Here is a 72,089-nt window from a genome sequence, read left to right on the forward strand (position 1 = left end):
TTCATAAAGTTATGTGGTTCGAAAATTTAATAACATAGATTTCATATAAATTAGGGACACAAATGTTGGATTGAAGTCCTGAAATTAAATGAACTCTCTCTCCGTGAAATAATTAATTTCTACCTTAACAATCATCCTTTTTTAATTTGTGGATTTAAATCAACCTTTAAATGAGATTAAATCAGGTAAATTAAATTTAAATTATATTAATATTTCTTTTAAACTTTAGATATAACTTCTTTGCAAGCGCAGGAGCAGCCCATAAGTACTCTTTTTGATAATCCAATAAAACAAATGCTCAAGCGAAAGCTAAGAGTTAAATGTGTTCAATTATCAAGGTCTTACAAAGTTATATCAACTTTGAGACGGAAGAGGTGTGGTTTTCTCGAAAAGAGAAAATAGGTGAAATAGTTTCTTTGGCAAGGGACTTTCTAACAGAGGACCAATTGATTTTTTTGATAATCAGTTAAGATTTTCAAAGAATAGCCATTATGCAAGAAGGTGGACTGACCAGGAAAACCAAATGACACTAACAATATAATATAGAAGTCCAAGCTCGTACAAACTCTTATGTAGATTATTTATATTCCCAACTCCACGGCTTCTAAGGCAGTGGTTATCTGACGTAAAAATTACATCTGGATTTAGTGATGTTGTTTTTGATGCATTAGCCCAGAAAGTGAAAAATATAAAAATTCAAGATAGGAATTGTACTTTATTACTTGATGGAATGAGCATACGCTCTGCATTATCTTATAATGCGTCCAAAGACAAAGTTAATGGTTTTGTTGAAACTGGTACCTCATCAGAGAAAATACTTGCGGATCAAGCTGAAGTATTTATGGTGCAAGGAATATTTCAGCCCTGGAAGCAAGTTCTAGGCTTCACTTTTGCTAGGGGTACAACAAGCGCACAATTGCTTGACACATTGGTAATTGAAGGAATTTCAAAACTTCAAGCTATTGGTCTGAGAATCAGGGCAGTTATTAGTAGTTATGTGCCCTATTCCTGGATACGCGAGGGGGGCGCAGCGTGCTTTCCCCCACGCGTCCCCAGCTGCGTGACGGGGGGGAATGAAGCGGGGAATCGCGATTCCGCCCCCCCTCGGGCGCGTGTCACGCGCGCGTGACCTGAATAATTAATGAGATTAACAGGTGTTAATTAGTTGACCTTTCAATCAACTAGAGTAGGTAAGCAAGTGTTTTAAAAAGGGTGCATATTAATGAGCGTGGTATTGTTTAACTAGGTGGATTACCGTTATGGGTCATTGACCTGTTAGATAGTAACATGTGTTTAGGATCATCAAGTAGTTATATTATATGTTTGAATATTAATTTTTGGCGGGAAAGTGTAAGCGTCGCGTGTATAAAAATCAACAAGTGGTTAAACTCTTTAGGTTTATTAATGTACACTTATGTTTGACATGAATATTAATATATGGCTTAAGTTTGTACCTTTATAATTAACCGTTAGGGTTCATGACCTGGTAGCTATATGGTTGTTAAAGTTTTGGCGCGAATTTAACATGTGTTCTGAAGACCGTTAGAAATTGTAAGCGTCGATTAACAAGTAGGAATGGTACGTTTTAACCAGTCTGTATGAAAATGGTTTATATAATACAACTAACGTGTATATTAAGAAAGAGACAAAAATAAATATAAACAGTTTATTTAAATTAAAATTTTAAGGGCGCCACCTAAAATTACATAAATTAGTTGCTAATATAATAAAACATGTTGAATATATTACCCCCTTCCACGATGATTTTGATCCCCGGCGCTAGAAAAAATTCATATTATAATTTCATACGTATTAAAATATATTTAACGAATTACCTTTCCTCAAGTCCAGTACTCGCATTTCCGCCGACAATGACGGGTTGATCAAAATCTCCCGATAGGGAATCGTGGGAGAGTTCGAGGGCGTTGGGGAGTTCTCGGGTGTTGGTGGGTCCGAAGGCGTGGAGGGTGGTGGCAGCGTGTCGGGTCCTATTGTTAGAAATTTTACAAAAGTATAATAAAAAATAGAAAATAATTACTTCGAACTGGTCCTAGGTCCGCGTTTTCTCCTATAATTTAATAATTATCAATTACTTGTTACAGTATATTATCAAAAGTACATTACTTCCGCGTCCTCTCCCCTTCACTACTTTAATGAAATCTGCTGTAGTGTTGGAAGCCCTAAATTTTTAAATTTTTGTTGAAAAGGTTCGTATTAAGACGTTTTACAACTTACATTGTAGTTCAGGAACGAAATGTGATAAAACATGAAAAAATCACGCCTTTTATACCCGGCAATCTTAACCTAAATATTTGATTTACTATAGCTCGAGGTTAGGTTCGTGTATGGAATTTTTCTCGAGAAAACATTGATTTATTTTAAAAAACCGTTGCGTTAATAGAGTACGTAAAAAAATTGTTACAAAACCATTAGAAAATGGAGTTTCCTAAGCATCCCGCTAGGGGTTTATTTACCACATGTTGATATAAAAAAAACCGTTACGAAAAATTACGAGTACCTAAAACCGTTATGAAAATTAGCATGTGTTATAGAAGTTCCTAAGCGTCCCGCTAGGGGAATTTTGTTTATTACGAAAAATTACGCATGTATTAATAAAAAGCGTTAGATAAATTAGCATGTGTTATAGAAGTTCCTAAGCGTCCCGCTAGGGGGTTTTGCGACTATAAATAGAGGGACGCGCTTTATTTGCATTTATTTCACAACTTGCATTCGACTTGAAGAAATTGTAAGTAAATTTTAAAATTTGGGGAATTACCTTTTTTAAATGACCGTTTATTGTTAGGAAATTATTCTGGCACGATGGACTTTGACCGCAAAGTAATAGTTTATTAATTCAGTCTATTTTTTATACCATTTAATTTAGTTTAATTTTTAGAACCAATCCGAAACACCTCCCTGCTCCCAGGTCAATAAGGTCCGTCGTCGATTAGATTTCGGAAATAAAGTAAATATTAAGAAAACTCGTTTCGAAGTAGACATCCCGAAGAATCAACCCGATATCATAGATTTAACATGCCACGAGGTACTCGATAGCCCTTCGAAACAATCGCCATTCAAACCAGTTGATGCGCCACCCAAAAGCACCCTATCCAAGCCAGGCCCATCTCAACCAGGTCCATCTCAAGCCGGTCCATCTCAAGCCGGTCCATCTAAGCCAGTAGACGACGGCTGGACGGATATAGTCGTAGAGTTTTCCCGCCATAAAAATTTCGGGATAAAAATTGCAAGTTTCAAAAATAACTTGTATTTAGATATAAGGCGTTACGTCAAAAATAGCGATCGGCCAACCGCGACAAAAGACGGCGTTTGCGTCAAACTAGATTCAGCGTATGAGTTAAAAGAGTATCTAGAACAGATAGTTTATGAAGAAGGTGATTTTCAACTAAGAAACGAGAAGGTTGAAATTCTAGCGGGTCGGCGAGGTGAAGTTCTAGTTTACAAGAACCGTGGACGTCACTACGAAAAACTATTAAACTTGCAGAATTCCGGCGAAGTTTACGACGTCGCGACAACGATTCAAACCGTATTAAATATTTACGCAGGACTTTAAAAACACCATGGCCCTCGATCTTAGCACCCGTTTCAACCCTAAAAATTTTTACTCAATAGATAAAATCATTGCCAGTTCTTCTCGAAAGTATAGGTGTAAATCTATGCTATTCGAGTGTAATTTTAAAAATTTAGACCAATTAAACCACGCGGATATCAGTAACCAACTGACCCGTATTTTCCAATCAATATTAGATAGAATTACGGCCGATAATTTAGGCTACACGCGCGTCAGGGTGGTGGTAATTTCCGATGAGCTGCAAGATCCGATAAATTTCCAATTAATGAATATCAATGAATTGACAGCTGAGAGAATTTTAACGGGGATTGAAAAAGTAGCGCAGTCCGTAAAAACCATTTATTTAGATTCACCCCTCCGATTCGACCTAATATTTCTTCAAGATACCCCTATGAGAGGACTTCCTCGCAGTGTTAGAAGCAGAAGTTATGAATGTTTAGATCAGTATATCAACCAAGGTAACACATTTATTCCCATTAGAAATACGGACAATTTATGTTTTACGAGAGCCCTGGCGGTGGGAAGAGTTTTGGCCGACTATCAGCATTTAAAAAGTTTAGGACAGGGTGCTAGTTTTAACGAATACCAATTAAAGACAATTAGAAACGGGCAAAAGCCCGAACAAGAAATTGAAGCTAAAAAATTACACGCCCTAGCGGGGGTTCCCGAAGGCCCCGTAGAAATAATAGACATTAACCGATTCCAAAATATATTACCCGACTACCAAATTATATTAATCTCGGCGGACGATAATTTCGATAAAGTGTTTATTGGACCCTTTAAAGAAAAACAAATTTTCCTCTTAAAAATTAAAGACCACACCCACGTCGTACGATCTTATTCGGCCATGTTTGGGGTAAAATCTTTCTGTAAATTTTGTCTTACCCTGTTACATAATATCAAACAGAAAAAAGTCACGACTGCGGACCCGAGCTTAAATGCCGTCGATGTCGCGGCCCCGAATTCCACCCCAGTATAGAACAGGCTACCCGTTGTCATGACTGTAATAGGTATTTTGCCGGACCAAATTGTTTCTCCCAACACGTAGAACTAGGAACCTGTCAGGTTTTAAGGCGCTGTTTAAATTGCGGGAAAGACTATGAAGGCAATCATAATTGCGACAACAAATGCGCTTTTTGCAAAATTGAGCATGCCAAAAACGAGTGTCACGTCCGCCCATTAGAAATAAAATCAAATGAGAAACGACTATGTTATTTTGATTTTGAAACCATAACGACTGACACTGCAATTAGACCAATTTTAATCATTTCCGCGATGCAAGAGGCGCCATTTTCGACAAATTATGATTACCGAAAATTTCACGGCTTTGATTGCGTTCAAAATTTCCTAGATTATTTATTAGCATGCCAGGTGACAGTTAATGGTCGGAAAAGAGATACGGTTACGAGGCCGGTCTTTGAAAACGTCATATTAATTAGCCATTTCGGGAGTGGTTTCGATACGTTGCTTATTCTTAACGGTCTATTAAAACGAAAGATTAAACCCGAGATAATTTATACCGGTTCCAAAGCCCTGGGTATGTTTCTCGCCCAATTTAAAATAGCCTTTATCGATAGTTTCATGTTCCTACCTACAGCCCTTCGAAATTTCTCGAAAACTTTTAAGATTGTCCAAAAGAAAGGTTATTTTTGTTATTCATTCGCTACGGAAAACAATTTAGATTACATCGGCGCCCTCCCCGAGAAAGAATATTTTGGTATCGACAAATTTACGGACGAGGAAATCGTGGAATTTAATCAATGGTACGACTCCCAGCGTTACGTCGTTTTTGATCTAAATAAAGTTTTAACCGAATACGCGATCGATGACGTTAAACTTTGACAGAAAGGATTCGATAGTTTTAGAAATTTATTTTTAAAAACAGTCGATTTTGATTTGTTAGGGTCAAACGCCATAACGTTGCCGGGAGCCGTCACAAATTTATTCCTTAGTAGATTTGTCGAACCAAACACTATCGCGATTGTTCCGGGGACGGGTTATAGGAAACGGCATAGTGTCAAGGCCCTAAAATGGTTAGCTTATTTGGAAAAAAAAACTCAACGTGAAATTTCAAACGGCGCGATCGCTAGGTGGCGAACATGTCATTTATCCCTATCGATTAGACGGTTATTGTTCCTCGCCCGAAATAATTGCCGAATTTTACGGCTGCCATTACCATAAATGCCCACTGCACACTGACCACCAGGCTTACGATAAACAGTTAAAAGATTATAATTTAAATATTTATCTGAAAACCCTCGACCGCGAAAATTTTTTAAAAAAGGAAAGGCCTAATGCACAGTTTATTAGTATATGGGAGCACGAGTATGATCAGTTAGTAGAAGACCCAGCAATTGCGAGTTTCTGCGATTCCCTACCCTTTACCAAACCGATAGGAGCGAGAGACGCAATTCGTGGGGGGAGGGTCGAAAACTTTGTAATTTACGCCGAAGCCACTCCCGATCGACCAATCAAAGTCGTGGATTTCAATAGTATGTACCCGTCGGTCCAGATGAGTTCCTATAAATATCCCAAATCAAGCCCCGAAATTATAACTTGTAACTTTAATTTTTCCGTTAACGCTTATTTTGGTCTTATTAAAGCTACGGTGCTGCCACCTACCAATTTAAACCTCCCAATTCTCTCAGCTAAAATTAATAGTAAAATTTATTATACTCTCTGCTACAAATGTGCAGCTGAACAATGTTTCGAATGTACCCATACTGATCGAGAGCGTAGCATAACCGACGTGTGGACGACTCCCGAGTTTTATCTAGCGATAGAGTACGGTTACAAAATTATTACAATTCACGAAGTACATCATTACCGAGAGACATTCGATAAAGATTGTCCGCTATTCGATGACTATATTCGGCTTTTTTACAAAATCAAAGTTCAAAATTCGTCGTATCCAAAAGACATAATTACATTAGAACAAAAACTTAATTATTTACGAGACTTTAATGAAATTGACGGGTTAGATTTAAATTTAGACGATATAACCGATAATCCCGCTTTAAAAGCTATTGGCAAACTTAGTCTAAACAGTCTGTGGGGCAAAAATTCCATTAATTTAAATCGAGGCCAAAGTGTTTTTATTAATTCTTATAAGGAATTAGTCGAAATTTTGGCCGATAAAACCAAAGAATTAACGGATTTTAAACTACTAGACGATGATATTGCCTTAGTCACCACTCGTTTTCGGGAAGACTACGTTCCAACTTATCGGAAAGGGTCACCAACGATAGGCGCGTTTGTAGCCAGTTACGGCCGTATTAAATTATACAAATTAATGGCTCAAATTGGTTCTAATTTAAATTACGTCGATACTGATTCTGCTTTTCTTTATATGAGTAAAGACTTAAATATTCCGCTAGGGACTACCCTAGGTACATTAGCTGACCAGTATCCCAATGAAAATATAAAAGCCTTTGTTTCCTTGGGATGTAAAGCTTATTCAATTTTATTCGAATCTGGAAAGATTGTTACTAAACTTAAGGGCATTACATTGACTAAAAAAATCAGTCAATTGTCAACTTTGAAGCTTTGAAGGACCTCGCTACACGCAACCAACAATTGAAATACAGCGTCGAAGTCCCATTTAACGTGAAACGTTTAAAAACGGGGCAGCTATTCCAAAAACCAGCTGAAAAACTCGTTGGATTTACGTCTAACAAGCGAATCTTCAAGAGCGACGGTACCAGTATTCCCTTCGGCTACAAAAATGTCAGTAATGCGGCTCAAGTTTAAATCGCCGACCACGTTCCTCATCAGTGGACCGAGTCGATGCGGAAAAACAGTTTGGACTTTTCGGCTTTTAAAAAATCGACACACGCTGTTCGAGAAACCTCCCGAGCGAATCATTTATTGTTATAATATTTGGTCGGACAAATTCAATGAGCTTAAAAAAATTATACCTGATATCGAGTTTCATCAGGGTTTATTAAGTGAGAAACCGGAAGAAATATTTGATAGTTCTATAAATAACTTGCTCGTTCTCGACGATCTCTCTCAAAGTTGTTTAAATAACGCGTACGTTTCGGAATTATTTCGTGTTGGTAGTCACCACTTAAATTTAACTATATTATTCTTAACCCAAAATGTTTTTGGTCAAGGTCGAGCGGCTCGCGATATTAGCTTGAACTCATCGTACATTGTTCTATTTAAGAGTCCGCGTGATCCTAGTCAGATTAAATGTCTCAGTCGACAAGTATTTCCTAATAACCCAAATTTTCTAAGTACTGTGTACAATAATGTAACTGCTTCTCGACCCTATTCTAATATTGTTTTAGATTTAAATCAAGAAACACCAGAACATTTCAAAGTGCGAACAAATTGCTTATTTGAAGAGGGCCCAATGATAACTTTTCTAGAGTAATGGTGACGGGTTTAAAAATAATGTTTAAAAAAAAATTATTCTGTTAAATATATTCTATAAAAAATATGTGAAAATGTTTTCATTGTATAAATTCTTTGTGTTTTTTGAATAAATTTGAATGTATTTATAAAATTGTTTCATTACGTAAGATGACTTGGCCACGAGCGATACGGGAACATAAACCTTATTTAACGCTCATTAAAAAAGCTCCCCCCAGTCAGCGCAAATTTTTAATTAAAAACGCTAGTCCCGAACAATTAAACTCTATTTCTAATATTTGTCTTAATATTACCCGGGGGGCGCTACCTGTAGGCGCAAATAGGGAAAAAATATTACAGCGCTATAAAGCGTGCATCAGAAAACTTGCTCGTAAAAATTTAACCGACTTAAACCGTCGAAAAATTCTAATATCTCAGCGAGGCGGATTCTGGGGTGCAATTCTCGGTTCATTAATTCCCGTGGTTCTTAACCGTATTATTAATCGATGAAAAAATTCGTTTTAGTTCCCGCTGATAGCTATTTTAGCGATACGGCCAAATTAATAGACATTATTCAAAATCAAATGAAAAGTATCATAAATAAACCGATTAAAGTAGGGAGTGAGGAGGATACGTTACGAGAGTATTTAACTATGCTTCAAAGGTACTTTAAAATTAAAGAATTTCAAGGAGTCCCCGCCGTTCGTTTAGAGCCCCCAGCGATGCCTCCTCCATCGAATACGTTAGCTCCTCTTCTCGCACCGGCGCAGATTATACGGCCCGTGGCCCCTCTTCTCGCACCGGCGCAGATGATACGACCCGTAGCTACACCAACAAATTCTCCGAGAAATGTCTCTCGCGGTTCCCCCGTTTCACCCAGTACTACGTTGATTTCTCCCGATCCGATTCCCGTTTATCTACACGCGGAACCGAGACCCCCTCTTCGACCTACTCCCCCAGTCCCGGCGTTTCTACCGGATCATTTGATAGCGGAGTCAACACCGAATATTCCCGAAGCCGTCCACGAAGCACTCCGCCGCGAGTTTGATCCTCTTTCAAGTAGTACACCACGCCGTTCCGAAAGTACCAGTAACATAAGGAACCTCTTCAATACGTCTGAAGGCGCGACGGGTACTACACGAGACAGCGACGTAACGTATAGGCCATCGGCTGAAAGCGTGGAGAATTTATCGGAGGCTGTGTCTCTACCATTTTCGGATAAAGATTTGCAAACGAATGAAAAGCACGTGAAGAGGAGACTAAATGTTCGCAAACCTTATCCGACACCTAAAAACAGACGCCGCGCATTAAGCCCTCTTAAAAAATGGAAAAATTGATACAATAAAAATTTATTGATTACAATATTTATTTTCGTGATTCATTAAATGCAGACACATATTCCATAACGAGATTATGTCATTGATATATAGAGTATCATTATACATATCTAATATTTCTCTATAAGTATACCCCGAACATTTACATACGATATAAAATAAACAATGAGCACCGCATGTTTCCGAGTCAATCGGTTGGATAATATTTTTATTATATACCCACTTTTCAGCTAAATGACCCAAGTTAAAATTGTACGTAACAGGTGAATTTCCAAACGAACAGAAAAATTCTCCCTTTCCCGATTCAATAAACACAGCGACCCAATGAGAACCTGGTTCCGTCAAACCGTCCGTATTTATAATAAAACAATGCGTTTTCTGTTTCGGCGCTTTTTTGGGAATCGCGTCTTTGGAAAATGTACCAATGTAAAATGGGCGCGTTCTATAATCACATTTCAAAAATTCATCAAGCTGATTAGTATTCATGATAGAATCTTTTGTAGTTCTTCGGGATAGAATGAACCCAAGATGACTTGATTATTTTGATCTTGTATGACGTAAACAGGACGAGGTCTATTAATCACTCTCTTAATAGTAAACACTTCCTTCGACCAGTATCCCTTGTAGCCTTTAGTAAACGCTTTCGGGGCTTTTGTTAATCGAACACGTTCACCGACTTTGAATTTGGCTTTTTCCCTAATTGATTTTTTACCGTAAAGATTTTTCCAAACTAAATGCTCATTATCAACCGTTACTTCACACGGTTTGAACCCGGTCGACCTGTGTACACTGTTATTATACGATCTAACAATTTTCGGTAAATCCTTAATGAAATTTGGTTTCTTAGTTTTAGTAATTAAACGATATATTTTGTTCTCGAGAGTTCTATTGGCGCGTTCTACGATTCCGCATTTCATGTCCCCGTAACTTACAAAATGTTTTATATCGTTCTTTTTTAAATAATCCTGTACGGTCTTATTAAGAAATTCCTTTCCTTGATCCGTATTAATTTTCATGGGTTTATTAACATTGTGAATTTTTTTTAGCGCCTGTAGAACGTCTTTCCCGCTCTTTGTTTTCAAAGGTAACGTGGATAAAAAGCGCGATAAAACGTCAATGTTAACTAAAATATAATTATAATCCGGTTTCAACTCGTCCAAAACTATTAAATCCATTTGATGAATTTCATTCAGTGACGTCACATATGTTGGTGTACGAGCAAATTTAAGCTTTCGGTCTCTATGCAACGTATAGGGGTCTTGCGTTAACAACCATTTTTTAATTTTGGTCTTTGGAATTAAGGGCAAACTTTTTTCTAATCGCTTGACACCGCCTAATCCCCCTGGATTTTCAGGATCGTAATAGACTTTCTCTATGGTTTTAGTCATGGCCGCGCGCTTTGACCTTTTAACTTGTAATAAAAATTAAACAAACCATATTCTTAAATTTATACCCTTTATTAAAACAAAAATTCTGTAATAATTTCATTTACATCGTTAACCATTGCATGAAATAAATTATGTATGTTTAAAGAACAATGTGGGTAGTTTTCGTTAAAATTATTTAGAGTCTTTTGATAATTGACCAGAGGAAGAGCTCTTTTCACATTAGCCTCAAGCCTTTCAGACCAATGCGAAGCTACGGGAAGGCACGTAATGTCATGAGCCAATTGAAAGTGACATGCTGTATTTTCACAGGATCCCGTTAACGACATTAGAATCTCGGTTAATTCGTCTTTAATACATTTCTTCATACACTGGTAACAGTTTTTTCTCTCCTGAATTTCCGTATTAAGACTTAAGCGAATAATTTTTAACCGCTCCCAGCTTGTTTTACACATTGCAAAACCGTTTGAAGTCGAGTACAAGACATTATACTTGTCATTAGCTCCGCGGACGTGCGAACGCAAATCAATAAATTTACCTCTTTGACATATAAATCCTTCGAGTTTTACGTAATCGGTTAGCCAACTATGAAATCGGGTTGGGGGTTTTGTCAAGTCAAAGAATGTGTCAATTTCATCGGAAAATGTCCATAAGTTTTCCCAAACGTTAAGATTAAATGAAACGTATTTTCTATGCCCTTGGCGTTTAATTTTAAGATCGGTACCCGGAATGTCATTTGAAAGAAAAATTTCCAGTTTATCGGAGAGATAATGAGAGCGTGACATGGTTGAACGATTGCAAGCGAGGAACTGTTAAACCGCTTAAGGTAAAGTGCTTTAAATGGGTTTTATTCGGCGTTATAAATTACTTTGCGATCGCGTGTTATCAAAATCTCATTATCGAATTCAAAATACATTATACATGTCACATTATGTGTTAATGCGTTTTTAAATTGCACATCGAGTCGTAAACTACCGTCCTTTCTAAGAGACATATAATCCCCACTAGCATTGTTGTCGCTTGTTAGATCGAATAGATACATGTTATACCCGGATTTAAAATTTTTAAAACTTATGAAATTACCACGGTCGGCCCCATCGATCCCCATCGCGGAAAATAGACTCTGATAAGGTAAACAATAATTCCCTTCGTCGTAGTCCATTTGGAACCCATCGGGAGGATAACGATCAGGACCCACCGAGAGGGACAAACCGGTCACGTTTAAATGTTCAAATTGTAAACTATTACTATTCAATGACCCGATAAACGCATCTTCCTTGACAAAAACCACAATAGCTCGTTTCGGTAATCTACCTAAAATGATGTTATCGCGGTTTATACTCGTTAGGCCTCTCGCTACGCTAAAATTTTTAACAATCGTTTGCGTTAAGGGATAGATAGCTGGAATATCTGATTCTAGCATTTTTGCATGCGCCAATACGATTGAAGGATTAACTTTAACTTTTGTCACGTACAAGTACGCTTGGTCTATAACTAGTTTATAATCCTTGCCTGCTTCCATAGACATGACGGTAGTTAGGCGCGGGCTTCTAACTAAACGAAATCGTACCGGAACTTGGTTTAACAAAAACTTATTAATTTTGCAAATATCAACAGACAAAGGCCCCATTATTTCAAAGGATTGCGATTCTTTTGATCTTGAGCCTCGCTTCAGGGCCCCGTTGGACTCTGACTTGAACGTATCTAACCACATCTCCGAAGGCTTGGTCGTAGACTCCATATAAAACATTCCGTTTTGGAGCTGCGAATTTTTTGCATCTTCTCCATAGTTGACTAATTTTTCAATGTAGGAACTGTAAGCGTAGCAGTTGTTCGCGGACTGGGTAGAAGTATCCCCGAGATAACAATCGCATTGACTAAAAAGCGACCCTATAAGATTATTCGTTGGTGCCACTTTTGTTTCAACGGCTGGGACATTCGATCCATCGTTATGTAAAAGTCTCAGTTTCAATTTTAACATAGTTTTTGATAAATCCATATATAAATCTTCCGACGCGGGAATAAAAAATTCCAGAGGGCCATTGTCCGATAAATTGTTTGTTGGTAAATATCTTATTTCCGTTGTGGTAATTACATTAGTATTGACCAATGGGCGTTGAAAAATATCAAGCTGACTTAGCATTCCCTCGTAAACCGCCATTATTATCCTAAAAAGTCAAGTTTGGTTCTTTTTGTAACTCTCCGTTTGGACACTTTTTTTCGTTTCCTAATGGGGCCCGTTCGTCGTTTACGGCAGCCGCTGCCAGACTGATTTCTCGTTAATCGATTAGCCGCTTTATGTAATAAATTGCTACCGGCGATTCTTAAATTGTTCTTTAACGTTTCTTTAGGGTCATGTCCTTGTTTTAAATCTTGCCACCATCTCTTGCCTACTCCAAAAGCCTCATTGGTCACGGGCTTGATAATGGGTGTTATATATTTTATCAGCTTTTTAAAAATTCCGCCCACGCCTCTTCCCCGTTGATAAACAGGTCCGGCAAAAAATGGTCCGCCACCATATTGTTCGCGGTAATATTTGAAATAACTTTCACTGTCGGCCATTTCGTCTCAAATGAAGTCTAATGACACTTTTTCCGTTTATAAAGGCTATTGTTTCGCCAAAATCCGTTTTCATGTCAATGTCAACTATTTCTGTATTATTTGTTCTCAAAGGATAGTAATCAATTTTGTCAATAATAATAGATTTTTCAAACGGCCTATCATTTCCAGCTAGCGGTATTATTTTCATCAAAGGGGCAAACGTATCGCCTACATATTGAGGGTATATTAAATTTGAATATATATATAGTGTTCTGGCTCCCATTGATAAATCAGCAGCGTAGAGACTATCTGTATTGGCCAAGAGTTCACTAAAGCGCGTAAAGCCTAGCATTTCACCGAGACCTTTCTCAGATGAATGAAATATAATTGCAAACCCCGCCGCGGCTCCAATGTGAACGGATCCATTATGGGTAATGGTTAATTGAAATTTATCCCTTATTTCCTCATCCAAGGTTAACATCATTGCGTCTAAAATGTCTTGGACACTCGAGTAAGCACCAGTCGGTATTTGATAATCAATTCGAGTTTCGACTCTAAACGCGGCGTCTTGTACATTATCACTTCTAATTTCAATGTAATTAAAGTTATTTAACGATAAGGACTTTATATAACCAGCAAAAGGTTTCGTACAAAAATATGACCCAATATGAAATCCGTCTTTCCGATATGGATTTATGTTAGGTTCAAAATCGAGAAGCTCTTTAATTGGTCCATTGGGAATTCTAATATGGTAGTTATTGGTGGTTATCAAATTCCAACAGAGCCCGTTTGGTTTTGTGTGGAGTTCAATTTTAATTTCATTATCAAGCCCGAATTCTTTTAAACTTTCATTAAGCGCTGCAATAAGTTTGCGCACGACACTATATCGAAGGATATTTCCATTCTGGTCTTTCTCCGCTTCAATTTTACCCACTTTCACTGATATTTTAAAGTATGTAAACGGTTGCACGTTTTTAACGGTTGTCGTGGAAACTGCTAAAAATGACCGGTTTTTTTCTGTAATATTTTCCCATGTTGGCGGTAATATAATTTCGCTAATTCCAACTTCAAAATTTGAAGGTACATTTAAAGGTCGTCCTAAATTTACTTTATAAGTAGACGCTGTATTTTCCGGGTATAAATCACTCGAAGCGTTACTCGGTAATGTTAAAAATAGATCGTCCATTGCAAAAATAATATGGCCACTAGTCTGAACCACCACGTAAACTTTAATTAGATACGATATTAACAACTGGTTATATACTATGACATTCCTTTCTAATTTATAGGGCTATTCACCTCTAGTTATCGATAACCTGATTCTGATTTCCAGTTTTTCCTGGATTTACTGATATAAAAGGACGGGATTTTTTCCATGTTTTCTCACAATTCGTTAATGTTTCTGATAAAAAGTCTTACGTTCCTTATGAAAAATCAACAATCTACTAGTAGCTGGGATCTCTCTCGACATGGTAATATACTTATAATAACATTCAAATTATTGTAAAATATTCCACAAAAAAATTTGTGTTAAGCTAGTCTTAAAACAACTTAATGTTTCCCCGACATACGTTCTAAAACGCCTCACTTGGTGGCGCTGGAGAAACTTTTTGACGGGGCCTCGTACCCAGTTTAACCCCCCCGACCTCCCATAAATCTTTCTATCATACACCTTATTTAAATTGAATAATACAATATATATATATATATATATATATATATATATATATATATATATATATATTTATATATACGACCCAAAACAAAATACTAGCTCAAAATTATAGTTTTTTACCTTGTCAAATGACAATGATGAATCCGTTACTGTTCGTTGAGCTTCACCAATGGCCGTTAGTAATGGCGTACATCCTAGAACGTTAAAATATTTTAAAAAATGTTCATTTTTAAGCCTAAAATTTTACCTGGAAAGTATGCGGCCAATATAATTCCTAGAAATCTAAAAAAATGTTAAAAGTTACGCGGTTAGATACTTAGCACAATTTAGTTCCCATTAGCAATAACTAGAGTGCCCGAAACCCTATTTAAAACGTTCAAAACTTAAAACATTATCTTAACAATACTTCTGGCTTAACTTTCTTTTGGAGAATGGCTATTTCGACCGCGTTGCTTAAGATGCTGGGTGAAGATGCTGGGTGAAGAAAGTGGCGCCATCTAACTTAAATATTATATATAAAAATTTAGTAATTTATAAAGTGTTATTAATATTGATATATAATAAACAAATTAGCCTGATATTTATGCTATATATTTAAAAAAGTGTTTGTTCGAAAATATATTTTTATGGTAATCTTGCACCGTAATTCATAGATGGCGCTAGTGGGCTTGGAAAGGAGAGATTTTGGCAATTTTTCAGGAGGCGAGTTGCTTAAAATTATCGGTTAGGTTAAATGTTATATTATATTAATTATAAAGTGTTATGAATATTGGTATATATTAAACAAATTAGACTGATATTTATTTTATATATTTTTAACAGCCCAAAAATATATTTTTATGGTAGTGATTTAGTACAATAGATGGCGCTAGTGCGCTTGGAAAGTAGGGATTTTCGTGGAGGCGCGGTAAATTCGAAATGTCAATATAAAATGTTAAGTTATTTATCGTAAACTTTATGCTTTGTATAATAGGAATAATGACCATCTGGTATAATGAATTCAATACGAGTTCTATGGGAGTCAAAAGAGTTTCAGCAACTAAATATTTGGACACTGATAATCCTGGACTCTGGACATCTGAAGAAGTCTTAAATTTCGAATTAGAGGATGAAGGTCCAAAAGAGTTTCAGCAACTAAATATTTGGACACTGCTGATCCTGGACTCTGGACACCTGAAGAAGTCTTATACTTAGAGATTTATGGTTCGGTGTTGGTCAAACCGAAAATATTCAATACACCTTTTTAACTATTTTTGTTTAACCACTTGTTGATCGACGCTTACACTTTCCCGCCAAAAATTAATATTCAAACATATAATAAACCTAAAGAGTTTAAACACTTGTTAATCGACGCTTACAATTTCTAACGGTCTTCAGAACACATGTTAAATTCGCGCCAAAACTTTAACAACCATATAGCTACCAGGTCATGAACCCTAACGGTTAATTATAAAGGTACAAACTTAAGCCATATATTAATATTCATGTCAAACATAAGTGTACATTAATAAACCTAAAGAGTTTAACCACTTGTTGATTTTTATACACGCGACGCTTACACTTTCCCGCCAAAAATTAATATTCAAACATATAATATAACTACTTGATGATCCTAAACACATGTTACTATCTAACAGGTCAATGACCCATAACGGTAATCCACCTAGTTAAACAATACCACGCTCATTAATATGCACCCTTTTTAAAACACTTGCTTACCTACTCTAGTTGATTGACAGGTCAACTAATTAACACCTGTTAATCTCATTAATTATTCAGGTCACGCGCGCGTGACACGCGCCCGAGGGGGGGCGTAATCGCGATTCCCCGCTTCATTCCCCCCCGTCACGCAGCTGGGGACGCGTGGGGGAAAGCACGCTGCGCCCCCCTCGCGTATCCAGGAATAGGGCACATAACTACTGTTATTTGTGATCAGGCTCCAACTAACAAAAGTCTTTATACAAAACTTGAAATATCTCTAAAGCAACCATTTTTCTACCACAACCAACAGAAAATTAATTGCCTATATGACCCACCTCATCTGCTCAAAAGTTTAAGGAAATATAAAATGGAGGTTTTTGGCAAACCTGTGTTTTTCCATCATGTTGAAAACTTTTTTAAACTTAACCAGAAAAGACCAATACGACTTGCACCAAAATTAAAGCTTCTCGAAAATGAAAGTGAAAGATGCCGCCCAACTGATGTTTTTTCAGTTTCAGTTGGAATGACAGCATATATTTCATTTGGTAGGCAATATCTAGTGACTTATTACTTTCCATATTACAACAGAATTTCCATTTAGGTACTCTGGATTCAGAAGCTATTTACAGTGCAGAATTCATACATCAAGTTGACCAGCTTTTTGATGCAGTAAATTGTAACAAATATAAGTCAACCAAGCCTCTAAGATCGAAGCTAACACAGTCTTCCAGTCATATAAAAACTCTTAACGAAGCGATTGAAAGGCTAGGAAGTAGAGACGAGTCAGGCCCACTTTTTTTTCGGCCCGACCCGACCCGACCCGAAAAACGTAAAAATAAATTTTGCCCGATCCGACCCAACCCGAAATAATTAAAATAAAATTTTGCCCAACCCAACCCGACCCGTAAAAAATGAAAATATTTTTTGCCCGATCCGACCCGACCCGATAAATTAAAAAATCGATTTTGCCCGGCCCGGCCCGGAAACCCGATAAGACCCGAAGAACCGCCGTAACCCATAGTATGAAGCTTTTTTATTTTATTATATAGTGTAGATGCGAGGGGCAGGTCACTTCCTTGATTAACGACGCACCCCTCAAAAGATTAAATTTGATTTAATCACGATTAAGTTGATTAAATCACGTTTAATCATGATTAGTATGTTTAAACCTGATTTAATCATGATTAAATCTGATTTAATCATGATTAAATCTGATTTAATCGTTATCAAATCTGATTTAATCGTGATTAAATCTGATTAAAATGATTAAATCCTGATTAAATCTGATTTTATCATGATTAAAACCTGATTAGTATAATTAAATTGTACTTTAGTTTTGATTTTAATGAGAAATTCTCTATTCGACTAATTAAAATGATTAAATCTAATAAAAATGATTAAATCTAATAAAAATGATTATATCTAAATAAAATGATTAGATAATGATTAGAATGATTAAATCTCGTTTAAATCGTGATTAGATTTTCTAATCTTGATTACCCTGATTTAATAACGATTACCGTGATTTATTCATTTTTACTATGATTTAGACGCACCCAAAATGGAAGTGACCTGCCCCTCGTGTCGATGTAGATATGCAATACAAAATATAACAAGAGGCATTTTTTTATTTAAACAATTTTGTAAAGAACAGTTAGTTGCGAAAGAGTTGAACCTTTTAAATTCGTTCTTCGAGGACCAAGTGTCAGTCCCGTGCTGGCAATTACACGTTCGTCACTCGTTAGTCGTTTGTGACGCGGGAATATCTAGAATTATTTAAGCTATATTTTTTCAAAGTATGCCGAAACACAACTTAACCCCGTGAAATCGAAAGTAAAACCAAAGCGAAACGTAAGAGAAGTTTAGGCGAATTGGACGACTGAGACGACCTTGAAATAGACGCTAGATGCGCTGCTCGCAGAACTCATTACGTCTATCTCTCCCTACAACACCCGAAGGGCCGAAACATTTCACACGACCTACGCAGTACGCAGTCGCGGGTAAGTGTCGGGTCAGGCATTTTTTAAAAGCCCGGCCCTTTTGAAAATTGGCCCGGCCCGACCCGGTCCATTTAGTTGTAAAATAAAATGTGTGAAGGCTTTCAGGAAAAACTTGTTAAAACATATTTACTTATTCGAATATACTATGCCATCAAGTTCATGAATGAACAATTAGTTGAAGAGAAAGAGAATAAAAAGAACCAGAAAAAGAAAAAAACCATAAAAGACACATCTTACTTAAAATTAATTTAACTTCGAAATGGAAATTGTTAATTTAGCTTTTCCTGAAAGTCATCATAATCATTTCAAATGTTTGTAGTTCATTTTTAAAATATTTATTCATATATATATATATATATATATATATATATATATATATATATATATATATATATATATGTGTTTCATAATACAATTTTAAATTATTTCAATTTTAAGAAAATCTTAATCTTGAGCTCTGTTACATGGCCATAAGTGTGTTCATTATCCTGTTCATTTCCCTCATGTAAAAATTAGATATTGTAACATTACTCAGTAATTGTAATTTGCCTATGCCAATTTGAATAAATGAATAAAAAATTAAAATATTGAACAAAAATATAGTTTGGTACAACATTATTTTAAAAATTTAATAATAATATAAGTTACTAAAATAATATAAAAGAAAAACTAAAAATTATAAAAAATATTAGTATAAATAAATATAATAAAAAGTAGATGCAAACTGACAGACTAAGTAAAAGTTTCTAAGTTGCTAGCCCGACATATGACTTTTTAAGATTGTTAGGTACCCAATGGCTATCTTGTTTATTTCACGCCTCGTAATCAAGACGTCGCGTACAAAAATTGTTAACAATTTTCACTGATAGCCTCCCAGTCTATGTATTGGGTTAGTCTATGGTAATTGCCCTTGCCCTTCTGGTCGCGTGTTTTTTAAACTGTCGCTACAAGAAATAGCTCTAAAATTTATACAAACGCCGGCGTACGCCACCGCCGCCGTTAATTTTGGCCACGCCGAAGACGCCGCCGCCGTAGGCCTAAGCGCTGGCGTAAGCCGCCGCCGCCGGTATATTTTGGGTCAAACGCCGCCGCCGACCCATATCAGATCGGCGCAGGCCTATAGTTTGGAATAGATAACAATAATGCGTTCTACACAATCGTTAAAGATTATAACATAGTAACATCTAGTATCACTGATAATATATCATAAGAGTAAGTATTTTATTAAAAAACTGTTTAATTTTTTTAAGGATTTTTATTCGATTTTTTTAATGTGTCTTTTACAGAGGTAGGAAGACAATATGTTTGATCAAAGTCTATTTTGACTCATTACCTTTATGGAGTATTCATCATCACTCTCACTGAATGGTGGACTTATAGCTCAAATGTGTTCCGTGAATAGTTTAGTGAATTTGTATTTCCAAAAGTAAAATTTGCAGTGTATTCTCCGAAAGTTAAGGAAGGTTCGCTGTTTTTAAAGTTCATTATGGACCTGTACATGTGTCAATTTAACTTTTTAAGTTTATTATTCATTACCCTCACTGAACGGTTCGCCTAAAGCTTTATTTTATACTGTGATATTTTATGTAGTGAAATTTTAATTCCAAAAGTAAGATTTGGATAGATATTAAAATTAAGCTTCGAGAAACAGCAATTTCTAGAGTACATTTTTCATCCGATAGTCTTAATTATTTATTTTTAAGGAATGGTATTAAATGGCTTAGTTTTATTTTGCTTCTGATTTAAAAATTAATTTTATTGTACTTTTACAATTGTATAAGGAAGGTTATTTAATTTTTTAATAGTTTAGTTCGAAATTTATTTTGTTATAAAAATTAAACAATTTTTATAAGTTTTGTAATTTATATGTTAACTGCTAATAAGTTTCCAACTTTCGAAAAATTATCGTAAAAATTTAATAGACTTAGATAATAAATTTAAATTCTTAATTTTAATGCAGAGTTCGTGATATTACAATCAAATTGTACACTTGTTGCTGGATTTTTTCCATTATCTTGTATTTTAATGTTTTGAACAAAATTTTAATATGAAGTTTGGCATTTTAAATTATTTGTTCAGAATACGATATCCAATGAACGTCCAAGTTTCATCCCTATTGAGCCATGATTGAACCAAATTAAAGGCCCAAAGACATCTCTAGGTTTTATAGAAAGACATCCAGGGGTCGACCGCCGTAATCGCCGTTGGACGTCCGAAAACTCGTCCCCAGGACGTACTACAGCTCTAGACAAACCGGACATTTGGTCGTCCTTTATCGGCCAACCGACGTCAACCCCGGATTTTGGGATGTCTTACGAACGAAGGCAAGATCCGAGTGTGACGTCTATCGGATGTCCAAAGGACGTTTTTGTGTGTGCTGGGTTGTTATCTTGAAATTTGGCCACACTTTTTGTAATTTTATGAACTGTTGTTTTCAATTTAAAAATTAAAAAAATAATTGTGTAGTGTTGGACAGCGCCAATGGATTTATTTGGTGATGGCTCGGCTCAGAAAACCTAAAATTGTGGTTCTGGACGAAGCTAAAGCCTCTGCCGATTTGGAAACAGACGAACTCATTCAAACCACCATCAGGATAGTAATTGCTTCTTGTACCATCAATTGCTCACCGTATTAACACCATTATGGATTATGACAGGTAAAAAGGTTTTATTTGAAAATGTAATATCATAAGTGGGGGCATGTTTAAAAGAAAGTGAAATATTTCCCGGTGTTTCGGAAATTCACTAATTATAGAATTGCTTTAAACATAATTTTTTTTTAAATTCTAGTTTGAATAAAGTTTCGAAAAATCTCATCAGCCAACAAAATTAAAACACCCTATATATATTAATCTGTTTAGTAAAAACCAGTTTAAGTATGACAGTTAAATAATATGAACATTTAGTGATTAAATGTTGATTATTCTGTGTTTTGATATATCTCGAAAATTACGAGATATCAGCAGGTCTGAATTTACTTGTACAGGGAATTTTTCTTTAAGCTAGAAAACCGGATATCTAAGTTGGAATTACGTTTAATAACGTTTAAATGTTAATTTTCCGATATGTTGGAGAAAATTTGAATGTCGAGATAGAGTTGTAAAATTTTAAAAGTATATTTTGTAGATAAAAATTTTAATTTTCAGAAAATTTTAATAAATATTTTTGACGAGTAGGCGTTAGGAAAAACTATTAAAGTTGTAGTGCATACAAGAAAACGTAAAATTATACTGGGTACAGTTAAAAATTACATTGGTTTTAAATGTTTATAGGAAGTTTTCACCGACTTTTTTCGAAAATGAAAGAAATGGTGACAGTTTTTATTGTTGTTACAGCTTAATCTTTAAAATAATCAAAATATTAGATATAAATTTCAATGATTCCTCCATTTGCAGCCATACACGTCTCCGTTCGAGTAAGCATATCTTATTAAGAGCGCTGGATCAGAAAGAGTGTGACAAGACGGAAGGCATTCATGATTCTTTGGTGTAACACGTCGAGGTTTATAATCTGTGTTTTTTTAAATCAATCCTTGTGAATCCCCAAAGGAACAAGTTTGCAAGCCTTGAAACCCTCGAACTTGACCGATCCTGTTAATCCAGCGGTGAGGTAACTCTGCTTTTAAAAGATCCACGACCACGCAAGTTTGATGTGTTGGTGCACCAACGTGCTGGAACCAAACCTCGATTGTAGTTGTTCAACGTAATGTCTTCTTAAGCGGTCGTAATTTTTTTCCCGCAAGAGAGCTAAGTACTTGAACACCCACCAGACCCCGACATACGTTCAGTCGAATATTACTTGGTGGTAGTGAGAGAAACCCAGTGTGGATTTTAATTACTCCACACTGTTGTTTTGTTCTAATTCAACGGTCCGTCTCTTGCAAACGAACAGTCATCCGTAAATAAAGTAGATTGAGATAAACTGGGTTTTCTTCTGACATCATACTTAGCCAGTTAAAAAAGTCATAACGACATTCAGTGTCTCCGTCATGAAGGCTTGGTGGAGGGTCGCTCGATACGGATGAAATTTGTGACAGTGAATTGTCCTTCGGACTTAGTTTCGCGACACAGCAAGTTCGTCACTCGCGCTTATGATGCTTGCTTGAGGTTTTGCAATAAATTCAGATTTCAATGAAGTTAAATGTACCAACACTAAAGAAGGAAAACAAATTCAGCCATAACCTCATTTGCTTTCACCATGTACGTAAATGAGACGCACAAAATTCACCCCGAAGTTGCAAAAAAATACTTCCGACAAAGAAACAATAAGCTTTATCTGACAATAAATTTATGCCACTTACTACTCACAAGCAATATTTAATTTTTGAATTCAATAGATATCACTAGGTACTACACTAATTCACAAAGTAAACAATAATACACTTAAGCACGACAGGCACCGGCAGGTTGCAACTCGCTGGCAGGTGGATAGGGAGGGGGATGCTTGGCCAGTCGGATGAGAGTGTAGTATAGCCACACGTCGCAGTGCTGCCAACCTTTTATCCCTAACGTTCGAAGTGTTGTTCAAAGGAATAATAGAAATGCTCGCACCATAATCTACGACAAGCCTTTAATATAAGTAATTCAAATGACGGATTTATTTTTCGCAAAAACCTTATTTACAATTTCAAGTGAAACATTTACCAATGTTTTTACAGTGTACATTTAATTCCTCGTGCTCAAAAACCTATAATTACACATTTTGAACGCGTTCCTGTGTCAAAGGGGGACTTCACATTGCCGATTTCGGATTTCGGCGCCATTTTGGCCGCCATCTTGAAAAAACCTTACCAATGATTTTTTAATATTAATTTTAGTATTCCCCGTGTTCAAAAACATATAATTGCACATTTTGGACGCATTCCTGTGTCAATGGGGGACTTTACAGAGCCGATTTCGGATTTCAACGCCATTTTGGCCACCATCTTAAAAATCTCACTTCTGGTCGAGATTTCGCTTGGGTAACCGGCATTTTCGGATTCAGCAGGGTCGAAATAGGGGGAAATGACCTTTTGCCCAAAAGTTACCTAAAATGCTTCTAAAAGTTCGATTTTCTGAAATCTTGACTAGACTTTAGGCCTTTATTAAAAGGTGGGTAAAAATGTCGACCAAGGATCTGTTGCCGAGTTTTATAAACCCGAAATCCTAATTCAGAATTCTTCTTCGCTTTTCATGAACTAGTCAAAGATGCTGGACTTGTTAGTTATATAGATGTCGATGAGAAATAGAATGTTACATAATGGAAATTAATATATTTCTGAATTAAAGTTATGTTACTTAACCAAATATCTCATTTTAAAGTATGTTCGTGTGAATTCCATACCTATATATCTTAACTATGCTCACCGAACTTTTTATAATTAAAGTATTATTTCACATTTTTATATTTTCAGTAAGATATTCAGGTTCCCCAGTAAGTCTCTCTTGGAAAATTATCAGTTCACGAGAAATAAATATTTGATATTTCAGGTAATAAGTGACCTATTAATAATAATGATATTATTTTATGATACTAAAAACCTACAAAGATTTTGAAGCAATAGTTTGAGTAGCAGCGCTGGTGGTAATTTGTGTTAGGTTTAAATTCCGTGGTAGCACTGTTTACAAGTTGGCAAGCCACAATTTACCTCTCGTCGGAAGAATTGTCGCTAATGGTATTAATATCTCGAGATGACCCTTAAAGATATCTCCGCAATTCAGATTTATTTACTAAAAACGTAATCGTAGTTCTATCCCTCCCGGTATAAAAGTTTAATTATAATTAAAATAATTTAGATGGAACAACCGATTTTAATTTATTCATAATATTATAAATAAATTAGTTTTAACAGCGAGTTAGACGTACTAAAGCAATGACCAAAAGAATTTAACCCTATTTACAGTACAAGTTTATCAGTTGAATATAATACGAAGCAAATTTTAATGAAATAAATATCTACAGAGGGTATTTGTATTTTTCTCGCTTATGAAATAGTTGCCGCATCTTTAGTGCTCATTTTATTTCAACACTCGCCCTGGATGAAAATACCGTAGAATAGCTTTATTCGACATCTGATAGTGGACGACTCGTCGACTTTATGTTGGCGTTGTGACATACCATCCAATTTCCAATATCAAATAATGACTCTTATACCCAGGAAATCAATGACTGCATTAGGAATCGTAGATATCCAAATATCCACACCAATAAAACATGTATTAACAAGAAGCGAAAAACTTACCATTCACAAAGCACAGAAAGCCACTTGACTAAACGTCAGCTCGTATATCAATAAATGACCGTAGACGAAGTAGTTAGGGCTCTTTATATATAAAAACTAACGAACCCAATTGATGAACTGCATTAAACATCTTAATCAGTCGAGAAACATTTAAAATAAATTACGACGTAATGACGACCCAGTTAAAAACCAGACCAACGTAAGAGCACGATGTATCCAACTCGATATTTTGTTCATAAATGAACTATTACCCTTCAAAATTAATACGCTAAACACACAATAGAAAAAAAAGACTGAAAAAAAAAACGAAATAAATTACAAAAAACTAACGGGTTCTATCCTTTAACCACCTTACCTGCTGACTGCGCTTAAACAAGATTTGACCTTTAAACTTTCATACGTAAACAATTTATACTTTAACAATGTCCAGAGATATTGTATTCATCTGTTTAGTAAAAACCCCGCCTTATCATAATGGTTCCTTTACTTAAATATTTTCTCTAAGGAAGTCAATGGCTCGGCGGTGAACTATCCGCATGGTAACAATGCGACCCGAATTTTACATTAAAATACTTAAATATTTAATTAAATATAAGAATAATATAATTTATAAAAAATAAGATTAATATAATTTATAAATATTTAAAATGATGTAGAATAAATTATAGTACCTAACGTTATAACTTCGTAAAGGACATTCGCCAAAGCTGTTTTCGAAAAACACCGTAGCATAGCAAGCGTCGGTGGCTCAGTAAATCTCTTGCACGCAGCAGATCCGGGTTCGATTCCCGGCCAGCGCCAAAAAATCGCAATTTGTACTAAGACGAATACCGTGAACAATTGGTGGAAACCCTGCCATTGGACGTCGAGAGGTTGCCATAACACTCAGCACTCGGTCCGTCCCAAAAGTCAATAAGAAGAAGTTGAAGAGAATACGCCCGTACAAACACAACAAACTCAACACTCACAACCGTCGTAACTCAAATACAACAAACTCAACACCCACAACCGTCATAACACAAACTCAACAAATATCCAATCAAGATGAGATAAAACTGTTGCGACGGTGAGCGTTAACGAAAAAAAAACAATCCCAACCGCAAATTAATCCGTTAACGCTCGGTGGTTTTGCCAACCCTTGGACTTCGTTCCCTTATTCCTAGAAACTGCGAACGCAGAGATTTCGAGAAACAGAGGTTCCACAGAAAGTCGTGATTTAGGTGGAAGTAAACCTCGTATTTGGAAAATATCACTACCACCCCTGCAGAGCTACGCTGCACCAATATTTGGGAGATGGAGATCTTGAAAGAAGAAGAAGAAGATTCGATCAATTGATGACAAACTACGTTTGGCACTTAAAAAGGTCACTAATACTTTGATGGAACTTTCACCGTGGGAACAGTACTCGCTTCCGGTGGATAAAGGGGGCCTTGGAATCCGCCATGCCACCAAGCTAGCTCTCCCCGCTTTTTTGTCTACGTTCTCGAGTGTCTCTGATCTCCTTCGCGAAATTATCCCAGATTCCTTCACCGATTCGGAAGACCAGGTATTTCTTGAAGCCGTCCGCCAGTGGGAACTCCTTACCGTTGAAAGTATACCTTCGCCAGATCTTTGGAAATACCAACGCGCTTCGGAAGGCCCTGTGATCGAAAAAACTTTATCACTTTTAGCCGCTCGGGCTTCAACCGACCGGATAAAGCTCCTATCGGTGAATTCGAAGGAGTTCGGGGCGTTGTTGAACGCTCTTCCGTCGCCGCCTCTCGGTACTCATTTGGATGATGATTCCTTCCGTATCGCCGTCGGTCTTCGGTTGTGGTCCCAAATATGCGTGGCCCACTCGTGCATCTGCGGCACTCATGTTCATTTCTTTAGCTCGCATGGTTTGAGCTGCAAGAAAAGCTCCGGTCGGTTCCCTCGCCATAGCGCGGTCAATGATATCCTGCGACGTGCTCTCGTTTCCGCTGGCGTGCCTTCCGTCCTGGAACCACCTGGTCTATCACGTGATGATGGAAAACGCCCGGATGGCATGTCGTTAGTCCCTTGGTCCGGCGGTAAATCTTTTGTGTGGGACTTTAGCTCCATCGTATTTGGCTAACTCTTCAATGGCCCCACTCTGGGTAGCTACCCAGGCCGAATCGAAGAAAAAGCCAAATACTCGAGGTTAGAGAATCGTTTCCTTTTCCAGGTCGTTGCCGTCGAGACCCTGGGACCTTTCGGTCATGCCGGCCTGGAATTAATACACGCGATTGGCCGCAACATTCGGGAAGTGTCTGGTGACCAGCGTTCGATCGATTACCTAGTACAGAGAATCGCAATCGCCGTACAACGAGGCGATGCGGCTTCGGTTCTGAACACCTTTCCGTCGGGCTCCTCACTCGAGGAATGTTTCTTTTCTCTACAATATTTCGTTACATATAGATATATGGAAGTGGCGAGTAACAACCTTAAATCTTCTAAATATCTTTTTTTTTTCAGTACAAGTACCATTTTATGTCCTCAAAATTAAAAGTAGCAATTACCATCCGAGTCTATTTTTTCCCACAGTCATGTAAAAAATTTACACTATGATGTGCTCTAATGTAAACTAATCTATAAGTACTTAAAAGTCAACCCTCCCTTTGTATATACCCAAGAAATCATTAAATTTGCAAATATTTATAACTTTACCATATAAATGAATCCCTACCTCGTTTGAGTTTTCGTTTGTAATTTCAACAGGTTTACATTTAATTGAGCTATGCTAGTGGTGGTTATACGAGTTTATTAAATCCAGTAATACGTCAATATATTTATGCGTGTTATTTTCCGTGAAATATCGGTACATTCTTGATTTTCAAGTACGATTAAACCGTTCTATAACACTCGATTTTACTTCAGAGTGTGTAGCGAAAAATGTATCCCCTACGTTTTAATACTTCTTTACATAGAAACTCATTACCATGATCTGTTTGAACATTATTCGGCTTTCGAGCAGATTCTAAAATAGATTTAAACGCCGTTACAATGGCCATGGTCACCCCTTTCTCGTCTTTATTAGCAACAGCAAACACGTATTTGCTGAATATATCAATGCTGCATAATTTATAACGATATCCCCAATTGAGGTGTTTTAATTGATACCTTGCAAGTCTGCGAGATGAAGTTGTCGTTGTTCGTCTATACCATATGCGATCTTTCGGTTTCTTTGTAAAATTGTTGCAGAGGTTTGCGTAGTATGTAAGTATCCTGCGGTTTGTGGATTTCCTTCCACTGTCTCGCTCGGGAATTCTGGGTAGATGCGAGAGCTGACTCTAGGTACACCATTAGCTGACTGAAAAACTAAAGGGCCCTTATCTTCAGGTGTGTGTATAAGGTGACATTGTAAACGACTTCGAATTAAATTTAAACATTTATTTACAATAATAAATTTCCAAATAAACTACCCAATTGGTGTTTACAAAATTTCTCCGTTTGCGGATACATTCTGAGGTTGACCATTCGGTCCGGGGTAAAACACAAGCACTCTTCTCCTGAAAATATTAAAAGAGTTTATTTTTCTAAAGGGACCCCCTGCTTGGTTCAGGTGGGGGCTATGGAAAGTTCAGAAGCGGGGAGCAGGGCCAAAACATTTGCGCGCGATGGCGAAATCGGAAAAACTTTCGAAATGCCTCGCTTCTTTCACTTCCTTAGCTCCGCCATTACAATAGATACAACTAAATATATTTAAGTAAAATAGGTTAGTCGGTCATTTTGTACAAAGGTAAAAATGTACACCCAGGTAAAAATGTACAAGAAAAACATGTACATCAAAAGGGTAAAAATGTACAAATTTTTATTAAAAACAATTACAAAATCGTTTACACGTCGGGGTTTCCAAACCGAATATTTTTACTAACACCGTTTAGAAATAATGGAAGTGTTTTCTTTTTTTGTAAATTTTCGTCTGTTAAAGTATATAAACGCTTTTGGAGCTCGTCGTACTGTTTCTATTGCGTCTTGGGTTTTGAATACCATGTTCGTCATCCAAAATTCTTTTATGTACTCTTGCCTCGATTTTCTATAAGTGTCCACACAGTTGGATGATTGTGTCCCACTAGTCTGGCAAACCCGTTATTCCAACCCTCGGAAACGTTATTTGTGCGTGGGGTATTGTCTGTGGTCGCTTTGTGGCAGTTCCAACTGTTAGGAGGGAAAACTTTTCGGCACCTTTGTTACTCACTAACATTTTCCCTTCCATATCGAACGACCATAAGTTTAGAACTAAAACGAAGCATAATTATGCTAGAGCTTTTATATACTTAGTATTAAAAAATAATAATATGCTAGAGCTTTTTATATACTTAAAAAAATAATTTTTTTCTCGATGGTCATTTTTACCGTGTAACTTGAAACACATGTACATTTTTACCATGTACATTTTTCCTAGGACAAAATTTTTTATACAATTATACCTTTGTACATTTTCACCTAGAATCGTAAAATAGATACAAGTAAATACGATTATATAAAATTCAGCGCGTAAATTTCTACACTCCCCCCAAAAAATGGTACTTTTTTTTTCTCAACAGATTTTACGCGACATTAGGTTTCGGTAATTTCGGTAATTTTTGGATTATTATTATTAACTTCTAACGGATATAGGAGTGAGATTGGGCATTTTATGATTTTGCCGTTCGGCATACGGACCATACACGATATCATATGGCCATCTTGTCTCACCACGGTTTTTGTTATTCTCCCTTTGTTTGCACAAAATTCGCGAGCCTCCGTACTGTTAAGATTTTACCAAATGATTTTTACGTCATCATTTCCTTGCTGGAAAGACTTTGCATTATCGGAGAAAATGATGCTTGGGATGCCGCGACGGCTGATGAATCTGCGTAGAGCGAGCAGGAATTCGTGGGTCGTCATAAACTGGACCAATTCTAAAGGAACTGCCCTTGTTACGGCGAAGGTACATAGTCAGATATAACGTTTTACTGTTTCTTCGCCGATTTTCACGCACAGTGGTCCGCAGAAATCTACACCTGTGTTTTGATAGACGCGAGCCCGGTCTATTCTTTCTTTCGGTAACTGCCCCGTCGGAGCGGCGCCTGGTTTCGCTCGATGTCTCCGGCAAATCCTACAGTTGTTGATTACTTTCTTGGTCAATTGTCTTCCGGCGATAATCCAGTACCGACTTCGGGATTGGGTATATGTACACTCTGTTTAAAAAGTCTTCGACAGGTGAAATTTTTGCCCTCTTTCTAATTCTGCTAGAAAACTATAATAGATAGATCGATGAAACCAATTGCAACTATTATTTATTTTCCAATACCTTTCGTTATTTATCGGTTTCGTCCGCCAAAAATTAATAGTTTGGCGGGAACCATCAAAACTAATTTTTGATAACTTTTTAAATATTGGTTATACGGCACTGACTCACGCGTTTTTGAATTCACAATGGTCGATTCATAAAATGCATCAAGCGATTATTAATAACGCAACTTCGACAACGATCCAACAACATATATTTAATTAAAGGCTGGTTTAAAGTTGTGGTAACCATTATTATAAACAATTTATGACGCAAATAGCTTTTTAAAAGCTTTAGCGTATAAAAAAGGATATTCTTAAAACCACTTGCCAAGTTGTTCTAGGAATTTTTTTTTAAACCGGGCTTTAATTAAATATATTTTTCAATGTTGTTGGATCTCTGTCGAAGTTGCGTTATTAATAATCGCTTGATGCATTTTATGTGTTTCCTAGTTTCGACGAAGGTTTGTAAACGCGATAACTTCTCAACCGTTGGTTGTAGAGGGATAATTTTTCCACTTTTTAAATTTGAATCAACCATTGTGAATTCAAAAACGTGCGAGTCAGTGCCGCAGAACCAATATTTAAAAAAAAAATTAAAATGAGTTTTTACGGTTCCCGCCAAACTATTATTTTTGGCGGATGAAACTGATAAATAACGAAAGATATTGGAAAATAAATAATAGTTGCAATTGGTTTCATCTATCTATCTATTATAGTTTTCTAGCTGAATTAAAAAAAGGGCAAAAATTTCACCTGTCGAAGACTTTTTAAACAGAGTGTACTTTGTACTCCCGTGTTGAATACTTTGGCGTGACTGCGAATGAGGATTAACTCGGATAACCTGGAATCCTTCTTTAAAATAGTCGGATGGTTCTCATCCTCGCTTAAGTTTTTCTCTTCTAATCGACCTCCTACAACTAGTATTCGATCTTTATTTATAAGCGGTCTTAAGGTGGCGAAAGAAAATGCCTTATCTACGGTTTTCCCATTTTCGGCTTCAGAATCTAGTTTTTGCACGCATTTAATCCACTCAAATTCGGCGCCTTGAATTTCTTCCGTATTGATCGGTCCAGATTTCAACGGAAGGGTTATGTCCTTTCGGCTTGCAAATCGTTTGATGTATGCGGTAATCCGGAATATCTTCTTCAATGAGTTGTGTCTCGTTAGTTCTATGATTTTCGATAATCTACAGTTGACTACTAATACTGTTTTCTTTCTTTGTTTAATTCTTTGGGGTCGATTTTCTGGTTTTCAACGTCGAACTGAGGCCAGTAAGATTGAGCCTCCTTTAGTAATGGAGCTCCTTCCCACCATATTTTGTTGGTGGTGAGATCGCTGGCTTTGGACCCTCTGGTTGGGAGATCGGCAGGGTTGAATATTCCTGGGCAATGACCCCAACTTTGCGGACCGACTAAATCATGAATATCTCTGACTCTATTCTGAACAAACGGCGCCCATTCCCTTTCCTCTCCTCTTACCCAATGAAGCGCTATGGTGGAGTCGGTCCATAGGTAAATAGGTATGTCGTTTTCATTTAACGCTTCGTTTACGGTTGTTACTAAGTGTGCTCCGAGAGAGCACCCCATGAGCTCAAGGCGAGGTAAGCTTAGCTCCTTGTTCAACGGCGTGACTTTTGCCTTGGATGTTACGAAAGAGGTATAAATGTCGCTGGTTGCAGTTATGTAGCGGATGTAAATAGCCGTGGCAAACGCTTGAAGACTGGCGTCACAAAACCCATGGATCTCGCGGTAAACTACTTCTCTCTTCCCGCTGAAGAAGAATCTCTTTAGGTTTATTTTTCGTATGTCGAGCATTTCTTTTCCCATTAATTGTATTGGTCTATGATAGCTTGCGGGAGATCCTCATCCCAAGTTGTCTCTTCTTGCCAAAGTGACTGCAGAATTACTTTAACCCGGATGGTATAAGGTGCGAGCATCCCTAACGGATCGAAGATTTGAGCTACAGCTCCTAATATCTGACGCTTTGTACCCTTCGTTTCGTTTACGGCTATTGATATCTTGGTTAAATCAAAGGAAAATGTGTCGTTGGTCGGTATCCACAACAAACGCAACATTTTTTGAATTTTGGAATTGGCTTCTCCCCCAAAGCGGATACCTCCCTCTTCCGGACTACTTCCTTCCTTGGACCATCTTTTTCTTAATGTAGGTAAATATGTTTTCCACTTTCGCAGGTTCATGTTCGCGTTTTTCAGAATTTGGGTAACCTTCTCGTATGCCTTATCGTCATCTTCGGCACCACTTAACAAATCATCAACATAAAGGTTTTCTATAAGGCATTGCACAGCTTTGAGTTCCGTGTCGGCATACTTTTCGGCGTGAAGCCGAAATGTACCTGCGAGCAAGAACGGTGACGGTTTTAAGCCAAAGGCTACTCTAGCCATCTTCAAAATCCTGAACTGGGTTTCGTCTATTTTACCTTGATTTTCCCTTGCCCAAAGAAATCGTACAAATTCCCTTTCTTCCTCTTCCAATGCGACCTGAAGAAATGCTTTCTCCATATCGGCTATTATTGCAACCTTATAGCTTCTGAATCGGATGAGCAATTCGAGTAGGTTTGGATTGAGATTCGGCCACTCGCGTGGAACGAGTTTAGTGATGGTTTCCCTTTGACGGGACTCGAAGCGTCGAATACCACACGGAGTTTCGTCGTGTTACTAGACTCTCTTCTGACGGGCTGGTGCGGGATGGAATAGCTTTCGACTACTTTCGGTTCCTTCTCTTCTACTTCTAAGGCTATTCCCTTCTTTAACTGGTCTTCTATAATTTCTTTGTAATCCGAATACAGGATCAGATCCCGATTGAACGTTTTGATAAAGTTCTTCATTCTTTTTTCAGCTATTTGGTAGTTGTTCGGTAGATGGTTTTTCGAGACTATCCATGTGGTATCTCTCTTCTTTGAACGTGGTTTCTTTACGGAATTGTTCCATAACGGCTTCTCCACTTAATTTCTTCTCTGGTCTGTCGCTTATTCCCAGGGACTCTAGTTCCCAGAAGGACCTAAGCGTTTTGTTTATTTCTGATTCACCGTCTCTTATTGCCACCTTCATGCAAATTACTCCCATTTGGTTAACGGAAACGGCTCTCACTCTCCTATCGATGGGACCCTGAACGGCCCATACCAACATAGTATCCATCGCAACTAAAGCTACATTGATTTCTTCAACTCTCTTGGTTACAATTTCGTAATAATGGTCTAATCCCAGTAGAAGTCCAATACTGGAGGCTGTCGGGGTGTCAGCGGTAGGCTCGTCAGCTAAAATAAACCCTGTTTTCTTTGCGAAGTTTTCAACTTCCACGCAATTTACTAGTGTGGCTGTGTTGCATAAATAGGGTACTTCAATTGCCATTATTTTAAATTTCTTCCTCGAGTGTCTCTTGTTTTCCAAAGTTAGGCTGGACGTTTTTCTCAGCACGGTTGACGGTGATTCGTTAGCGAAGTTTTCAATTGTTACCAATTGTTCAATAATATCATTGGATTGGTAAGGGTGAGTTTTTCTTTTAAGCTCATTTCATCTTAAGAAATTAAAACCACTTTATCACTTAGTTTCATATTCTGGAATTTCATCTTCAAGGCTTCGAGTGTTTTATGATCAAAACCAGGAGCAATTTTCACGCGACCAAGCCAATTCTCCCAGGTCCTTTTCGTTGGAAGACATAAAACAGCTTGCCACATCCTATATGCTTGCGGACTATGGTAGAATAGAGAAAGTGGCCATTTCTTAAAGGAAATATAACCTCAAGTCTTTTTTTTATGTTTTTTTATGTTAACAGTTTTGGCGGGAAATCACTAACCAGCGCCAAAAATATATGAAGCCATAGGAGGGAGCGGGAAATTAACGAAGTGTTGGTTCTCCACACCAAAAAAACCTGAGGTTATATTCCCTTTAATCATTGTGGAATACCTCATTCCCTTTTTTTTCTTTGTCGAACTTTCAATTCTGAATTGAAAAGTTCTTTCGAAAAACCAGTTAAGAACCTTGTAGCATTGCTAACATCACAAATCTTTGCACTGTCTGCCAGTTTTTCTTTTAAGCTTCTTATCTGTTTCTTCATTCTTTGAATTTTGGCATTTTGCTTATTGTTTTTTCTAATAAGTCTTGACTCTCTTTTTGTTTTCAATCCTTTTACTTGGACAGCCTGATCATTGCTTTGCTTCACTGAAACTTCGGCTCCTACATTTAGATGTGCTGTAAATAATTTGAAAAGCCCTTAATTAAATGCTTTAAATTAAAAAAAATATATTTATCATACCATATTCATTGTGGTTATTTATTACGTAGGTGTTGTTTGGATTGATGATTTTTGTTGGATCGCTTGTTTCGTTTGCATTGCTGAAGCTATAACTGTGATCTAGTTATTTTTCCATTTTGATTCACTGTAGGCATTGTATGTTTTATCAATTAAAATCTGATAGCTATCAGGGATTAAAAGTCTCTTTTGAATTACCATTTTCTGAAATTTCCAATGGTGTAGAGACTGAAAATTGTTGGAACAGCGGATGGTGTGAGCCTATTTTTAGTTGTAATATTCATAAAACTGTCATCAATGAAATGATTCGCGCAAATTCGATGGTTAACGTGTAAATATTCCGTAGTTTTATTTGTAAGCCCATCATTATTTATATTTTTCAGAAACAAAATGGAACTAAAATTTATATTAAATAAATATACTAATACGGCTATCTAATGAAAATGCGAATGCACCCGTCTTTTTCCTTAGGAAACTTAAAAAAATAAACGAGCATTTTTTGTTTTCAATGTTTTACCATTTAAAACGGAAAAATATACCCCGGGCATACAAAGCTATTTAAAAACCTTGTAAAACTAGCATTAAAAATCTGGAAAGTTTTTGCGTCCTTTTTAAACCTAACATCGAAACGCGCGTGCTGTGAGACCGGCGCCACTGGTGGCGCTACGCTCTTACGGTAGTTTAGTTGTTTTATTTTTAAATTATTTTGACTTCTTTTTAGGAATGTGAAGAATAAATTTATCTTCATAAACAACTTTGAAATTTTAAATGGAGCCATCAAGGATTTTTCTAATGTAGTACTGAGGACGAAAATTGTTCTCCACACTTTTAAATTTTTCTAAGCTAGAGCTATTTTCTCTAATATTATATATTATTCAGTTATATAAACAGACTTTCAAATTCATCGTAATAAGTAAGTGTGGCCGTATAAACAGTTGTTGTGATGTTGGAAAAGTTTTGCATTTTATTGTTTAGTGGCCTTTTAATGAATAATAGAAAAATAATTTCCCCCCTTAATTGTAAATTGGTAAGTGAGGATCTCCATTTTCTTTATTCGGGGGGGGGGGGCAATCCTTACATTGCCAACACTGCGACGGCAGCGGTTAAGTATGCTAGGTGGGAGTGAAACGAATCAAATGAAGTATGAACCAAATTCTCATCACTGGCCAATGAATATTATTTGGGATTTCGTTATGGTTACTTTAGTAGTTTCACTAAATGCACGGTTTCCAAAAAAAATTAAGTTTGTTTAATTGCATTTTCGTCAATCACGTATTCTACCATCGAAGTCAGTTATGATGAAGGACGAAAACAAAGTGTTAACTTTATATAATTCAGAAATCATGATCATGATTTTATTTCATTTGTTTTTACAGTTTTACAACTAGTAAGTGAAACGTTGAAGCAATGAATGTTAAATTGATATTTCTGGTGAAACAGACTAAAAAGAATGTTTTGAGTAAGTAATTAGTCTTTTCGATACAATATCCGATGACATTTTAAAATAATATTACAGCAAAGTTAACTGTTTACTTAACCATTCCCTTGATATAATATTGTTTATTATATTCATGATTTTTTGCAATATTTTAATGTTAAGATATATGCACATTTAACTAGCAAAAAAATGTGCAATGACATATTTGTTGTATAATAAAAAACATGGATCTTTGTGTGCTAATAATAAATTGTTTTTCGCAGATTCTTTATGTACAAATTAATCGAGTAGTGTACACGCACAAATTAATCCAGTAGAGAACATGTAGGTATCTAGAATTTATAATATTAAATTGGTAATTTTTCGTGGTCTGCTTTAAATTCCATACTTCCTAAATTAATTATAGTTTGGTTTATTCCAAAAGGGTATGACCTTTTGTACCACGTGGTTAAGAGAGGAAACTGACGTTCCGCTAAAATACAGAGGATCAGCTGTAAAGTCTAAACCACAACCCCTTAAAAGATTCTTTTGGAACTATTGCATTTAGATAAGTTTTTTTATCAAAGTATTCGGAAGAAAACCTTATCATATGGTACTTAAGTAGATATACTTTTACTCATCTGCTTTAGACATGGATTAAATTAATGCCTGGCGGTTCTTTGTCTTGTTTGCTTTTCTACCATATATTGGATTTTATCAGGTTTCTTTAATGTTTATTCGGAAAAATTGAAAATTTGGTGCAAATTACCAGATAAATATTTTCTTATAAATGGGAACAAAATCATTGCCAACCATTGTATGAAAATAACTACATTAGCAATGACCCAAACAAGGAGAAAAAAGAATAAATCTTCAATAGATATTTGTTTCCACAAAAGCTGTTCGGGTTTTATATTGAATTTCTCAACACATCTAAATCCACCTTTGTAATAGTATTTTCTTTCCATGAATTGTAGCATTCCAGTTGCAAGATAATCTGATGACCTGTTTATAAAATAATATTTTGTTTAATTAGATTTAACCTTTTGGTAATTAGACAGCGATGCGACACTTTTCATTCAAATTTGACAACATTTAAGGCCCCTGTTGAGGGGTTCAATCATATATGTTTTGCAAAATGTTAATAAAAATGGTGTTTAAATTGCTGTGGATCTAAAACTTTCAGAGAAGCCTAAGTGTGTTCTAGTTATAAACCTGCCATTTTAAAACGTGGAAAGAAAGATTTAAGCAACCCAAAAAGGGCATTTCAAATTTTGTACAGGGTGTAGCCAATGATTTGGGGCCAAATGATTGAACGCCATTTGATCGACACCTTTTTTTGGAGTTTTAAAAATGGTTTGAAAAGACCAAGTCAACGACACATTTTCTGTGTGTTAAGTGTTTTCCGTTAGTCGGGTTCCAGCCAAATTGTGCGCTTTTTGGGGACTTAATCATCAGAACTTTCGAAAAACATTTGTATGCAATTATTGTCTTAATTAGAAAAATATTGGAAACATTGGAAATACTAAATTATCATATGACATCGAAATTTTATTTCCCTGTCTAAGAATTATAATGCTTTTTCGTTACATAGCATGATTTGTTATGCATATAAGAATCTTTTTCATAGTGAAGAATGACAGTAGTTTCGTCAACCCATTCGGGAGCTTCATCAGGTCAAAATTTGGCGCCATTTTCACTGCTATTTATTTATATATATATATATATATATATATATATATATATATATATATATATATATCTATCTATCACATCCGTTACGTTTTTTGTTAGTAAAAAATTAAAGTAAGAAACAAAAACCGAAAAAAAAAATATCAAAGTAATGCAATTGAGTGTAGATGATATATTAGCTCTTTAGAACCTTACCTTAGATTAGCTAAATCAGTTTCTTAATTACTTAAACCAATTTGACCCTGCAACCCAATTTACAGTATCATTAGAAGCCAACAATTTGATACCTTTTCTAGATGTTCTAATCCAAAAAGAACCAAACTACGCAATAAACACACATGTTTATACAAAACCCTTCTCAGTAGCTATGCCCCAACGCGCTAGCTCTCAACATCCGGAATGCCAAAACCTATCCGCGTTTTATTTTTTTATTTATTCCAATGGCAATTACTTGAAAAATAGCATTTATCCAAGCATTAGCCGTTGAATAGAGGTATCGACAGTATTTAAAATAGAAATCTAATAGAAAAAATACTGCTCTTAAAAGATACTTTAAAATAACGAAATTTGCCGTACTACCCTATATTAACAATATTTCCAACCCGATCGGTAACGAGATTAACATATTAAAGCAATATATAAACCCATCGACAAATTAATTAAGAATCTCGAGCTATTTGAAAGAATTGATACTTTTTCGAATAAAACTTCAATTATTTTTCTGAAAGATAATCGTCACAAATGTTTCAAATTATTAATATTAAATATATTTTTTGCCACTCAATTGTTATTTAAATCATTGCTGATTATAGAATCTTTTATTCTGAGATATTTTTCAGCGTTTTAGATAGTGGACCATATTTTTTATATTATGCTTATTTAGTTTATTACATTTATTTGTGCACTATTGGCCAGAACAGTGGTTAAATTTACGAATTTTGAGTACGTTGATATGTTTTTCATGTCGAGACAAGCTCTCTTAGCTCTGTTATTGTACAATAAACAGTTTCCTCAAAGACAACAAGCAACTCATTTATTTTCAAAGCCATTATCAAACGCTTAAGATAAGGTGGTCAAATTAAATACCTGAAATCTACAGACAAGGTCTAAAATGGCGCTGTAGACTCTAGACATTAAGTTACAAGCACGTTCTTTTTCGGTGACTCTTCTGGAACACGTACCCGGAAAGTTGCGAGCCGATTAAGAGTCAATCACCTTTTGGGTTTGCGAATCCTTCGTGCGTATCAATATCCAGTGAATAATGTTTAAGCTCTTAATCAAGCTGCTTCTATCAGGTGTGATGATATTTTTCAGTGCCCCCTTTTAGATTGTAAATTGGAATTCCAAATTCCCAAGCAGTGGCGGTGATGCTGTGAGCTCGAACCCACAGGAACAAATATATGGGCTGAGATCAAAACCTCGATCATTCATAAAATGAAAATTTGGTTTCTACGTTCGAATTAACTCTAGAAAAATATTTCAACCCAAAAACAGGTTGGACATCTTATTCTTAATATATCAATCATGCAAATATTAACCAGCTAGGATTAACCACAAGTTATTTTACATTTTTTATTCCGTGTTTCAATTTAGTTTATTAATAAATATATTTTTGTTGAATATTTAAGATAAGCTCATTTGTTTAGTGCATACGGAATTTCGTTTCAGGAAATAAAATTAGAGTAAATAGATGTTTACTGTACCCTAAAATGGTAATAACTTTTTTTGAACATCCATGGAAACTAAAAATGTGTGTTAGGGTTTATCATCCCGAACCAAATCACCCGGGATTGTTAACCACGAAATTTCTGAATAAGATGAAAATGTTACACAGGAAATATTTCTATCTGATCTATGGCAAGGTATTAAACGCTTGGGCCATGTAAAATAATTTTTTTTAACTATGCAAAATAAGCCTTCCCACCACAGCATTCCTTATCTTAAAGCACACATCTGTGGTGAAGGATCAGGATGTTGATACTTTGCAGTTCAAATTTAATAAAATACCTTATTGGCATAGAATATTTTGGTTTCCTAACTTCAAAATTTTTTTATGGACTTTCGTTACATTTTCTATTTATATCGCCGGCCTTTTTTTCAACTTCATAGCACGTGGTTTGAGAGTCTCTTGTAAACGGCAACAATTGGTGGCGTGGGCTCACTTATTTTATGTTACTGTTAAATCAGGTGACGACCCCATTTAAAATTTATATTACATAGTGGTGTTAGGCTCATACTGGCCTTTCAATTTATTGAAAACTTGCAAAGTCTTGTTATATTTACTTCTTTCAAGAATAATACGCACACTAATTTCTTAAGCTGAAGCTTTCTTATCTATTAAGTCCTTAAAGAAAAGCTTTTGCTTTGAGCGCCGAGGGAAACCAAATATTAAATCATATTTCCCAATAACCGAAAGGCTGAAGTCAGTTAGACGAAGGAGGCTTGTTTGTGGAGGAAAGGCAGACGACAAATTTGGTTAAAATCATGTTCAATAGTAATTTATTCTATTTGTTAAAATAACGGATTAAAACTACTTGATCTAAAGCACCTTATAATGAAACCTGCTACACCGATAAAAACAATGATTGAAATAAAAAGGAGATTTAAATTCTTAATCCTACCTTTTATAAAACAAATTTAATGTTTCCGGAGGAAGTTGGTTATCAGCGCTAAATCCGTAAAATCTTGTGCTTAAGACATGGCCCTTGTGCAATTTCAAGCTTGGCAGTATTTGCTCACAATAATAGTAAAACTCGGTATCATAAAGGAACCAAACAGATGGAAACTTGTTAAACACAGCAGACGAAAACAATTTTCTTCTTTTGATGTACACTTGATCCCGTGCTTTAAACTTTTCCTTGTAGTAGATGGGACGTCGCTGAAATATCGCTTAGTTATTTTTTTAAAGAAATTAATTCACGCGTTTTGCTTTGTTTTAACAACCCCGTGTATTGTGGTTGCTTTTTTTTATAATGCATATAATATTGTTCGAGGAAACTGAGTGATTTTTTACGCTTCTATTCGATTGTTGACTTAACAAGGACATTAAAAATCGTTCGTGGTGTTGTTACACTTATCATCATGTCACTCAAAACTCCATCACTGCTTCGACTGAAGATTTCTAGGAAATTTATTAAATATCATAGAGGTTCACGGGTTGTGTTTACGCAATACATCAATAAATCGAGTTCGGTTATATCAGATAACCAAATAATTATTTAAATAAATTTTCAAGTTATGTTTTAAAAAAAAATAATGAAAGAAATCGTAAAATTTCCAATATTTTCATTGAATTAAAAATTAATGGTTTTCACCGGTAAACAAAAGGTTTATTTTTGAAAAACTCACAAAATGTTCAAAATATTTTACACCCAGATTTAAATGATTTTATGCACTTTTACATTTTATTTGCTTTAATAATAAAATTATTATTTAATGCTAAACTAACCTTATTTATAATATATGTTTTGTAATGTTACTCGTGTTAGTTAGTTATTAACGAACATCAGGCCGACTGACTCCTCACTACAGTGCTTAAACGATTTGTAGGGACTACAGGGCTTTCCTAAACAGCATTTTCCAAAACAGCGTTTTTCAAATCAGTTTTTTGTCATAACAGTGCTTTGTCATAACAGCGCTTTGTCATAACAGCGTTTCTTAACATAGCATTCCCCAAAATAAGAAATTGATCAAACGGCGCTTTGTCATAACGGCGGTTTTCTAAACCGCATTTTGTCGAAACAGCGTTTACAGCGTTTCCCAAAACCGCGCTGCTTTCTTTAGCAAAACGGTGCCTACGCGTCTACGGCGCGCCCGGCCAACCTAGCCGTTGCGCGCTCCACGTGCTAGCTTCGAGATAACTCCCTCTATATATCGAAAAAACCCCGTTAAAAACTCGTGAACCGCTGGTTGCTCGAAGTCGAGGCTTGACCTTAGCCGCTGTTTTAAGAAACCGCTGTCTTGACCAAAACCGCTGTTAAAAAATCGCTAATTTGAGAAACGCTATATTCAGAAACGCTGTTTATGTAAAAAGCTGTTTTGACAAACCGCTCTACTGAGAAACGCTTAACCAAGAAACGCTGACTAAACAAAACGCTCTTTCGACAAACCGCGGTATTGAGAAACGCTATTTCAACAACCGCTGTTTTAACAAAGCGCCGTTGCAACAAAATGCTGTTTTGAAAAACGCGCTTTTGAAAACGCTACTTTAACAAATGCTATTTTAGTTAAGCGCTCTATTCCCTACATACCGCTTAAACATCTATCCGTGCCGCGCATTCCTGAACAAGGCACTTCACTCTTTAGAATTAAACGTCGATTTTACGTTGGTTATTGAATTAGTAGCATTACTTTTAAAAATGTATTATCTTTAAACAAAAACGTTTTGTAATTTGAGTGTAAGTACTTATTTAAAAAAAGGTATTATCGAACACAAAACGCCAGCAGTATTTACAAATCATTCTTATTTAGTCGTTACAATCGTGCTATAAATGTAACACGGTGATTATTGAATTTGGTCAAGGACACTGGGAAATAGGGTAAGTCACAAAATTATCTGCCAATAATTTTGTATTGTAATACATATACCAGAACTTAAAACCAATTTGTTTCGGTGAAAAGTAAATTCTCACCTTTAGCAAGTTGTAAATTTCCGTATTGCTTTTGGCGATAGGTATAACGTGTCCGTAGCGTTCGGCTTCATCTAGAGTGTCTATATTGCAAGGTTTCGTAACGACAAACGAAGTGGAAATATTGGCCTTGTAAATTTCCAAAACCAAAAATGGCAGAAAAGAACAAAAAATGGCAAAGTATTTAAAATCTATGGATGCAATGAACTTCCAATCCAATCCTTCAAAGAAATAAAACAAATTAAAATGCAAAATTTTAATAGTTTTGTTGAAATAAATAGAAATTCTAAAGTTGGACTGAGGAGTGGTTTGCACATTCGCTTCGTAGAAAAGTCAAAACTAGGAAAAAAGTTTGTATTGACAAGGCCAAACAAATTAAATTAAACTTAAACATATTGTTAGGATCCCAGATGACTACTACTTCCTTAACTTTGGACTGTTTGTTCCTGATTTGGCTTTTCGTTTCCTTAAACTCCGAAAAATCGTTAATCATTTGCTTCAGTTAACTTTTTCGACGTTGCAGTGCTTTCGGAACATTTAAAAATTAGGTTGACCTCTGCAGATGAAGGTTTAACTTTAAGAATTTTAAAGACGACTGACCCCACAATTTGACCCTTTGAAGAAATGTTTTTAATGGTCACCATCGATGTCTACTATACATTCAGGCAGGATGAAAGCTTGCAAATGTGTTACCTTTCATATGTGTAAATCACATCAGCTTTTCAAATTATCTTTTTATATCTCGGACAATTTTCGTTTTCCAAGATATTTGTGCCATTAGATTAAGAGTTGAAGAACAATTAAGCTATACTCGCAACTTGTTTCATTAATTGTTACTGTATTTTTCATTCTGTCACTGAGTGTTTTACCGTTTACTTAAGCGAAGTCCACCTGGTATATTTTTTCATGTTTGACTCGTGAAGATGTTTCCTTCTGTTAACCAGAAGAGACTGATTATAAAGTTGAGACTGTGTGTTAGTGCCGTTGTTTGTATTTTCGTTGAATCTGTCTCTCAGTGTTAAAAGCTTTCGGCGATCGCCACATTTTCATGTATCGTAAGAGTTAATATTCGAACAGGTTTTTTTTTTCAACATTTAATTGCTTATCTGCGATGCTTATAATAATAATATTGCAATAAATATAATGAAATATAAGTTTTAAGTGAATATTATTAATACAGTCACGCTACAACGAAATTTCAAAAAAGGTTTGAACGTTTTTGTTATAATCAATTACCCACCTGGTTTAATTTTAGATCCTAAGAAAATGCACTTCTTTAAAACACACAAGGAGACAAAAATCTTCTTAAAATTTATTATAAGCAGTGATATTATGAGACAAATCCATACCTGGAAATAACGCAAATGCAATATTAATGAAATCGTTATGAAGTTTTTTAAAGTTATGTACATATATATTTTGTTTAAAATTATCAAAAAAAATATTATTAAAATTGTAGTTATTAAGGGATTTCTGTAATTAAGCAAAATTTGAATGCTGTTCGTTTTGTGACGCAGCTTATCAGCCAGATAAAGCGCTTTACGAAATTGAAAAAAAAAATGAGAATCATGTTATCGGTTTTCGTCGTTGTCCAATTCTAAATTTCTAAACGATTTTAGGTCGCAAATGTATCGAAACTTGGTGGGTGCTGAAACGGAATACCTAACCCGTTACCCGAACCTTTTGAGGTCAGAAGACTAGTAAAAAATATTCACCAATTTTAATAAGATTTCGTAAAGTTTTAAAACAGACAACATACTAGATTGTCATCTAACACAATGAGTTTTAAAACGTTCCCCGTAAACTTAAAGGGAAGGTTTTCTGAAATCATTTAGCTGTTTTTAATGGATTTCCGTGCCTTTGGACATATTTACGTTAATATCGATTTACTTGGTGTTTATTTATTAACAAAATTCGTAACAACTTTTCATCACCAAATTATCACAAATAATATATTGATGATGCTCAATTGATGACCAACTTTTTCACTTACGGTGATTGAGAACACATTAAAAAGGTGGTCCAAAGAACTATGCCGAAGTACGCAATCACGTGAAAGTGGCCAATATTCGTCGCTTCTTATGGCGGGCATCAGGCTTCGATTTCGGAATTCCGGCTTATTGAAAAAACCTCTCAAAAAGGTAAAGTCGTACATTCGTAATTTGAAATCAACATCGACATCCTTGTAAAGGATCAAAATATTATATTAATGCAAAAAATCCTTTTTAAAAATGAGAAAATGCCTTTTTGCTTAGTCCTTAAACTTCTTTGAGCGTCGATTATTTTGGCCCCCTTATTTCTTCCTTTCCGAATTTCTTACTTAATAATAGGCACCCAACATGCGACGCCACATAACAGTTTAGGAAATAAAATTAAAACTTTAGCTGCGGATTTAATTAACGACAGCCCCCATAATTTCGTTAATCAATCAGACCTCACGTCAATGCAAATAAATGCAAGACAAAAATTTTCGAGAAAAAACCAAGTTTAAGATACCTCATAGTGTAAGTAGCGGGGCCAAATTAACAGCAGTCACCCATATAAGTTTAAAGTTTTTAACAGTTGTTTTTAAATAGAATGTCAATGCGAAACCACCTCACTTTATTTTTATTGATTGTGACTAGTTAGATAATAAGATACGTTATAATATAAATGTGGGGGCTATATTAATGATCTACAAAATTTCTGATTAATAATACTTAATTACGTCGTTGACCAAACCCAATGCGACAATAGAAGTTGTTCTTCATAATTAGACTGGATTGTGAGCAATTGGATTAAAAGAAAACTTAACGTTGGAGAGTGAGGTCACTATGCTGCTATTCTTATATGTAGGTGCTAAAGAAGGAAATAACGTTCGAACATATTTTAAACTATTGTCCCACTCATGACTGCGACTGAACAATTAAGTGTATGAAGGATAGAATCACTAGGAAGAATAAATAAACGATAGCCCCAAAATTTTCTGAAATAGCCTTTGAACTGTTTTAGTTTACAACGACGATAATGCCAAATAATGCGACAATCATAATTGGAAATCCGACGTTAATCAAAAAATAAAATCTAGATGTGATTATTTTGATTTCAAGAAATAAAAAAATAATTTATTAATTATGAGTGCTTTTAATTAACTGGATGGTGTTAACGGCATTTGTACTGCTAGGAATCTGTCGGAAAGCTCACGACCGTCCTACGCAATATAACCCGACCAACTATAATCAGGTATTAAAAGAAGCAAGATGACTTTGGCTTAAATGCTGGGCTAACTAAGTATTCTTTAAGAACACTTTATGTGGCAAAGATGTTTATTGAATGCGACACTGCCTTTTGAATCCGCCAACGTATTTTTTGACGTTATTGATAGATTCCTAGTGCGACGATAGATTTACCACTTATTTTATGGCTTCTGGTCATCTATATCCGAATGCGACAGCCAGGCGAATAAATGCGACAAAGTCTTTATTGACCACATATTTATTTATTGCGATAACATTTTTTGATACCATAATTTTTAAGCGATTCTTAATTTTGTTATGGAGGACATTATGTTTAATGCATTAACATATTTAAGAATTGCAAAATTGAGAGATTAATGCAAATAAGGAAATTAACCATGTACAGTGTGTTTTAAAAAGTAATGTAAGGAGCTGCAGTGATTAAGTTGAGAAGTATGCCTATTTTTTCCGCATTTTCCTATGGTGAGTTAAAAGAGCGCCAGAGAGCTTCCAAGTGTGGCCTTCAAGCCCCTGGAAGTAGGCTGTAACAAGTGCAAAACCAAGCAGTGGAGAAATGTGAAAATTAAGGTTTGGGTTCGTATGATAGGTAAAAAAGGACTTAGTAAACAAATCGGGGTAGGCAACGTAAAAAAGTTAACTTAAACAATATTTAAAATCCCTGCTGCTAGATTTTGCGCTTGTTGTCGTCTTCTTCTAGGGGCTAGTAGACCACAATTAGAAGCTCTTTGGGGCTCTTTTAACTCATCGTAGGAAAATGAGAAAAAAAAACAGGAAAACTTCTCAACTTACCCCCTACAACTCCTTAAAAATTTTGCATACATTTTTGAAACACCCTGTATTTTATTTGTTTAAGCATTTCGTCGCAATGCGAGCGCTTAAAATGTCAAGTAATTTGAACACCATTATTATAATATTTTCACTTGGGATCGAATGCCTTCTTAATGAGACGAAATTGGAAAGATCCCAATTTTCTAATTAATACATTTTAACACTTAAACTTCGTATTCAAATTTTGAGGTGTTGACACTCAAGTTGCATTTCTACGTAAAGCCGTCACATTCCATTGTTAGTTTTTGTTGTTTATAAACGATAGCGGAGTAGGTCGTTAAGGTTGCACTCTCTTTTTTAACGATTCATACGAAATAGTAACGTCACATCATACAAGATAATTTTCACGGTTTATGTCTTGAAACAGAGAGCCTAAGCGGAAGAAAACATATCCTCAAAAATGAGATAAACTTTAATAAGCGATCAATTCCATTGTTCTGAAATCAAGTTCCAATTATTTATATTTGATATAAATTTAAGAAATTTTCACTTACTGGCGAATGTGTAGAAAATTCATAATTAATGCTAAAATTATGAAAAAACAAGATTAAGAACAAGTTGCGATACAAGACATGCACTTATTAATTTCTGACCTAGGTAACTAAATATGAAAAACATAAAGGGAAACGAATTAAGAAGTCTGACAATTTTTTTAAATTATTTACTGAACCGATACTTCAAAATAACCGATTAAACGATTTTCCGAGTCTCGTCTGATCTTTTTTCAATTCGTTGTACAAATTTAAATTACAAACTTACACCGTACAATATGTTAAAATAAACGTTTAACAGATTTTGAGCTGTAAATAATTTTATGAAATAAGAATTTTGAATTTAGATATTTGATGTATGAATTTAATATTTTAATTTTGATATCTTATGTATGAATTTTGAACTGGGAATTTTGTAATTTAAATTTCCCACTAATAACTTGGAATTATAGTTTTCAGTAACGTATCGTTAAGTATGCTACATTATTGTAAAAATAGTATCGTACAACCTGACGATATATTACTAGATCTATTTCTTAATGACTGGTGAAAATATTGGTTCAAGTATTATCTGCAAGATTTATTCGGTTTTTCAAGAAGTTTGATCAAAATTGGATCACGTTCCAGCCAAGAAAGCAAAATTCGGCTTTCAACCAATAGTATAAGAAATGATTAGACCAAAATTATATCAAAAGAACACATTTTAAACTTTTGATCCATTCAGCTTTGAACTAATAAATTCAAAACGAGTACATTACCTATTTATTTGAGTTATGTATGTTAGGCTTAATACAAAATGTTTATCACATGATGGTATAGCTTTCCACCAAAAACGTACCAGGGGTAAACTTGCTTAACTGCGCCCGTTAGAAGGACATCGTACCATCCTATATCTACGGTTATTAGGGTTGTGGAGTAGCTAACTTATAACAAGTGTAGCTAACGGGGTCCAAAGGATGATATTTTGGAGAGTTTTTTAAATCCTAATGCTAATCTTTATCATTGGCCAAATAAACGATGTAAAATGCTGAGGTTGGCATCTACTTTATATTATATTTTAAATTAAAATTTAAAAATGCCGTTAAAGCATGTTTCGCATCCCATTGTGGCGAATTCAGTCGTGACTCTTTCGAGCCGAAACTAAATATTATCTACTAAAAGCGCTTAGATTTTAAGCTGAGTTTTTATTAACTTAACCACCTCTGTTATTGCAGTTTGAAAAGTATACTTAAACATGGGTTAGTTGTTGCTTAGGAGTATGCATATTTCAGTATTTAGCAAACATTGGAAACAGTAATCTAGGGTGTTTAATGGGTTAAATTCTTCAATAAATTGAACAGAAACCAGTTAACACACTATTGGATTATGAGCTAAAATGACAATTAAACAAATTCTCTTCATGCACTGTGTTCAACATACAGGTGAATTGACATATTATAGCAGATTTAAATTACTTTTAAATTTAATTGTTTATTATACCTTAAGACTGAGAAGAGAGCATATTTCCAACCCTCTCATCGTGTACTTATATTTTTGACGAGTGATAACTGGCTTAACAGCTCTGACAGATTGAGTGATGATCATTATTGATATTCTATTCAAAAACGGTCTGAGCCGTTGGTCAAGCTGTCCACGCTCTCACTCCTCAAGAAATTGACACGTTCAGTTTTGCGGGGGTCAAAAATCGCGCACGAGAAAATTAATATACCTTCTCGGCTTTTAAATGATATTGGCAACGCAACACATTGAGGCGGCTCAATTAGAGCTTCGAAACAAATAACAAAGAAATAACATAGATTTATCAAACTCTGTCCTTGTCCAAGTTTTGAAGCACTTTCTAGTGCTACCTCGGTCTCGCGCCAGCTACTTACCACTGGTGACAATACTGGAGTGATGTCGGTCTAATGTAAAACCTGTTGCATTTATCGAACACCGGAACTTGAAGGCACGAAATGGGCCACACTCGTTGTTAATTTTGGCAGGTCAAGCGTAGTGCTCGGAATTCGTATAACTTTTGTTCATTGGATAATGTCTATTGAATGTCAATCGGATATATCCATTTGAATAAAATAGGCCTGTCTTTATCTTAAAATAAAGGTACCCGAAATCCAAAGTGAAACGTATAATTTAATCCATTTCTTATCTGGCCCCTCTTATCTACGGATCATCGTAACGAGAGATAGTAACAGGCGCTTATGTTCAAAGTTCCTTTATCTATGGATAAGTCTAAGTAAATATTCAATGTAATGAATAACTAGTCAATCTATTTCAAAAATTTTTTGTTGATTTGGATAGATTTTTCGAAAATAAAAATAGACTTATCTTTTCGGATAAAAATTAAACTAGCCGATCTTATTCTTTTTCGTAAAATTAATTTTTATTCGCAAATACATCCGTTTTGCGGTAAAGGCAAAGGTTATTCATTTATTAAAAGTTTATCTCTTATCTGGAAAGTTGACGTGGTATTATAGGATTCACCCTAGCCGAAATTCAATAGGAAATGATCAACCATAACTCTTGAACTCTGCTTTAGGAGTTGGCTGTCTTTTGGTCCGTTAATAAGTTGGCACGTTGCGAGTACTGAAGTACTTATGGCCGAGGGTAGTTCACGTCAAGTTAACGAATCGCGAATGCGAAGTGACATATGGAAGCATTTTAATGTGTCATTTGAAACGTCTGAAGACGGTATTTTCAAGAATAAAGTTGCCCAATGCCGTTACTGCGAAAAGTAAGTAAAACCTAAGTGCGAGATGGGAAAATGGGACCATGTAAAATGTATTTTTTTACGATCCCCAATGCAAGATGGAAAAATGGGCTTCTGTTAAATGTATATTTTTAAGGGCAACCATGCACGGCATTATGTGCATTGAACTCTTTACGTCACTGGTACATAATATAATTTGGTATAATCCATGTTCGGGTACTGCCTCCTTGTTGACTTAAAACATTTACCTTCAAAGGCTGCAACTAATAATTTGAAATATGTTGTAAATGTAAAATAATAGAACTGAACGAAGTGTTTCCAATATATTACGATTTTTAGACAAATAATGGGATTAAATATAATTAATAAATTTTCTTGGGCCGTGAATTATTTCCACGTAAGGTGGAATATAACAATGAACAGCCGTAAATTTCTGGTGTTAAGGCGTTGTAAAAGGGCCGTGCACAGGTATCCAGGGCCCGGGGCAAAACCTACTCGCGGGCCCCTTGGATTTGCACCCTCCCCTTGAGCTCTGATCCCTTGAACTTCTTCGATGGACCCCTACAGCTACGGGCCTCCTATCAGTCTCATTGGCCCTTTTCGGCTGGGCTCCGGGAATTTTGCCACCGCTGTATGGCCCCGCGTTGTACGCTTTCGCGAAATTTGTTCTTAATATTGTGTTAAATTTCGCAGGTCATATACCCAAGGGCCAAAATCAGCCATCAGCACAGGAAATTTAAAATACCACATTGAAAAAAAAAAACATCCCCAATATCTTAATGACTCAAATTTAATAACGGTGAGTTTCAATTTAGTGACGCGAAAGAAATATTCAAGATTTTATTATTGGCTTATTCTGAAAACCAGTGGAGTAGCGACGGTTTGTAGCGCCCTAAACAATTCTCTTGAATGGCGCCCTTTTTGCGTAAAAAATACCTAAAATGGAACTTTGTTCGTTGAATAAAGGGTCGTCAAACAATTTTGGCGCCCCCTAATGATTAACGCTCGAGGCGGATTCCACCCCGCTGAACCATCCTCGCTACGCCACTGCAGGCCAGTTTTTTAAATGGGGTGCTAATACTTTTTTTAATAAATTTAAGAACGCAATAACGAAATAGTAAGTATGAACTGCAGTCTGCATCCTGGCTTATTCTGAAAATACCGGGCTTACAATGAGTATTTTTTTAAAAAAAACTTGATGATCACTAATAACTGAAATCGCTTAATATCTTAATTTGTTTCCGGTAGTATTTCTCAAACAATAAAGCTTTTTCTTAAGTTCTATTTTATGTACTTCATGTCGTTTGTGTCGTACAATAAAGTGGCTCCATTCAAAGGTCTTTAGATAACTACGATTGAGTTAAAATTATCTTTGGTAAATAGTAAATGATGAGTAATGCCCTATTTGTTTGTTATTTATATGACAAAAAAGGAAGCACAGGGTCGTGGAGAGTTATTTTAGTTACTCACGGGCCCTTTGATTTGCACCCCCGCACCCTCGAGCCCTGAAAACATTTTCCGAGTTGCCAAGTTATCATGTTTTTTGCACCCCCCCCCCTCCGCCTTAAGATCGTTTTCAAACGTTCCGATTTGCACCCCCCTTGAGCTTCTTAGATGGGCCGCTTCAGCTACGGAGCCGACTATCAGTCCCGTGTGGGCCCTTTTCGGCCAGCCCCGGGGGTTTCGCCCTCTCTCTCGGCACGGTCGTGAAAGTTCATACACTAGGTAAACTAAGGTGGTCTATCTGAATTTTTTTATACGGCTTTTTATACTTCAGACGTTTTTGATTAATTGCAATGTAGCGATAGATTTAACTACCCTCTGACTTAAAATTAAATAACTTAAACGGTTTTAAAACGAAAGTTAAGTCTAACCACATTTAGCAAGGCCAATTCAGCAGTGGAATCCAGGGGCGGCTTAAGGGCCGGGCAGCCCGGGCTGCCTCTGAGTAGTGCCCATCAGGGGGGACGCCTCTGTCACTTGAGCACTGTCGGGATGAGAGGGGCGCCAAAAATTCAAACCGCCCGGGTTCAAATCTTACCCAGAAAGTCGTATCTCTAACCGTTGATATTTTATTTAATGACAACTAACTTTTTGGGGGGTCTTATTCGAGGGGCTACATCGGCATCAGGGCTGTTGGACTCTCGAAATATTTTAATACCATTAGATAGCTCTCTTGTAAAAGGCCTTTTTCGATTTCCAAAAAATAAATTTCTTTAAATTTAGGGCTTTTTCAGTTATTTAAGTTTTCATTCCATTGGTTTCAACTTGATATCAAATATATAGGCCGATACCATTGAACTGGAAAGTGCCAAAAATAATTTATATCGATGGATTATTCTAAAAGACAAGCCTTTCGACGTTGCTCAAGATCGGATGTTCCGAGAATTTAACGTTCGGTCAATCCGAAAAACACTGCGATTGCTGATAGTCTAGCGCTCAGTGCTAAAACTGTTAAAACGGACTTCTGAAAATTGCATACAGTGGATGTAGTTAAAGTTTCCGAGTTTTGCAAAGTAGGGCGCCTTTAACTTAAAATTTTGTTTTCAAGCTGAATTGACCATAGGTTTAAGCAAAATGTATTATTATTTGTACAGAATATTTCGAGTCAAATATCTTTCACTTTGGATGCTTGGACTTCACCAAACCGTATTCCCTTTCTGGGAGTAACAGCTCATTGGATTTCGGAGAACTGGGTATTAAAGAACATTCTTCTTGGCTTTGTGCATTTTCCGACCAGGCATACTGGCGTTAACATGTGTGACAAGTTTTTGGACTTAATTACCGAAAGACAAATTACCAAGGTATGGTATGTCTCTTCGTAGCTCAGTGGTGGCGAAAGCGATAGCCAAATTTTCAATTCACTAGTGGGTGGGCATAAAATGTATGTTGGGTCCCGAATCGACCTTTTCTAACTAAATAAAATGGGTCTCGGATAATGCCCACAACTGAAGACAATCATTAGCTTACCTGTAAAAATACCCTAGCTTCAATTCAAAGAAATACCTTCACTCATTGTTTCAATTTCTTAATTTACTTTGGCAGGTGTTAGCGATCACAATGGACAATGCCTCCAACAATGAGACATTTACCAAAGAACTCGAAAAAAGGAGCCATATACTAGGTTTTAGATTTCGAGCGGGAAATCGAATACGTTGCTTCGCTCACGTACTGCATATTTCGGTGACTGCAATTCTTGAACACCTCAAGTCCAAACCAAAACGTTGTAGCGAAGAAGAGTATGGCCCTGAAGATTTTGAGGTTTTAAACTCTGACTCCAGCATTAGTAACACAGTGACTAAAGTAAAGTACTATTATAATGAAAATAAATTTAAAAGTTGATATTTTTCTCTATAATATTATAAAGATAAGAGCGGCCAATATAAAAATCCGTTTGTCAAATTTAAAAGAAGAGGCTTTGCGACAGTTAATAAAATCCCTAGAATTAGGGGATATTACTGTGATACTAGACGTAAAGACTCGCTGGAACTCAACATACATGATGTTAGAAAGAGCCCTACATTTAAAACAGGTAAGTCAATTTTTTTTTGTACAGTACAACATACACAGAATGCGACCACACCCAACATAGAACAAGACCTTTTTCTCAAAAATTATATAGCCTAGAAATATAAGATAATCAGTGTATATTACAGTGCCGTAACTAGCCTTTCATGGACCTTGTGCGAGGACTTGATTTTGTACCCCCACACCCTCATTATATAGGGATCACGATATGTCGATGAAGGACCTTCGGTAGTGACATCTTAACGTCTAAGACGATTGCTCCCAAAATTTTTTTTATTTAAATCAATTTATCGGCCCCCATCTGGGTCGTGGGCCCTGTGCGGCCGCACCCGGCGCACCTGCTTAGTTACAGCACTGTATATTTATTCGAAATAACTGGCGATTTTCAGAGAAACCAGGCAAAACGTTTTAATGAGAACGTTGCGGAGCATCCTTCGAAACTTAGGTACAACTGAAATGGGTTTTGTGGAAATAGGGTTATTTTTCAATAAGATAAAAAATTATGAAAAACCAAACAAGTTGGGCCAAATTTCACTTATACCACGTTGTTACTACATGACCCCGTATAAGATATTGATTTATAGTAATCTCAGGGGGAAGCTAAAGGGAGTCGAAACGTAAATTTGGCAATTCTTTCTACGGTTACATTTCGTCATACTCTGTTCGAATTAAAACGTGGATTACACCAAAAATATCTTAAAAATTACTTTCGATTTAGTGCATCTACGATGACGTCACTCGCCTAAAATTCGATTAAATGACGAAATCTTCCGAATATCTTAGAGTTTGATATAAACATAAAATAAAATTTAAACCTAATGTATAAACTTGATGTTTCTTGTTATATAGGCGTTACAGTCTCTATTTAAATCGGACAATGATTTACAAAAATACAACTTAACAGAGACTGATTGGGAAAACATATCGTTGTTGGTGACCATATTAAAGGTGACAATAATGCCATCGCGATGGCTGGCCAGAACTAAAGAAATTAAATAATTTGTAATTTGGTTTTCCTTTCCAAGCAATTTGATGTGGCAACTAGAAAGGTATCCTCTGTTAAAAATCCGACCATTTCACTAGTAATGCCAATTTATCATTGGCTTCTGCAAAAGTTAAATTTGGCAATTGAGACAAATGAAGGCCCTATGAAAGAAGCGTGCGTATTAGCTCAACAGAAAATGGAAGATTACCAAGAACTTTCCAATACAGAAGCACACTGGATTGCTGTGGGTGAGTTACTTAGTCTCCTAAAGCGCGTTTCTTCATTTTAAATAAATTTTTAATAGATTCATGATTCCATTTTTATACCATAATACCATGAGATGTTTTTTTTTTTAAAAAAACAACAAATATTTAATATTTCCGAAATTTTTAAATTAAAGGGAGTATTAACTATATCGAAAACTCATCTACTTCTAACATACGCTACCACTGAAAGGTTTAGTTTTATATCTACAAGTTATTCAAAAAGGATTGGAAAATGAAGGATAGTTTTCTAACTTTAATTTAAAGCCCTGGGTCGTTCTCTTAAAGGTCGTGATGACGTAATTCTGGAATTTAATCGTGAAACAGGATTATTTTCTGCGTTGATAAATCGATCGCTCAGTTCGTCAGATTTTTTAAGAACAAATCTAAAGCTATGGGTTAAAAACTTAAGTTATCAGGAATTTAAAACATTCCAGATGGGCAGCTACCGTATTTACTTAATCCACCAGATTCGAAATAGCTACACGCGCCTTACACACAGAAAAAATCCCACTTGGCGGCGATCAAGGGTTCAGAAACTTGATTAGTGGTGGTGTAGCTTTGAGGTTACTGTACCCGCCTGACTAACTTTGCCAATCCGTATTCGGATTAACAAGGGTCGATTCATATTTAGAAAGTGTCATTGTTATCCGGCTACGTCGAACGGCTGCTAAGATATGGCCTATCAAATATTCGGGTCTCATTCGGAAAATTCTAAAATGCCTAATGAATCAATATTATTAATCCGGCATAAAACCACAGCGTTCCAACAACTCGTTAAATCAATATATATATGCTTATTGTGTTACCCACAATGAAACGACGAAAGCGGTTTTTTCCTCAACAATAAGATATTATTTCTCGGTCGCCTCGAGCATTTTAGAATTTTCAGAATGAGGCCCGAATGTTCGATAGGCCATATCTTAGCAGCCGTTTGACGTAGCCGGATAACAATGACACTTTCTAAATATGAATCGACCGTTGTGAATCCAAAAATGCAGGTTTCAGGGGCGTAACATCTTTATTTTAAAAAAGTTGTCAAAAACGATATTTGGCGTTTCAGGCGGATATGGAAATGCTACACGTGAATCAAGATATAGGTATGAAAGATATTAGTAAAATATTAAAAATAAAATTGGTTTCAACTTGCTATCATTCATAGTTTTTGAGATAACCGCAAATATGTGCCAAAATCCCAACAGCCGAAGACTTATTTAACAGAGTGTACAGGGAGATTTCGTAAATGTTGTAATTATTTTATTTCAATTGTACAGTGTGATTTAAATTTTAAAGAAAGGTTTAAGTTCATATGCAAGATAAATTAAACGCATTGAGGAGCGTAATGTACAGAGTAGTTAAGGTTTTTAAGATTTAACTATAATATGTAAGATATACTTAAAACATTGCCAGGATTTAGTGTTCTAAAATATCCGTGACATCTTGTTTTTGTTAAATAATGGTTTTTAGACTCGCTTAACTTTTAACCGTGTATCCCATTGGAATTAGAGACCTTTGAGCTTTATCTGTGGATAATCGCATTTTGTCGATGAATAATCCAACGTAGTTAAATTTATCAAAGTGGATAAGTTTAATCAATATTTTAAGTTAAGAGGTGCAAATGTCGATAATATTTTTTTATAAAAAAATATAGGTTTATTTGATAGATAAGGTAATTTTGATGTAACTTTTCTCGGATAAAAGACGATAAGTTATAGGCGAAGTTTTTTTATCCGGAAATACGTATCTGTTGATAATTTAATAATCATATTATTTATAGATAATATAACTCAAAGAGCCTTTATCCAAACGGATAACTCTATTTAGAAGGAGATAAAAAAGGTACAGATTTCAAATTTTGTCCGTTTGTTTATTACCCTAAATTAAAGGTAGCTGTATTTTATTCATCGGATAACAATGCCTGAATAAATAGTCAAAAATTATATGAATAACAAATGGATATGAATAACAGATTCCGAGCACTAGTCAAGCGCGACTCTTAGTCCCGATAGACATATCATTTTCTATCCTGGGACATGTTAATCGTCACAGAGAAGAGTCGCTTGGCTTTCGACTGTCTCGCTGCGCCCCAACAACTCGTACATGTACTTTTCGCGCCACCTTTGCCATTTTGTCCCAAGCCCTGGTGAGCAATCAGACGCTCTTCAATCACGAACTTAATTTTTCGTAGCCCTATTTGGTCATTACTGAAACAGTGGTGCCCTCTTTGATGCCAACGTGGCAGAAAACACAACTTAAGAAACCTAACTATCGCCCAAGAAACGACGCCACAATAAATCATCACTACAAATATTTCTATCAGTACCCGTTTGACACCTATTCATGAAATGGAGATGGCCTGTATTTAAAAAAAATCCGTAAAAGAAAAAGATAAATTTTGCTTTCTCTTATAACAGTGATGGCTTTACAATCATAAGCCTCGGAGGGTTGACTTATAATTTTGGCCAAAGACTTGTCGGTGAACCGAGGCTCAAAACCTCACCCATCGACCTGCGCCTTCGGCTCGAGCATCTGGAATCCTTTACGCGAAAAGCTATCCCAACGAGTTCTATATCTTTATTGGGTTCCTTTTATTATGTAGTTATCGATTTTAAGATTTTAACTGAAGATTTTACTACAAAACCATTTTGGAGCTATTTTATATTTTTGACTCTAAACCATACAGATTACATTATGGCAAAAATACTTAATTAAAAGACTATAGATTAATTCAAATGGTTTGTGCTGGGATAACAAACATTTAAGAATTGAACCTTTAACATTAGAAAGTGGTAACAAAATTTTATTAAAGGGTATATTGCCGGTTTCTAGTTAGAATCTTTTATTTTAATTGTTATATACGAAAAACATAAAATATAAATTTCCAGCAGTTATTACGGATGTAATTATATAAATTATTTTTAACATTGAACCTTTTTACAATAAATTGATTTATATTTTTTCTAGAACAATAATACTCCTCATTTATTAAATTCGGATTGATAGTTTTTGTGATACACGTGCTACAAAATTTGTGGCCGTTTTATAAAAGGGCGAATGAGCTAACCCTTAAATATATATATAATAATTGGTTAAAGGTATGACCCTTTATTATTCTAAATCGAGTTAATGTACAAATGATACAAATTAGTTGATTCATATTCTAAAAATTTTATTTGCTTGGTTTCGTTATACTGTACCGCGGCTTATCCTACGGTACCATACTGTACTTTTATGATCTGCACCGTTATTTACAGGGGCGTCTTTACGTGATTGGGGGCGATACGCGGGGCCCCTAATAATTCCAGACAGTTTCTTAACCTCCAATGCGAAGTCCATCGTCGCCCTAATCTACAAATATTGGTTCAAATAAAAATGCAACGGTCTACACCGTCTATATCACGAAAAGACACGTTTTAGATAGTTTAATAATTTGTAAAATGTGAATAGACAATACTACTATTAAAAAAATGTGAAAAACAATATTTGTAAGATTCATCTTTTTCGCCTTACAAAAGTTGAAAATGGGGCCCTCCAGAATCTTGGGGCCCTAGGGAAGTGCCCTAATTGCCCAATGGGTAAGACGGCACTGGTTATTTGCCATGCAGAACTATACAGTCCCAAGCTTTAAATTGCGAAATTAAAATAACATAATTGAAATTTCAACCTTCGAAACTAAAAATTTAAGGCTAGTTTAAAATTTAACACGTATTTACTTTTTTTGAATTTCAAAAACCCTAATTATTATTCCGTGGCATTCAGTTTATTTTTCTCCAGGGAGTGTTTCCGCATCTGGGGTAGTTTACGAAAGCTCGCGCGGGATGCGAGTGGAGTAATTGACTCCATATACGACCATTCCCTAAGTACCCCATTGTGTGTAGGGAAGTGATGACTACGTCGGCCTAGGGGTCCTGCTTACCCGCTTTCTTCGCACCGAAATAGTTCACTAATAATAGTAATGCCATTGTATTTTTAAAGTATTTCTACCGTAAAATGAAGGTCACATATGGCCATCTCCTTATCTTTCCTTAACTCCGCGTATACTTGTTCTTTCTTTAACTTTTCTAAATATGGTTGGCCAGCGGATTTATAAATGTATCCCACATGTTGAAAAGTGTCGCGTATGTTTCCCAAATGTTGAAGGTGTACCGATGATTTTGTGTTCCCAATATGCCAAGAGAATTTACACGTGTGTGTCCCAGGTGTAAGGGGTGTGACCCCTTAACAGATTGGGTAATAAGAGGTCAGCCCCTTCCCGACGATTTGGTTATGAAAACAATGACGCTCCGGTGATGGACAGGAGGCTCAAACAAAACTAAGCTGCAGAGGCGAAACCCTAAGTTTTTCCTAAGTCATGCTTGGAACTCGACTTCTACTCGGAGCTGAAATCTTGCCTACTACGATCGCGCCAAATGACATAACTTTTGTCCTAAGTGATCTATTATCAGTTGTGCTCGCTCTCCGGCTAAACATAGCTGCGGACTCTCATAAAAATCTAACTCGCTGAGTCAGTCGATCCTACCGTGCGTCGCGTCGGCTCGAGCTGTTGTGCGGGCAGGTAACGCTCGTGCGTGAGCGAGTGATCCAACTGTGTCCAACAAGATCTCCAATGAGTGCGCTGCCGCAGAGAACCAATGCAAGGGGACTGATGACTAGGTATAAAAACCGTTGACTTTTAATGTAAATATTGTGGGAATTGATGTATAGGAAATTGTTTATGTTGCGTTATTTATTTTATGTTTCAGTGTTTATATAATTACTGATTGTTTCGCCCTGTTAAACCCTGGTACAACCATTTAAATCTTTATTTAATGATAGTTGCAAGCTTACCACTTTCTAGACCAGTAGCTACGCTATCTCCAATAGTGAACGATACGCTTTTCACCCGGGGAGAACTTAATTGTAACGGCAGATTGGGTAAGTTAGCCATGGTGCAATCAACCCTTTATTGCGAATAGAAGGGTGCGTGTAAAAGTTAAGTTACAAAATGGGGGCCCGTCCGGGATTTTTATATATTAGTGACTTTAATGTTATTACAAGGTTTCACACTCCTGCGACTGTCTCGTTATTTCCAGGTTACGTAAATTTCTTTGTGATAATGAATTTGTTTTTATACCTTTTTAATATTTTTTTGATTTCGTTAGTGTGGCAGAGGATGACTAGTTGTCGCTAAGGGAGTTAGAATTGGGATGGAAGGAAGGTATTAATGCTACAAAAGTAATTGACGTTATTCTTGGGATTTCTTGCGGGGAAATTTTGTTGTTGTTTAGTTGGAATAGTTGAAAGATTTTGCTGCTTAGTTGTGTCGTAAATACATAAGTTGGAATAGAGATAGCTGCTTGATGCACCCACAGTGTACCCCTTGGATAACCGATTATAGTTGTGACGATTGTCTTAGAGCGTATTATCATTACGATAGTGAAACCGACGTAGATACCAGTTCTACCCCAAACGCTGCCATGGGTTTACTCAGAACTCCCACAAATTCGCGACCAGGATCGCCGGTCCCAACAAACCAATTTTCCTCCCACCCATCCTCCACAGCCTTGCTTAGTAAAGTTCCGGCACAAAGTAATGCCGCTTTGGTGCAGGGAATTAATACCCAGTTGCCAGGAAATAATTCCCCGAAAAATGTTCAGACGCCCGCGGGAAGTCAGGGTCCCACCGGAAGTGTCCCGGTGTTTGCCGGTGGAAATCCCAGACCATGTGGAGTCTCAGGCACGGTGGCAATAAGTACGGATTTATAAGATAGGATTATGACCCAGTTACAATCCCTCTCCGCTGCTCAATCTGCGATGCAAGGGGTAAAAGCTGGTATGCAGTACAACCCGCTCTCCAATGCAGTTATAAGATACCAAGCCCAGCCGGTGGTAACCCCCCCCCAGCTCAGTTTGTAGTTTATCCCCCAGCCCAGCATGTTGTTGTTTCCCCCGTCTAGTCCGTTGTTACTCACCCAGCTCAGCCGGTAGTTACTCCCCCAGCTCAGCCGATAGTTAATTCACCAGCTCCAAATGTTATTAATTCCCCAGCTCCAAATATTATTAATTCCCCAGTGATAAAAGCTATTAACCCTCAGGTGCAGACCATAATTAACCTTATACCTATGCCGCAACAATCGTTCTCCATATCGTCTTTTGTATGGTCAAACCCCCTACCGCCCCCTACCTATGCTGGAAACTCGACTGACACGGGCCCCAAAGATTTCATCCGAAGGGCCCGTCAAGTCGTGATCACTACCAATGACCCCGAGGATATTTTCATCCACCGCTGGATGCCGAAAATGTGGACCGGGCCAACGGCTAACTGGTTTCACTCGGAACCACGCTTTAGATTGTGGGATGAGTTTGAACGAAAGATGAGAGACACATTTGAAAGGGCGTCAAATGACAATTAGGTTAGAGATATAAGATAGCTGATATGCGTCAAGGTTTGAATGAGGGGGTGAGTACTTTCGCCTCACGGATGTAGGCCTGTTTTGGCCAGTTACATATCCCCTTTATCCCTAACGTGCAGGCCCGTTTAGTTTTTAGAAATTTGCGACCCAATATTAAAATTTACCTAACTACAAAAACTTTTAATAATCTGAGAGATCTCATAGATAGTGTAGAGGCAGTTAAGCGATTGATTGCGATGACCTTCGCTGCTAGACCCCCGCTGTCCCGGGATATCCCCCGTTTACTTCTTCGGGACGTGGACCGCAACAGCCTGCACCCCCGTCGGAAGCCGGTATTTCGTGCTATATTTGTGGAAACCCCGGCCATTTTTCGCGCAATTGTAGTAGACGCGCGAGACCTCCTACCACCCCCAACGCGCCAGACCCTTCAACTTTTTTTAAGAATGGCTTCTACTATAACCCCAGCATGACATGGTATAATTGCCTCGGGGTTGGACATAAAGCCTTGTTTCGTCCGAAGAAAGGGGGGACCCAGCTCTTGGGAAACGGAAAAGCGGACGCCCGGATAGTAACCCCAGTGGGCTCGTCCGCGTCTCAGCAATAAAAGAGAGATAAATTTAGGGGGACGGTCGGCATGTCATTCTTAAAGGGGTACTTTCAAGTTGACAGAGGGGCAAGATTTTCTTGATTTTTTTATTGGACGCATTCCGTGCGCGGCGTTAGTGGACCCAGGGGTCCCTCATACCATACTTAAGAGCACTTTAAAACCCCTTTTGGAGGCCCAGGGATTCCCCACTACTAGCGCTAACGTTGCTTTGAGACAGCTTGACTCTACCCTTTTAGTTACCCAAAGAGTGGTGCCTTTACCTTTTGGCCTACCTAAAAAGTTTGTTTACTTTGAAGCTGTTTATGTTGATAATTTGGTGTATTCGTGTATTTTGGGAAGGGACTTGCTAGAAGATGTTGGTATGATAGTTGATTATGGAAAGTGTATTTTTTTGTTATGGAGCTGGATTTGATGATAAGTTTCGGTTTTATTACAAAGGTAATTCTAAGTTAAGTTGTTCATCGATAGCCCCTTTACTAACAGCTGAATATAGTCATGATTTTACCGATTATGATGGAATTAGAGAAGCGTTCAAAGAATGTCCTTTAGTTGGTGATGAACGGCAAAGATTAGAAAGTTTAGTTGACCAGTACAAATCAATATTTTCCACGCACCCCGGCAAAACAAGTTGTGCCCAACACTATATTAAGGTTGTGGAAGGTTGTCGGCCATATTCGTGGCCACCGTATCGCGTTGCAGCCCCAGCTAAAAGACATATGATAAGTGACATAATTGATGAAATGTTAGAGCTTGATCTAATTGAACCGTGGGCAGCTCCCGCCTTAGTAGGTTGGAAGCATGATGGGTCGCCAATGATGGTCATAAACTATAAAAAGCTGAATGAGCTGACCACAAGATAGTCAACCGTTACCACGAATCGACGATATACTCGACTCAATGACCTGCCCCAAATACATAACGACTCTTGACATGCGCAGTGGCTACCATAAATTTCCGCTGTTTGAGAGTGATAGGGATGTAGCGGATTTCGTGAAGCACCGAGGACTTTTTCGCCCTAAAGTGTTAATGTTCGGGTTGACAGCTACATTTCAACGCATGGTGAATAGTTTGTTCATGGATTTAACACAGCATGGTGTATGCGCGTATTTAGATGACATTATCGTTGCTTCGGCTGATTTCAGCACCCATATTAGAGTATTAGAAGAGGTGTTTGATAGATTGATGAGAGCTGGGTTGACAATAAAACCGTCGAAGACCCACTTTTGTAGATCAGAAAGTAAGATTCTTGGTCATATTGTCCCCGGCTCGGGCGTTACGGTTGACCCCACAAAGACTAGTACGATGAGCTATTTCCCAACTCCGCGCGTAATATTCGCCAGCTGTGGCAATTTCTCGGCATGGCCTCATATTACCGGCGGTTTATAGAAAGTTTTTCAAAAATATATGCACCACTTAACGCCTTACTGCAAAACGAGGTAAAATGGTGCTGGGGAAAGGCGCAAGATAAAACCTTTGCAGTGTTGAAAGACAAGCTAGTCACGACACCTTTACTTTCATCCCCCGATTATAATTACCCCTTTATCATTCATTGTGACTCTTCCAATGAGGGTTTGGGTTGCGTATTGTCCCAGATAATTGATAAAAAGCGCATTGTGATACAATATGCCTCTAGGTTTCTTAGTGCCACAGAGACAAAATATTCCACTACTGAAAGGGAATGCCTAGGGGTGGTCTACGCTGTAGAACGGTTCCGAGCATACATTGATGGAACGAAGTTCGAGGTCTAACTGACCACAGCAGCTTAAAATGGCTTCTTACTGCCCCCGACCCCACCGGTAAGTTCGACCGTTCGAACAATCGCCTCCAGGCGTTTGACTTTTCCATCCATCACGTCCCGGGAAAGGATAACGCCGTAGCTTACGCGCTTTCACGAACACCCGAATGTAGCGCCCCCTTTATTGGCCAGGTTGCCGCCTTAGGAAAGACCCCCACTGCTCAGACTTTGGTGTTGGATGAGAAACACGAGCTAATCGCGGCTCAGATGAATGACCCCCAGTTACAAGCGTTGATTAATTATTTCAACGATAATCGTCTACCCGAAAACCCTGTAGTTAAAAATTGGGTGGTAAAGTTTCCCCTAAATGTGATATTCGGGATGGTTTAATTTATCAAGATGTGGGAAAGTATACTACCGGTGAATCTTATAAGATATAAGTTCCATAGTGCTTCCGCGCCCGCCTTTTGCCCGTGAACCATGACTTTCCCACCTCTAGCCACTTCGCGGTAAAGAAAACCCTAGCCAGAATTCAAAAACAGTTTACCTGGCGGGGACTAACCGAAGATGTTTACGACTATTGTCGATCGTGTCTCGTTTGTCAGGCGCACAAAGTACCACCCTTATTACCCACCAGTTTAATGAAATCCAATAGTGCTACGAAACCCTGGGATTGCATTTCGATAGATATCAAAGGGCCCTACCCACGAAGTAGGCGCGGATTGCGTTACCGACTACTTAACTTAATGGGTTAAGATTTTCCCCTTACTACAGGCCACCCTATAGTAAAACATCTGGTTGATGATGTTTTCTGCCGGTATGGCCTTCCTTCGAGGGTGTTAAGCGACAATGGTTCGCAGTTTGTCTCAAGAATTTTTAAGGCGTGAAGCGCCAGATGGGCGTTACGCAACGGTTTACTTCTCTTTATACCCCCCAGAGTAACATTCCAGAGCGGTTTAATAGAACAATTGGCACCCAAATCGCGTCTTTTGTTACGGATGACCATAGGGATTCGGATATGAACTTAGAGCTTCACGCGATGGCTATAAGGTCTGCTGTTCAGGAATCAACGGGTTACAGCCCCGCGTTGTTGATTTTTCGGAGAGATATTCGCACTCCTTTAGATGTAGTGGCCGATGTTAAAAATACCCCACCTGCCTTTTTAGATGAGGAGCGCAGAAATGCCTTTGGGATAAACCTCCTACCGCGGGTCAAGAAGAACCTGGATATTGCGAGGGATCGAATGAAAAAGGCCCAAGACAGGCAAAAGCGTTATTATGATAAGCGGCATAGAGATGTGGAATTTAATGAGGGAGATTTAGTGTGGTGACTGAACCACGTCTTGTCCAACGTGGCAGAGTATCAGGCTAGGAAGTTATCCCCGCGGTATGATGGACCGTATAGAATAGGTACTAAGTTTGGTAAATTGACTGGTGTTGATGAATAACAAACCGTTAAAAGGAACTTACCACATTTCCCAGTTGAAACCCTTTGTTGAGCGGCATGGGCTTCAGTTAAAGGATGGGGATCTGGATTTACTCGTGCCCGAGACCGTATTAGGTACGAAGGAAGCCGATGACGTACCCTGGAGAACGCGCACTATAAGACCACGTAATGCCAATGTGAGGGCAGTTTGTTGGTCGCAACATAATTAAAACTTGAGTTGTAAAACAAAAAAACCTTAATTTTTAATTCTTAAGTTTTAACGTTCGCGGTGTTCAGTTCTAAGTTCCCGTAATAAGCTATCTGTGGATGCAAATAGCTCCTGTCACAAGCTGTTAAACGTTGTTTGATGTTAGTGTTGATTGCGTTGTTTAATTGAGTTGTTTTGGTTAGCTACTTTTTATTCATCGTATTGATTTAGCTGAATTTAGTTCGATAGGCCTGCTGTTTATTTTATTTTTTGTTGTGCATTATTCGGTTTTGTTTGTTTCCCTCGGCGCCCTGTAAATAGCGAGCAGTCTGCATTGTCCGTCTTTTTATATATATATATATATATATGTCAGTGTTAGATTCCCTGGTTGGCTTATGTTTCGTCAGTTGCAATTTACAGTCATTCGACTTACAAGTTGTTAGTGTTTTTGCGCTCATGCCTACTTCCTGCTGGTTATCCCGGTTCTTTGTTGTTCGACCGTTTCGTGCCGCGTTTATTTGATTTAGTTATTTCATCCCATACCTACAGCCCGTTTTATTATTGCATATACGCCATAGCCAGCTTACCCTTGCTGTTCACGTCGTTGTACATTGCATTTACGAATGGTCTCACGTGGACGTTCGACGCTAGTCGGGGGGCGGTTGTAACATAAAATAGCCGTAACATTAAAAAATTCTTAGCTCTCGTTAATTATATTTCAAAAACCCTAGTTATTATTCCGTGGAATTCAGTTTATTTTTCTCCAGGGAGTGTTTCCGTATCTGAGGTAGTTTACAAAACTCGCGTGGGACGCGAGTGGAGTTATTGACTCCATATTCGACAATTCCCTAAGATCCCCATTGTGTGTAGGGAAGTGATGACTACGTCGGCCTAGGTGTCCTGCTTACCCGCTTTCTTCGCACCGAAGTCGTTCACTATTGTCTGCTTAAAGCCATAGCTGCTGCTGTCTTTCCCCCCTCGCGTAAAAAGTAATGCCATTGTATTTTTAAAGTATTTCTACCGTAAAATGAAGGTCACATGGCCATCTCCTTTTATTTCCTTAACCCCACGTATACTTGTTCTTTCTTTAACTTTTCTAAATATGGTGTGCCAGCGAATTTAGAAATGTATCCCACATGTTGAAAAGTGTCACGTATGTTTCCCAAATGTTGAAGGTGTACCGATGGTACTTTGTTCACCATATGCCAAGAGAATTTCCACGTGTGTGTCCCAGGTGTAAGGGGTGTGACCCCTTCACCGATTGGGTAATAAGAGGTCAGCCCCTTGCCGACGATTTGGTTATGAAAACAATGACTCTCCGGTGATGGACAGGAGGCTCAAACAAAACTAAGCTGCAGATTCGATAACCCTAAGTTTTTTGACTTCTACTCGGAGCTGAAAGCTTGCTACTACAAACGCGCCAAACGACATAACTTTTGTCATAAAGAGATCTATTATCAGTTGTGCTCGGTCTCCGGCTAAACATAGCTGCCGACTCTCATAAAAATCTAACTCGCTGAGTCAGTCGATCCAACCGTGCGTCGCGTCGGCTCGAGCTGTTGTGTGGGCAGGTAATGCTGGTGCGTGAGCGAGTGATCCAACTGTGTCCAACAAGATCTCCAATGAGTGCGCTGCCGCAGTGAACCAGTGCAAGGGGACTGATGACTAGGTATAAAAACCGTTGACTTTTAATGTAAATATTGTGGGAATTGATGTATGGGAAATTGTTTTGGTTGCGTTATTTATTTTATTTTATAGTGTTTAATTACTGTTTATTTTGCCCTATTGAACCCTGGTAAAACCATTTAAATGTAAATTTAATGATAGTTGTAAGCTTTTCATTTTCTAGACCAGCAGCTACGCTGTCTCCAATAGTGAACGATAGGCGTTCCACCCGGGGATAACTTAATTGTAACGGCAGAATGGGTAAGTTAGCCATGGTGCAATCAACCCTTTATTTCGAATAGAAGGGTGCGTGTAAGAGTTACGTTACATCAGAGAGCTCAAAATTAAAACAAAATATCATGTCCTATTTATCTGATTTAAAAAGTTCACGAAATGCAATAATTACATGAATGCGGATTAAATTTTATTACTTTACGACAAAAGCAAAAGACACTGACTTGGTCTGTTAGAAAGGTTTTTTAACGCTTTAATTAATTTAAAGTAGCTCGATAACTTGGGCCTAAGGTGGATCCTTCGATATAAGCTTATTTTTATTATGAACAGTTTTTAGGCATAAGATAATTATGTTTCTTTTCAAGTGCACTTTAAGACATCTAAAGAACAATGCTAACAATCCAAATTATATTCTTAAAACCGATTCGAAGCTTAAGAAGCGATGCCCTTATTTTTCATTTAAGAAGTGCTTATATATGAAACATTAAGTCCTTACTTGAGTGATTTAAATGTGGTAAAGTAGAAAAATTGTTCGCAAACAAATAATTTTCGGACGATTTTTTTTTTACATTTTATTTGGAACTGAAATCAAGAAATCAATCTTAATGTATGGTTTCATTACTACTTCTCAAAAGTTAAAATTTCAGATATTTTTAGCTAACTAAAACTTCTGTCACAGTAAGCAAACCACAATTTTCTTAATGTTCATATTTAACATTTATTCAAGACGCTTGTCTTTACATAACCGTGTCTTTAAAAACGTAATGCCCTTTTCGAATGAAAATTTTCTTTACGACTTCTTAAGGCGGCTGCTATTATATTGAGAAAAGGTATTTATCTAGCTCTAAAATCAATTAAAACAAAATTTAATTATACAATATTGCGTCTCTACTCATTCATAATAAAAATTTAGGAAAACATCCTGTGGTCACTTCAGGCATTCGAGGGTGAGTCTCTACTTCAACGACTCTAAGCTGTTTAGGCCGCCCTTTCGCCGGGCCATTCTTTCGATTCATTCGCCACCAGATCTACTCAGTCGGCTTCTAGTTCGGTATTTTTATCTTGACAGATAGGATGGATATTTTCTAACTGGATTTTTAAATGGCGGATGGATATTATTAAGAATTTGGTATGGGCGTTTCAACTTTTTGCATTAAGATATATATAAATCATTTATTGACCAGGGGTAAATTAACCTTTTACGTGTGTTAGGATATGGCACTTGTCATTAAAAATTCCACTATCTATATTATATTACATCTTTTTTAAAAAAAAGCAATAACTTATGTTACCTCATTCGCAGACGCTTTAATTGTTAAGTTGTACGTATCCATTAATTATCTGAAAATATATTGGAAGATGTTTTTATAAGAAATTAATAAGCCAAATTAATTGCGCTTAAACAATAACAGATGATGGTTCAACGTGCTAAAGATATCCCAAAAATCTCAAAATCAAATTATTCTTATTTGGGTTGTTCATTGTTTACTTTGCAAGACATCTTAGAAACAGGTGATTCAAACTATAGATGCCGGTAAAGATTTGCCTATTTTAACTTATGAGTCTTAAACTCTAAAAACTTGACTTCTTATTGAATTTTTAAAGGTTAAACAAAGCTTTTCATAATATTAATTTACATTTATGAACAAAGAATTATTTGCGCTTTTTTATACATGGTACAATAGCTGAAATAAAGTCAAATTTTAAATTTTAATAGTCAAATTGAGTTCAAAAAATTAATATTACGTCAATGGAATTATTTTTCTCAGGAGAGTCTTAACTTTCAAATTTATTATTTTGTTAGTAGTAAAATAGACTGAAATCAATCTTAGAACAGAATGAGAACTCTTAACGAAGCTATCAGGCTTCGATGTTTCTGGGTCGGAATATTCTCCTCTTCGTAGCATGTGAACTTAATAAATAAGTAGGTCATTAGTTTGAAGCTGCGGTACTACTTAACGCGTCCAATGTTTGTTTGATAAAATTATTTATGCGATGTGCGTTTCATTTATTCACCTGAATACATGCTAATCGACTACCTCTTAGTCGTTTATAGCGTTTGATTTCAAACCCTAATGGTAAATTAAGTTATTTTGATCAAATCTTAAAAATCTTTATTATTACTTCTCAAAATTAAGGTGATCTGTTTTAAATTGAAAAAAGGAAACTCATTATTATAATGGTAAATGTGGCAAAAGAGGGTTTTTCGTTAGAACAATATTGCCAGCCCATAAATTTAGTAATTTAATCAAACCTCGGACAAATTTAGCCGCAAGTTGAAACGACGTTAAGAAAAATTAGGCATAATTAAGCGTCGTTAAAGATAAATATATTATAACTTAAAATAAGCTTATCGATAATAGGTTTATCAGTTATTTGAATTTGTCAAATTTTATATTGCTTTGTCGGTGTCTCGAACAGCTTTTATCCCTTTTTGTAATCTAAATAACGGTCGAATTTTGATTATATGAAATCGGTTTCCAAGTTTTCATAATGAAGTATTTGTATTTGTATTCTTAATTTTGTTGTGTACTCATAAACCCCGTCGAAACACTAGAAAAGCGTTAGAAATCACGCCCTTGTTTATTATTTTATCTGATAAATAAATGGAAACTTAATATCTAAAAATGAACGTTCAATTCTGGATAAAACCCGCTTGGGTCAAATCTATCGGAAGTGTCTTTAACATGGTCGTAATTGATTTGTCGTTTTATAAATTACATCGCAAATATTAAAATATCTTTCTTTTATCAATGTTTTTAAAAATTTTAGTCTTTACTCGAACTACCTTTGTTTATGTTAAAAATAACTGTGATTTCATTTTTTCGCATTGAAACTTCCCACGCAAAATGACTTACTCCTAATTCAGACCCGCAAAGGAAAAAAACAAATCGTCTGTATCTTATTCATTTTGAATCAAACACTTTTGATAAAATCTGAATAACGATCAATTTCATAAAATGTCATTTGATGGGTTATTAGTCATTTTGAATTGTTATTTTTGACCAAGTCTAAAATTTGATGCGCAATTATCAATAGGCTTCTCAAAAATTTGGATAACGGTGGTTGTTGAATAAATGATTACGTGATATTAAACAATGTAAATTTAAAACTAATTCAACTGTTAAAATAATAATAATAAACCTAAAAATTTTATCTTAGCTAAATATCTAAAATATTGTAAACCAAACCAATTGTATTTTATTGTGTATTTGTTTCTTGTATTTCTTTGTGCAACTTAATCTCTTCTTCGCGCTCTGGACAAAACCCCAAATGTTTTCACTGCTGGGAAATTCCTAGTGGCGCGCGTAGGACAGTCCGTCGATTAACATTTGGAACAGCGAGGAAAATATATAATTAATAAATAGGATTTCCCCATACACTACCATGTACAGATCAATAAGTTACATTAAGCCAAACGTGACTTTAGAAAACAAAGCAGCGGATTGGTACCGAAAGTTGTGTTCATATTTATATGGTGGAATCGTATATTATATCAAGCTCTATATTAAATTTAAGCTTTAAATGTTTAACAGTAAATTGAGCAAGAATTATTTTGTAACGGGGTACTCGTGCAAATGACACTTTGGCTCCTTTAACGGATCGAAGTATATTTAATAAAAGTTAAATACGGTTAAAACTTTAAAACGTGAACGTTTCCGGGGACGAATGTAAGACGCAGAATCGTTGAAATCCGAAATAGCAAAGGTCAGGCAACTGAAATAAAATAAGTCTAATTAAAAAGGTCAATTTAAAATTGTAAAATACTTAGTAAAAATACAATATCCAGAGAAAATACACATTTAGGGTAAAAGCCTGGAGTCAATACACTATTTTTGTAATCTTCACATTTCTGTGCACGGCAGTTCTGCCTTCTTGCATTTGCAACGGCCTCCGCATGTCTGTTTGCACCCACATTTGACCAGAATCAGCAGGCTGTCCTGGATGACGGGGCGTGTCGTCCATACGGGTTCCCAGTACACGGTGTTCCCATCGGAAGCACGCTTCCAGCCCCAATCTGCTGGTTCAGGGAGGTCTTGCATCACTGTTAGCCACTGTCCCCACACCTTTCCGCCTTGGTAACCTGCACGTTGACAGTGCAGCCTTAAGTCGTCTTGCGTTGGAGGTATCACCTCTAAGGCTCTTCCTTTGCGGGTGAAGATTATTCTTCGATATTCGTTGACATAAGAGACATCAGACGTGCGATCGTAGAGAGCTACCACTAAGGCTTCGATTTTTGGCAATCAATTTGTAGCCTTAATACTTGTCGTGTCGTTGGCTATTGTCAGGAACTACGACACTATCGCGGGTAGCTCTATGGCAAAGTACGCACAAAGACCAGTCGATCACAGGAGCTGATTTTGAGGCGCTTTGGGAAGGATCGACCACCACCAATTTTGAAGTCTTGACTGAAAACAATGCAGAAAAATAAAAAAGAACCGCCTCTTTAAGTTGTAGTTAAAGCGTGGTTAAACTGAATTCTAAAAAAAATAGGATCTCAACTCAAAACAATGCATTTGTTTAAGAGATCAATGCTCATTAAAACAAAGAAATTCGCCAATCAGTGGAGACGCTCTAAAGATTGGTGATCCGTTAAAAAAAAAACGATTAAACTAATATTACTTGCCTTTTGAAAGTTAAATAATACCCCCAAAAGTTAAATTTTGCGTGTTCTGGCGATTCTACAGCTTGTTGTTATTTTTCGTAAGCAATCGCTACAAAATTATACAATTGTTCGTAGTAAATTGTTTAAGCACTGCAACCACCGTGATAAAAAAAGGAAAAATAAAGGCGGTGAATGACACGCAAACCTAGTGGTTAACAGCGAGGCAAAAGGTATTTTAAATCCCAGTCACCCCACTCATTATTTTTATTGCGTTCAAAATGTCAATTATGAGGAAAACAAAATGAAAAAAGCCGTAATAAACTGTAATAAAACAAAACAAACCCAGGCCAAGACAAGACGAACAACACTTTAACATTTTAAAGATTTTTGAACCGAGCGATTATGATTTGGAGATCGTCCACAACGGTTTTTCGGTAATCTCGCCCCATGGGTAGGCAACACCGCATTACACGTACCCCCGTGAGCAGATTTGATGGCACCATATCTAATATTGTGTCTTAAGGTCTGTATAAATCGTGTGCAAAGTGATACCTACTAGTCACTAAGTGCAAGGTTTAGCTGAATTCTATCGCTTAACGCCCGGACTATATTTTGATCGGGCTAACTAGCAAGGATTGAGAACTATCGCTGAAAAAAAAACAGTTCTGACTGGCTTGTAGAGACACCTCGGGAAGAGGACCAATCTTAACTAGCTTCCAAAGGGCGCAATGTAGATAATTTTTATCTCACGCAGTGGCCGAGATACGGCAGAGAAAAATTTGAGGGGAGGGTTAACAAGTCGGCCCAGGCCGTAATATAAGTTCCACATCATTGTATTCGAGTGGGCAAACCCATACACCCTTAGTAAACACAGGTAGGCAAACTAAAACAAAAGCTGTTGAGGCTACGTGATTTCTTATCGTTTGATATATAAATTGCCATCCTAAGTTAAAAGGAGGATGCTGCCCACCATCAGGAGACCCGGTTGGGCGAACTGTAATAAAAGCTGCTGAGCCCATGTGATATCCTATTGTTTGATATATAATTTACCATCATATGTTAACGAGTGGGCACCGCCCACCCTCAGGATACGCGGGT

At 36.6% G+C, this 72,089-nt stretch overlaps 4 protein-coding genes across 4 annotated transcripts; 1 reads left to right on the forward strand and 3 right to left on the reverse strand.

Moving 5' to 3' along the window:
* Positions 1–9,764: 9,764 nt before the first annotated feature.
* LOC149939329 (uncharacterized protein F54H12.2-like) lies at positions 9,765–12,648 on the reverse strand. Its single transcript, XM_090179126.1, has 3 exons — positions 11,751–12,648; positions 10,555–10,693; positions 9,765–9,978 (listed from the first exon to the last, which is right to left on the reverse strand). The coding sequence occupies exons 1-3, from the start codon at positions 12,646–12,648 to the stop codon at positions 9,765–9,767; spliced, it is 1,251 nt and encodes a 416-aa protein (XP_090035252.1).
* A 15,264-nt stretch (positions 12,649–27,912) lies between these two features.
* LOC149939330 (uncharacterized) lies at positions 27,913–31,906 on the reverse strand. The gene is made up of 6 exons (XM_090179127.1): positions 31,287–31,906; positions 30,863–31,182; positions 29,788–29,986; positions 29,569–29,721; positions 28,241–28,312; positions 27,913–28,171 (listed from the first exon to the last, which is right to left on the reverse strand). Exons 1-6 carry the CDS (start codon positions 31,904–31,906, stop codon positions 27,913–27,915), a joined length of 1,623 nt encoding a protein of 540 aa, XP_090035253.1.
* On the reverse strand, positions 31,906–32,598 carry LOC149939331 (uncharacterized). The gene has a single exon (XM_090179129.1). It carries the CDS (start codon positions 32,596–32,598, stop codon positions 31,906–31,908), a length of 693 nt encoding a protein of 230 aa, XP_090035255.1.
* Positions 32,599–52,095: 19,497 nt separating this feature from the next.
* On the forward strand, positions 52,096–54,700 carry LOC149939332 (uncharacterized). The gene is made up of 7 exons (XM_090179705.1): positions 52,096–52,148; positions 52,390–52,647; positions 52,712–52,876; positions 53,722–53,820; positions 53,898–54,313; positions 54,409–54,480; positions 54,558–54,700. The coding sequence occupies exons 1-5, from the start codon at positions 52,101–52,103 to the stop codon at positions 54,144–54,146; spliced, it is 819 nt and encodes a 272-aa protein (XP_090035831.1). The 5' UTR covers positions 52,096–52,100; the 3' UTR covers positions 54,147–54,313; positions 54,409–54,480; positions 54,558–54,700.
* The last annotated feature ends 17,389 nt before the right edge of the window (positions 54,701–72,089 follow it).

Source organism: Leiobunum rupestre, chromosome 6 (assembly GCF_980474605.1).
Source record: "Leiobunum rupestre chromosome 6, qqLeiRupe1.1.hap1, whole genome shotgun sequence".
NCBI classification, from domain to species: domain Eukaryota; kingdom Metazoa; phylum Arthropoda; class Arachnida; order Opiliones; family Sclerosomatidae; genus Leiobunum; species Leiobunum rupestre.

Excerpts from the sequence above, each read along its gene's own strand:
- LOC149939332 (XM_090179705.1), top strand. The coding sequence starts at position 52,101 with ATGTGTGACAAGTTTTTGGACTTAATTACCGAAAGACAAATTACCAAG. Across the intron at positions 52,648-52,711 it reads TTAGTAACACAGTGACTAAA|ATAAGAGCGGCCAATATAAA; the intron begins GTAAAGTACTAT and ends AATATTATAAAG. Across the intron at positions 52,877-53,721 it reads GAGCCCTACATTTAAAACAG|GCGTTACAGTCTCTATTTAA; the intron begins GTAAGTCAATTT and ends CTTGTTATATAG.
- LOC149939329 (XM_090179126.1), bottom strand. The coding sequence starts at position 12,648 with ATGTTAAAATTGAAACTGAGACTTTTACATAACGATGGATCGAATGTC. Across the intron at positions 10,694-11,750 it reads GATCGATGGGGCCGACCGTG|TTAAAAGGTCAAAGCGCGCG; the intron begins GTAATTTCATAA and ends TTTTATTACAAG. Across the intron at positions 9,979-10,554 it reads AAGACCAAAATTAAAAAATG|GGAAAAAGCCAAATTCAAAG; the intron begins GTTGTTAACGCA and ends AAAATCAATTAG.
- LOC149939330 (XM_090179127.1), bottom strand. The coding sequence starts at position 31,906 with ATGGGAAAAGAAATGCTCGACATACGAAAAATAAACCTAAAGAGATTC. Across the intron at positions 29,987-30,862 it reads ATTCAACACGGGAGTACAAA|AGTGTACATATACCCAATCC; the intron begins GTACACTCTGTT and ends CTTTTTAAACAG. Across the intron at positions 28,313-29,568 it reads GATGACGTAAAAATCATTTG|GAGAAGAGTGCTTGTGTTTT; the intron begins GTAAAATCTTAA and ends TAATATTTTCAG.
- LOC149939331 (XM_090179129.1), bottom strand. The coding sequence starts at position 32,598 with ATGGAGAAAGCATTTCTTCAGGTCGCATTGGAAGAGGAAGAAAGGGAA.